Consider the following 72,089-nt stretch of genomic DNA (forward strand, 5'->3'; position numbering starts at 1 on the left):
TGCACTACTGCCCAACGTTCTGAGGACACCGTCAGCGACCCCGACACACTGCCAACACTGCCGACACTCCCACAGTGAGGACACCACCAGCACCCCCGCTCTGCCGACACTGCCAGCACCCTGCATTGAGAACACCCCTGCATTGCCGACACAGTCAGCAAACCTGCACTGAGGACACCACTGGCACCCCCGCTCTGCCGACACCGCCGGCACCCTGTATTGAGAACACCCCTGCACTGCCGACACAGCAAACCTGCACTGAGGACACCGCTGGCACCCCCGCTCTGCTGACACTGCCGGCACCTTGCATTGAGAACGCCCCTGCACTGCCGACAGAGTCAGCAAACCTGCAATGAGGACACCGATGGCAGCCCCGCTCTGCCAACACCGCCACTACCCTTCACTGAGAACACTGCCAGCACTGCCACTCCATGTACTGAGGACACCGCCAGCAACCCCCGCACTGCCGACACAGTCAGCAAACCTGTACTAAAGACACCGCTGGTACCCTCGCACTGCTGACACCACCGGTGCCTTTCACAGAGGACACTGCCAGTACCGCAGCACTGCCATTCCATGTACTGAGGACACCGTCAGCAACCCCGCTCTACCGACACTGCTGTCACAGTAAGTGCACTATTGGTATATCCAACCCACACTGTATAACACACTGTATCTGTGTTGGAAATTAGAAACTGAATTGCCACATGTTAGTGTCACCCACTGTGTCACTTAGCTTAGTCAGCCAGCTAGCTGGATGCACTCTTTTGGCCTTAACTAGATTAAGCAAATAATATTGTGAGGTGATCAAAATTGATTGGAAATTACTGGAAATAAATGTTATTGAGGTTAATTATACTGTAGGAACAAAATCAGGCCAATTTTATGTGATTTTAGCTGTTTTTATGATTTTTTAAGAAAAAATCCAGATCCAAAACCAAAACAGGAAAACAAAACATGGAGGTGAGGTTTTGGCAAAACCAATCCAGATCCAAAACCAGGGGAGATCCAGATCCAAAACCAAAACCAAAACACGGGGGTCAGAGCACACCTCTAATAATAACTAATAAAAGTCAATCTTTAATGTATTGAATTTGTGCATGTGCGCCTATCTCTAACAACCCCTAGCCTCGTTTTGTTTAATATAGTCCTCAGGATGCTACAATCGGTGCTGCACTTACTGGTGCTGCTGGTCCCATCCCCTCTGATCGATGTAACAATGTCATGCTCCCGACGTCATGACATCAGGCGCTAAGGGGGCAGGCCTCTGCATGGTGCTATTTAGCTCTATTATGACGCTGATAGCAATAGCAACTAAGTTACTGCAGCTTAGCCATTAGCAGTCTCAAATAAAGGATTTTTTCCCCATTTTCTGAATGGGGTAGGCATACTTTACTCCACAGGTTCTCAAACTCGGTCCTCAGGACCCCAAACAGTGCATGTTTTCCAGGTCTCCTCACAGAATCACAAGTGAAATAGTTAGCTCTATCTGTAGATCTTTTAAAATGTATCAGTGAGTAATGAATACACCTGGATACCTGCTAGGTCACCTGGATAATGTGACCTGTGTGGGGTCCTGAGGATCGAGTTTGAGAACCACTGCTTTACTGCAATTACTACATCTATCTCTCACAATTGTATTAATAATATTACACTAAAATAGAAATATCCTGATTCACATAACTGTGGCACATGGCAGCACAACTCCTCCTCTAAAGGTATTTGCAAAGGTATTTGATTTTCCACCCTAAAGCTCTTTCCAAAAATATCCTTTAGTCCAATCTGCAGCATTTGTAATCATTCCCCAAATGGTGTGTGTAGCGTTCTCTGACATGGACACAAAATGACTCAGGTGTGTGTACAGGAGAACACATGTCATCTTATTATTGTACAGCAAGTGTTAGAAATGCTGTAAGTGGCCAACACTACTGCATTGCAGTGTCTTACATTTCATTTTTATCAGTGCCAGGACAAGGTGCTTTGCACCTAAACCAAAGATGATTAACTGAGCTTCATAGCATTGCATCATAGCTATCTAACATATCTTGTATAACAAGCACTTTAACTGGCCAAAATAATCTGTACAAGTATAGAATATAAAAACATAAATAAATTGTATCTTCTCATTTATACAATGAGGCTATACAGTACCTTGCCTCAACTCCAATTGTTCATGTTACCTAAGTGACATACAATATCTGCTGCTGTCCCTCTAATTTCATTCACAAATGCAGTCTGCATAGAAGTCTATGCAATGTGGTCAGATTCATCAAGTTTGGCTTCCGATAGCTAACGCCATCTTTTCATGGCATTAGCCATTATAACCTATAGGCTACAATATTGTAATATGTTATCATAATATGTTATCATCCTTTGAATCCCTTCCGGTAGTGGTCGTGCATGGGCAGTAGCTTTGCCGGATCCAAAACCAGAAGTAAAGTGATCACATAAACAATCACTTTAGTCTTTAGACTTCACAAGGACTCATGTTCCTTATATATACTTATTGATACATTGCCCCGATAATTCATTTCTTATTGCTGCTATAAGAAATTATACTTATTGGGACATTTTTGAGCTGATTGATAAATAAGTCCAATTGTCTAGAGCCTCAGTTCCCAACCACGATCCTCAAGGCACACTAACAGTCCAGGTTTCAAGGATAGCCATACTTGAGCACAGGTGTCTTAATTAGTACCTCATTTATTTTAATTTAACAATCTGTGCTCAAGCACAGGAGCAGTTTTGAATTTATGTTTATAGTCTTTTTTAACCAAGGTCTTATAAGATTGCCTTGAAGACAACATTAGTCGTGTTAGTTTGGACGTGACATGCAAAAGGGCCACGTAAAGTTGTCCAAGAGAAAAACAGGTTCCACTCAGGTCAACTCCGGCCACGTTAAGTGTCTGTCTCTGTGCTTTATTTATTGTCATCCCAAAGCAGACTCTTACCAGGAACTGTACTAATTTGAAATGAAAGAATAATTTTTCACATAAATGAAATAGGAATGGTAAATAAGGAAAGTTTGTATCAGTAAACGGCTTACGTCAACTTTTTCTGGAGAAACTGGATAATATGTATCAATCTCTACATGGTATAAATAAAGTCCATCGTTGTGATATATCTTTAATGGTTTAGGCAGCGTAAGCCAAGAAACGTCCATTTTTTCCATTGACTTGCTTCACTAAAATCGTCACTGCTTGGCTCCCTTTTGTCATACACTAATGTTTCATACACCTAAACCTTCTTTGACAAATGCTGTATACAGTAGTGAATGCTGTATCGAAATCTGTCCAGTGGTTCTCAAGATTAGCCCAAATAAACAGACAGACGACTACCAGGGACGTTATTTTATACTGTGTATAGATATATATTTATATATACTACATATATTGAAAATAATCTCTATTATTTCAATATATTATTTTAATATATTTAAGTATTCATTGATTCAAATTGTGTAAGAGAGTGATATAATTCTAAATAGATTAAGTGAACTGGTGCGGATAGAATATATAAATATATAAGACTATCAGGACAACCAAACAGTATTCGAGTTATCTCCTTTTTTTTGTAAATTAATTATTTGCCTACCAATATTATGCTACACTTCTGTCTCTTCCAGATTACTTTCGTTTTCAGAAGAAAAACAAAATGAGTAATACATAATTTAATAATGCAATGGATATTATAAGAAATATGTATATTTGTTGTATGAAATGCATTACATTACATTTATTTAAATTATATTTAAACTTAAACACTTTAAACTCATTTATTCTACATTTTTTTTTTTTTTAAATATAAGTGCTCTTTTTCCTTAATTTCTTTGTAGAAAAAGGGAAGGAACTGAATAGAATAGCAAATTATGTGAAATGTAAACATAATATTATAATGTAGCATTATTTACTTTTGGATCTCTATCATACACAGCTTCCATTTTGAAGGCTCAAGAGTAAAATAAAACTGATTTGATGTATCTTAGTATTACGAACAAAGCAGTGAGCAAAATTACAATGTGACGTAAAAATGGTTTGGAAAAAGTAATGAAACAGCATGTAATGAAAATTCAGTTTAGTAAGAATAAACTAGTGCAGCAGAGCTGTAGTTTTTTTCTGTTGTTTAACAGAAAAAAGTTTGCGTTTCGACCATTTACTGTTAGTACAGTAATCATTTTCTTAATGCCAGAAAAAGTCACTTTACTTATTTATGGTAGTGCCAAACAGCAAGGACAAACACAAATCTTACTTGTTATAAGGTACTGTATGTAAGTTTGATTTGTTCTATAAGATTTGCTTTCAGTACAGTTTGCACTTTTATTAATAATATAGCATAGTTATCCATAAAAATAATGATGCATACATAGGACAGCTACACTTTTATTTTTTTCAAAAGTTAAGCTAACATTATAAGGCACAGTTTTATAAACAATGGCAGCGCTGTATATCAATCATATTGCATAATATACAAGTGATTTTAATATAATATATTAATTTAAATTATATTATTTACATATATATAATATATATGTAAATAATATATGTATAAATTATGATTTTGAATGTAATTTTTCATAATCAGGGAGTTATGAAGTCATCACATGAGTGTTTATTAGGGAAAGTGTATAGGAAAAAGAATAATACCTCCTCCCGCCGAAACAATACTTCAGCATTAATACATGTTTTCAAAAAGCAGAAAATAGGACTCTGCTAGTTTGCATGAAATACATAAAATGTGCAGGGATTGTATTGGAGCCCAACAAGGCATTCCATTTTGAAAAGTAGACAGCCTAAAGCATCAAATGAGGGCATGCCTCTGTTTATTAAAGCCAGGATGGGATAGATGTAAGGATTTGTTCTTGTATGCCTAGCCTCAATACACCATACAGCGCGAGACACTTGACGTGACTGAGCCGGTGTAAGAGGTGTAGCGTAACATCTTTATCTTTACATTTTGCTAAATATTCGTGGATGAAGCCAAACACCACTCACTAAACACCACTCACTAAACACCACTCAAAGTGAACTATAGACGCTGGGCTGTGACTTGAAGGAACCATGCAGGAATTAGTTTTAAACAAAGTTGTACAAAGAGTACAAAGAGTACAAAGAGTACAAAGTTGTACAAAGAGTACAAAGAGTACAAAGTTGCAGATGAAGTATAATGGAACTTGGCATAAGAAAAAAGGCATGCGGTCAATATCCCGACCACGAGGATTCCGGCGGTCAGAAAGCCGGTGTCGGAATCCCAAAACCTGTCAGAATCCCAGCGCCGGTATCCCAAAGGTAAGTAGTGGGGTTGTTGGGAGGGTTAGGGATAGGGGTTAGGGTTAGGCACTAGGTTGAGGGTTAGAGTTAGGCACTTAGGGGTAGTGGTAGGTTTAGGGTGCAGGGAGGTTAGGTTCAGGCACTGGGGGGAGGTTAGGTTCAGGCACTGGGGGGAGGTTAGGTTCAGGCACCGGAGAGGAAGGGTAGGGAGAGTACAGTAGATTACAGTAGTACAATACAGTACAGATTCAGTCACACACAGATGTACAAATGTCGCACATCAAATTTATCAGTGCAGTCTAGCAAAGTAATTTTGTCACTTCTAGTTGTTTTATTTGTGTGAATAAGATGCACATTTTGAGCGAAAAAAACGTCACCCAGGACCTGGCACACTGAGAGAGGCTGTTTGGCGCGATTGAAGCCACAGTAAATGAGGACACATCTGTAGGCCTTAGAAGCCCACTTTTCTGGACCTAATATCTTCTGTAGTATAGTAGGATGAACACCAGAAATAAATATAGGGCTAGGAAATAATTTGAAAAAGGAACAAATGTGGGTACCACTGAGCCAGTATGGGGGAGATTAGGTTCATTTAATTCCTTTCCTGTCCCATAGATCTACTAGTACTTTTGGAATTTAGGGGTCAATCCAATTAAATCCAAAGGGTGCAAGTTGCCGCTGCAGCGGCATTAAAATGCCAGCAACGGACCGGCACCTCCCACCCTTTGCTGCCCACTCTGAGCTCAATTTCGCTTAATTTTGCTCAGAGCCATATATATCATAATACTTATCTGTACCAGAAAGATTATTGGACGACGTGTATGGCTAATTTGATCAGGGTTATTTACAGCACAGTACAATATTTCCCCAGAATGCCCTTCAAGAAGGCACATTTTTTTGAGATGACTTTTTCTGTGGTTACATTTTCACCTTATTAGGCATTGGACTTTCTTAAACAAGATTGTTTTTTAAGGTTGAAATATTACCATGAAAATTTTCAAGGCTGCGTATTACTGAGCTGAAAATGTACATGAAATTCATATGTAACCAGCGTTATTCCAAAGTGATATTTCAGGCAGATCCACATAATTAACTTTGAAACCATTTGTTACTATGAATTCCTAGGTGGAGTTAGAGTCTGATGGTTCAAGATACAATGAAAACTTTTGGAATAATATTGGCTGCATCTGTAAGTAATGAGACTCAAGACAACTATTTCAATTTGTGATAATGTTCGCTTCATCTGTAACCGATGAGTTTATACTGAACTAAATATGCTCCTTGTGTTTTGTTTCACAGTACTACTCTGACTAAATTGAGAGACAGTGACTTATGGGCTTTCAGATTTGCTCTGCACAAATGCACATTGCGGATTGCGGATTGATACACAGGAACAGGGCTTTTGATGTAACAGTAGCTCAGATCCCATTGGAACACTTTTCTAAATCTGTGGCAAGGGCTTCAGCTGTGTGTAATAGAGTGTGGAAACAATACATGACTTTTTTTAACAGAGCTGCAGTGAGATGCCAGATTGACACTGAATAAAGCATTTTGCCTTCATGGTTCATATATGAAAATTTTAATTTTGTGGGTAAAGGGTCCTTTTACAACACTTTGAGGTTGGCCTGATTATCATCTTTTTCGATTGAGTTGAGCTAAATATGAAGTAGCACTATACAAGTTCGGGTGGGTACACATTACAAAGATGTGTTTCCTAATGCTGGGCATACACTATACAATTATCTGTCAGATATCTGTCCAATCTGGCTGGTTGGAATGAAAACCTGGTAATGCATGGGAGCAAATGACAATAGAAATTTGCTCCCAAACACTAGAAAATGGACCAGATTTTCCTTCCCACCAGACCGATTTGACAGATATCTGACAGATAATTGTATAGTGTATGCCCAGTATAAGTGATGGGGCGACTGCCAGAATGACATTGCGGTCGCCTGTACTCACTGAATAATATAGTGCACAACTGTGCAATATATTATTCAGTGGCCGCATCCAGAAGCATGGGGGTGTACATGATATTTTCTGATCTGCCGAGCAGCACAGCAGATCAAAAGTTGTCGCATATACCCGCAGGAGCTTGCAATCGGGTGTACACACTGTGTGATCCGCCAATATGTCATTCCAAGTTGCCTGGAAACAACATATCATGCCAATATCGCTGTAGCGTGTTCCCGACCTTAGATTATGGTCAGATCTCACTACACCCTGCCTCTGTCAGTGCTTTTATTTTTTCTTTGCAAGGTAAGTGCTTTTGAATATCGGACTTGGATAGGGAAAACTCACTTCTTCAGGAGATTACACTAGTGATGGTGCACTACATCATGCCTCCTAGTCAGCCCCAATGGACATAGACAAGAGCTCACAAAAACCACAAGATCTTATTCTAGGCAGACGTTGAATGTTCAATGATTCCCAGTCACTACACATACCAGCAGGCAATCTTGCCGACATGTGAAAAAAATGATAAGCCACACAAGTGAGCTCAGCATTTTTCAATAGCTGTTGCAAATATACTTGCCATGCAACTGGATGGCGAAGGCAATACCAGTACATGTATGCTAAAACTGCTAAAACTATTTTATCTACGATAACTGCCTTAATACACTTTGAAGATAAATATAAGTGTCAACTTCCACTGAATCAAACACATTCGTCAACAGATAATACATTTCCCTCTAAAGATGTTAAAGATGAGAATTGCTTCGTAGCTACAATCTGATCCTGCTTCCTTTTCTCCCTCTTTTACAGAGTGGCCAACACTGTATCTAAGCTTGACATGGATCACAAGAGAGACCAGCACTGGATCAGAGGAGCTGTAGCAAGAATGAGACATCCAGGACATCTACCTGGACCTGAAGAAGCTGATGTATGGTGACACTGCAGAAACCCAGGGCGAGACCAGCACAGAAGAGGCTCCCTACAGTAATTGTGCATTTCACAGTTATGGTGAGTTTGAGTCTGCAAAGATTCAAGCCTAGCCCATACCAAAGCAGTCATTTGAATTTGCTGCCACTGCAAGCCAATCACGACTTGCAGCTGTCCAGCCAATGAGAAGTGGCCTAAGAGGAACCAATCATGGCTCGCTGAATTATAGCTCTGCCCCTCTCTGCAGTTTGTATTACTGTAACTGCTGCAAGTGGGAGAAAGATAGTCCTCCGATGACAAGGGAGCATAGAAGAGTTCCTGAAGATCCTCCAGAAGACAAGGCAATGCAGAAGAGAGAAGACCTGGTGGGATGAAGATAAAATATGCTGGAAGAAGAACAGAAGAAAAGAGAGGCTGGAGATGTGTGGTCAAGAAAGAAGATCTCAGGATGCCTAAAACAAGGGAGAGTTTGCAGAAGAGCTGATATAGCTGATCCCTAAAGATTGTAAACTTGCGAGCAGGGCCATCATACCTATATATCTGTCTGTTATTACCCAGTTTTGTTCAATTAATGTTTACAATTGTAAAACGCAATGTAATATGCTGCGCTCTATAAGAAACTATTAATAAATAAATAAAATAAATACTGGGCCCCTTACTGTCCATCTGAATGTAAGCTGGTGGAGTCAATCCAGTTTCAATACTATTCAAGCTGATGAGGGATGCTGATCCCTGCGGGGAAGGGATGGTGCAGAGGGTACCTTTCTGTGATCGCCAAGGTCTTCAGACCAGGTAAGGCCTCTGTGGTGCACCCTTATCTTTACTATAAACTAGACCACCAGGGAAAATACACTACAATACCAGGGAATTGACCCAAGTGTAATGTTGGCATTAGGATGTGTGTAATGCTAAAGCTGAGCGCTTACAGACATTTCTATTATTATTAAAAATAATGGCTTCATACAGTAAAATATATAAGGAGATAAATGAAGAGTAACATAATCCTTAAAACAGAGAATTTGGCACCAACTTTTGCATTGACTTTTATTTTCTTATTAAGCACTATACCTATCCAAAACCAGTTGTATTACATACTCACTTCTCAGTGAGTGGATTTACAGAGGAACCGACTTTAGATTTGTCTTTGTATTCTTTAATGTACATGTACTATGTAATAAACAAATAAAAAGACAATGTAGTAACATTTCTCTCTGAAGAAAAAATAAAGCAAACTAAACAAAAATTGTACAATAAGCATTTATGACTCACAGCTACAATGTTCATAGAGTAAGTGTCAATTAGTATCAACCAAAAAATGTCAAACTACAAAAATAAAAATATTATGCCCAAATGGACAAATCGGATACTTTGTGACATGAAAGATGAAATAACAAAATACAAATGTGGCAGTGACATCAATAGCAGATAAGCTAAGAAACTCTTACTAATCCTCATGACATTTGAAACAGACTCAGAGACTATTACACTACTCTGTTTAATCCTCTACAAAATCACTCATGCATTGCTGACATATCAAAGAGCTGGGTATATATCGAGCAAGCAACAAATATGAAGACCGTAAGATAGAGATTGCTCTGATAATGCTTTAAGCAGAAGGCAGCATACAGTATGTGTGTATAATAATTTTGACATAATTTCTCACTGTAGTAGTATGTTTTCTTCTCTTCTCCAGAAGTCATTCATTCTATTAGGGGTATTCAATATGGGAGCGATAACATCGTTTTTGCGTTAATATCGCACTTTTGACGTCATTATCGCAGGTTTGACTTTTACACCGTATTCAATTTCAAAGACTTATCGCAGTTTTGAAAAGTCTTTGATAAAAAACGGGGATAACTTTTCACCATTGAATAGGTGTCGAAAAAAAGTGCAGAATTGGGGTTTAGGGGTGCAGGCTTAAAAAAAATAGCCTGCACCCCTGGGAATGACATTTAAAGAATAACTGTGTCAAAAAAAGTTTTAAAAAAAAAATAGGGACACCCCAAAAAGTTAATTTAAAAATTGGGGTGAAAAAAAAAATGGGAAAAAATTGTTTAAGAATAGGGAAATAGGTTCAGGGCTATTCTGCAAGTATGCGGCAGGTGTTTTGAAGAATAGAATTATAGCGGCAAGTGCACAAATGCAGAATTTTTAAAAACTTACTTTAGGGACATCAAAATATGCTAGTACCCATTTTCATGTACCCCAAATTTGTTGGGACCACTTAAAAAAATGAAAAAAATAACCTAAGTGCTCTTCTGTATCACTTCTTCAATGTCGGGAAAAAAACACCTGCTGCGGCTATTTAAATCCCCGACTTTCAATTAAAGGCAAAAATGGGGGTACCCATAGTGATCCCCCATGTTTTTACAACTTTAGGGGGTCTTACAATTTTTTTAAGGAAAAATTCATAACTTTATGCAAATCCAACTTCGGAGTTTCCCATTTTCTTTAATTTTATATTGAATACGGGTATAAGCGGGAGCGCGCCCGATACTTTAACGCAGGTAAAAACTCCGATATGAAACGTTAACTTCGACAGTGAAGTTAACATTTCATATTGAATACCCCTCTATGTGTCTGGAATTTTGCATCACTAGTGGTCTCCAAAATCATCTATTCCTTTTTACCATCTCTGTCTTTCTCCAATGTATCTATTTTACTGATTACAACATAAGGTACAGAGTGCAAGAGAAATTAGATTTTATTCATTGAGATTGGATGTAGGCAGCATTTCTACAGAGCATTTTATTACATTATTTTGGCAATTCTCAAAACACCGGAAAGAGGCCTTGTTGCGTGCTAATAATCTAAATTTAGGAAATGTTAAAGCACTAAATATGGCAGAAAATCAACTAACGAATTCAAGACACCAAAAGTAATAAAAGAATCAGCATTCTTTATACAAATTGTACTGGAAAATTTACCTAGTTACAATGCAACATATACTAAAAAGTTACAATTCTTCTGCAGAAGTCTACACAGACTAATCAAATTTACATATATAAAACCTCTTATTATGAATCAAATAGCTGTAATAAAGGCTACATAAAGCTGTCTAGTTGAAAGACATAAAGATCTCACTGGATTGTAATCCACAAAGATATAAATATAGATGGATAATCTTGTGTCCACAATTAACACTTGGTAGACTGAAGCCTTAATTAGGTCTCCATATAAAGGTAAGTGCTGCTGATGTAATGAAATCCAAGTCTTATACAAGCACTTAATTAGCTCCGAACAGCACGGCTAAAGTTCCCGTCTATCCAGGTAACCCACTGCGCTGATGACCTCCAGGTCTTTTAAAACTGCAGCTTCTCCACTCCGTAATTTAGATAGCAGGTGCCGTGGTGGACAGAACCCCCCAAAAAATCAGGGATGGGTGTGCAGGTGTTATATGGAGAAGGAGATATTCGGAGGCTGATATTTCAATGCCTCTCTCTCTTTACCTTCCTCCATGGCAGACCAAGTCCCGCAAATGTATGGGTAAATGAAAACCCAATTGCTCCTGATTTCCATAAGAAAAGTGCCAATGTCCAACAGTCTAAAAAACAGGCTTTGGTGATGTGTAGTATTACACTAACGCGTTTCGCTTCTATTCCATGAAGCTTTATCAAAGAGTGTAATAAAGTTGAATGGGGCATGGTTTTCCCCTTTTATATTGATCTCTCTTGATCCTGATTTGTTGCTTAATCACTTAATTAGCATTCACATGAATCCATAGAAGTATATTTGGGGTGGCTCGTTTGCAGAGAACCTAATGTTCTATGGTCGTTATATTGATGGTTTGTTTATTATTTGGGATGGGGATTCACATTCTGCACGTAAATTTGTTTCACATTTGAATAATAATAGGTTTAATTTGAAATTCATGCATTGTTTTGATCATATATTGGTTATTTTTTTGGATTTTACCATCTCCTCTGGGGGCTCAGCCCTTGTTATGGATAATTATAAATAGGAAGTGGACACAAATAATTTTTTACATTTTTCCCGTGGATATTTCAAACCTTGGGTCCAAAATGTACCCCAAAGTCAATTTAACCGTTTTCATCATAACTGTTCAAATATAGACAGTTTTCAGAGACAAGCTGACCAGTTATTGGAAGATTTTTCAGACAGGGGATATCCAAAAACTCTGTTAGAATCTGCATACAATAAAACTTTAAAAATGGATAGAGACAATTTACTAATCCCCAAATATAAGCAGGTTAGTGTCAGAGTTAACCATCAAATAAATGACAAGCTCTATTATATTTCTAAATTTAACAATCAATCTGGTGCTATTAGGAAGACCTTAGAAAACAACTTTAAAATCCTCCGACAAGATCCTATTCTTAATAAGACAGTTGATCTCGGATTAAAAGTGATATTTAAGAAAATTATAAATTTGAAGAGTATTCTTGCTCCAAGCTCTCTGAGAAGGGAGCAGTGTGTTGACATACAGTCAAAAGCAAGTTGGCTCTCTAATTTACCTAGAGGATGTTACAAATATGGAGTTACTAGGTGTCTAACATGTGGACACATCAGCAATAAAACAACTGAAATAATATCATTTACTACTAAGGAAACACGTAATATACTGGAATTTATCAATTACAACACAACCTTCTGTATTTATGTATTGTGGTGCCCTTGTGGTCTTCAATACATAGGAATGACCACCAGATCACTAAAAATGAGATTTAGAGAACATAGACTGAAAATAATCAAAAAAAATTCAGTTATCACAGTGTATCACAACACTTTACCAATTTCCACAATGGGGATCCTACAGGGTTGATTATCATGGGAGTTCAACACATCAAATGCACTAATAGGGGGGGATCATTTAAAATCCCCATGTAGTAAAGAGGCTCTTTGGATGTTCAAATTGCAAACATTATTTCCTGCAGGGTTAAATGATAATATAGATTTTGAATCATTTGCCCAAGCTTGAATATTAGTTAGTACCAGCCCGGAGAGTGAGGTCGACCAAATAGATATCTTGGATGATCATATTCCCACATTGGATATCTGATACTATAGGATACATGGTTAGCAGTGGGATAATTAGGGTTTGGATGTAATATACATCTTCATTTTGGTTAGGTAGGTCATTCATTAATTTCATACCATGAGGGTGGGGGTCTGCCAAGCTTGAATGAACATCTACGAGATCTGAATGAGAGTGGTCTAACCTTTTTATACGGGTACATGAGGAGCAGGAGATATGTCTTATAAAATATGCTTTCTCAACTATGTTTAGAGGTGAATGCTTGCATCTTAAGACCTACACTTCCTAGATTAGGAGATTTAGGTCTGATAGTTACCATGGAGTATACTGGTATATCAGATGGTTTTTGATCAGTGGTAGCATCCTATACCATGGTCGAGGATTATTAGCTATTAGAATAATCTAAATATAACAATCATATAGGTATCCTGCACAGAAGATTTAACTTAATCATACGTATAGAGATATACATGGATAGAACATTGAGACCGCTTTAGGTCTATGGCCATCATTCAGAGCCGTACGCTCTGAGCAGAGCGCACGCTCTGAATTAGGGCCGCCCTCCATAATTATGGAGCGTCCTCCTGGACGCTCGTATAGCTGTGGGTCACCACCCACAGCCTATACGAGCGTGCAGTTTGATGGCCGCGATGGTCTTGACCATCGCGACCATCGAAACTGCGAGCCGGAGCCTGCGGTTGAGGTTTTCAAACGCAAGGCCCGGAGTGATTTTGGCTCTATCAGAGCCAAAATCACTCCCACTGACATCACTAGTGATGTCAGTGGGCCGGCTTCTGACGATAGGCGTTCCCTTGGGAACGCCCCCGTCTGGGAGGCACGCCGCCGGCACACCCACCAAAGGGGGCGTGCTGTCAATCAACATCGACAGCACGCTCCCTTTGATCAGACACAACGAGCGAAGGAAAGTCCTTTGCTCGTCGCGTCTGGCGCATGCGCACGATGGAGCTCCCACCGTCGTGCGCGTGCGCAGTGCACAACATCGACCCACTTGTGAGCGGACAGCCGCTCGCGAGTGGGTCTGAATCAGGGCCTATGATTGTACCTTTTGTTAAGATTAAAAGGATAACTTATTGTGAGTGGACACTGATTTATTATAAATTTGCCATAAGCTTGTAGCGGTCACAGTGGTGTAGAGGTAGTGTCAAGGTTTAGGATGATTAAACTGGGGGATTGTAAATTCAAATCCCGTAAGAACTATATGTTTTAAAAAATATATATTATTTTTTGTTTCCTTTTCATGCATTAGTATTATATTTAATTCCATTAGTTTTGATAGCAGAGGCCTGTTCTTAATTTAATCATGTTATAACTTGAAGGTATTGCCTAAAGTTTATAAGTATTCAAGACATCAATATGACATAAGGGATAATTGTTCTTTTGTTTTAACATGTAAAAGGAGAGATAATTATGACATCTGTGGATTCATGTGAACACTAACTAAGAGATTAAGCAACAAATCAGGATTAAGAGAGATCAGTATAAAAGGGGAAAACCGTGCTCTAAGCTTGTAACGGACATAGTGGTGTACAGGTAGTGTCAAGGTTTAGGATGATTAAACTGGGGGATTGTAAATTCGAATCCCGTTAGAGCCCTATGTTTTAATAAATTTTTTTTGTTTCTTTTTTATGCATTAGTGTTGTATTTAATTCTATAAATTTTGATAGCAGAGGTCTGTTTTTTAATTTAATCATGTTATAACTTGAAGGTATTGCCTAAAGTTTAGAAGTACTCAAGACATCAATATAATATAAGGGATCATCGTTCTTTTGTTTTAATATGTGAAAGGAGAGATAATTATGACATCTTTGGATTCATGTGAACACTAAAAAAGTGATTAAGCAACAAATCAGGATCAAGAGAGATCAATATAAAAGGGGAAAACCATGCCCCATTCAACTTTATTACAGTCTTTGATAAAGCTTCAAGGAATAGAAGCGACATGTGTTAAAGGAATACTACACATCGCCAAAGCCTGTTTTTCAGACTGCCGGACATTGCCACTTTTCTTATGGGAATCAGGAGTAATTGGGGTTTCATTTACCCATACACTTGCGGGAATTGGTCTGCCATGGAGGAAGGTAAAGAGAAAGAGGCGTTCAAATATCAGCCTCCGAATATCTCCTTCTCCATATAACACCTGCACACCCATCCCTGACCTGTTTTGGGGTTCTCTCCACCACGGCACCAGCTATCTAAATTACGGAGTGGAGAAGCTGCAGTTTTAAAAGACCTGGAGGTCATAAGCACAGCGGGTTACCTGGATAGACGGGAACTTTAGCCGTGCTGTACGGAGCTAAGTAAGTTCTTGTATTAGACTTGGATTTCATTACACCAGCAGCACTTACCTTTATATGGAGACCTAATTAAGGCTTCAGTCTGCCAAGTGTTAATTGTGGACACAAGATTATTCATCTATATTTATATCTTTGTGGATTACAATCCGGTGAGATCTTTATGTCATTCAACTAGACAGCTTTATTTAGCCTTTATTACAGCTATTTATTTGTACACATCATTTGATTCATAATAAGAGTTTTTATATATTAGATTAGTCTGTGTAGACTTCTGCAGAAGAATTGTAACTTTTTAGTATATGTTGCATTGTAACTAGGTAAATTTTCCAGTACAATTTGTATAAAGAATGCTGATTCTTTTATTACTTTTGGTGTCTTGAATTAGTTTGTTGATCTTCTGCTATATTTAGTCCTTTAACATTTCCTAAATTTAGATTATTAGTGCAACACCACCTCTTTCCATTTTTGTCTGATCACCCCCTGGTGGTCTGAATTGGGTGTACACAGACCCATAGCTGTTTTTTGGTTAATTCTAATTAGCTTACCAGCACCAGTCTGATCATTTTTGTTGTTTGTGAATTCTCAAAACACTGACAATTGTAAAAATAAATTAATTGGGGCTGCTATATTAGCATGGAAGTGTATTTGGTGGATATAGGGGTATTTCTCAGGCATGTTGTTCTACATGGTGGGCAGTTGGCATTGGTTTATATATACATGGGTCTTTATGTATTCTTGGGGCCGCAATGGTTGCCATGTGGTTTTTATACTGCCGTGTAGCTATATTTGGTGGACATAGAGCTCATTGTACTAGCATGGCATTTGGATGATAATAACCAGGTCTTATATGAAGCTGACTATACCTTCATTGCTTATCTAGACAGTAGTAGTCATGGGAGGCCAGACGCCGTAATACAGTATCATGAAACAGTGGCACCGTGATGGACTTGTAGCGATACAAAAGCTGATCAAACCAGTCAAAAACCTTGGATCAGATGTGGGTAATTAAGTAGACCCTGGCACTGTCTTAATGCAGGTAGCACCCATCGGCGCTTCATACTCATTCTGTGTCACAGTCGGCACTGTGTTGACACAGAATAATCTGTGATCTGTCCACTACACCTATATTAGTAAACACTGGAAGAGATAAAGTTCGGCAATACAGCTTCATTCTAGCCTAAAAAAGCATTAGTTTGTTTTTTTAATAATAATACATACAGGCACATGAGACAAAGACTTAAATAACCTAGAATTATATTTTTTAAAAGACTAATGGATTTATAATGTCAAAGATTTCCATAATAATTACCATGACATCAGATACTCATGTGTGTTGGTCACTAACCCTCTTTGACAATTGGTGGAGATTGAAATCTTTCCCAACCATGTAATTATTCAAGTACATGTAGCTTCAGTGAACAAAATGAGTTGGAAAAAAAAGATTTGGAAAACTAGTGCTTCAACCTTTAGTGCAGCAATCATATAATGGGGTGGTCCCTTACACCTCCCAAACAACAGGACTAAAAAAAGTGTATAATTATTTGTAATAAGGATACTAAAATCTCTACAAATGTCTGTCCAATCAATATAACAAACAAACAAACAATGGATTCATTATTCACTGTTCCCAGTAGTTGAATGTTCTTTGCAAATAAAGGAAATTTAATTCTATATTTCCAAGTTGAGGAGTACTCCAAATAGGCAAAGTCACAACTAGAGTGACTATTTCCTTCTATTTCCTTTTTCACTTTCCCTCAATTTCGGATATCCTTTAACTCCCAATCACTCCATAATTGTCCAATGTATAGAGGGGAGAGGAGTTTGAAATCGTGAAATACCGTTTATTCGATACACAAAATGAAATACATAACATAAAATGCATCTATCCTTCAGAAAGACAAGGCAGCATACCAGATTTTAAGGGGTGTAAATTCCATACACCCAAGTTCACATTAGCAGCAAAGTCCAAGGACCTCCTGGGAACTGCTTACCAGACATTCAACTAACTCATTGATGTTTTTTATATTGATTGGATATAAGTGTTTTTTATATTGATTGGATAGAAATTTGTAAAGATTTTAGTATCCTAAAAGGTGCAAATAATTATGCACTTTATTTTTTATTCATAATGAGTTAGGTGTTTACCTGTAAAATTAATTGTTACATTTCTGCTATTTCAGCGGGATGGGTATGAAATACCGACAGCTCAAATCCCAACGCTGGAACCCCGCACAGTCCAGATGCCAACAGGGGTGGTAAGAATGCTATCCCTAACCCTCTCCCCCCCTTAACCCTAACCCTCCCTTAGTGGTACGTAACCCTAACCTCCCCCTATTGGCTAACCCTAACCTCCCCCTGGTGTTGCCTAACCCTAACCTTCCCTTCTTGCACCATAAACCCAAACCTCCCAGGGGGGTGCCTAACCCTAACCTCCCCCCAGTTGTGCCCTACCATAACCCCCCTCCCCGCAGCCTAACCCTAACCTGTCCAGGGGGTGCCAAACCCTAATGTCGCCCCAGGGGTGCCTAAACCTATCCATCTCCATTCCCAGGGATAGTGCACTACTTACCTCCATCTGGACATTCAGCATTCCATCATTTGGGGTGCTGGCACGAGTATTCTGATGTCATTCGGGATAGCGGCATCGGCATTTTGCCAGTGGTCGGGATTCTAGTGTCTATATATCAATGGCCGGTATCCCATCTGCCAGCATTTTAACTACATCTCATTTCAGCAATATAATGGATTATAGTACACTGCTTTCTTTTAGTTACCCTTCTTGGACAGGTTCCAAAGGTCCACCACAATGTCCACCCAGAAGCTATGGAGTACCAAGTGTCTGTGTTCATAGTCCAGAAGGAGGAACAGACTTACAGTTCCATGTCAATCTCCTGAAATCCTAGCTTGAGCCTGAAGGGGCTATATTGGTCAGTACCATAGTTGAACAGACAAAGGTGCCAATAGGGTCAACTATGTTGCTACTGCAGCCGATGAAATGTTACAATGGAACCAAGCTATGTAATCAGCCTTTCATGGGCATACTGTACGTCTGTGATAAAACACAACATCATCACCCCTCTGGGGGTAGTCATTAATGTAAACCCCTACTGTATTCCTGGAGTGAGACAGATGACAGTAAAAATGCTAGAGCTGTTGTGGTGGAAAAATCCACCATCAAATAGGAAAGCCCAATTGTATAGGTGTCCAAACCCTATGGAAGAATATACGTCTGCAATGGATTTTGTAAATTAAATCAGGTCTCCCTGTTTGATAGACATCCCATGCCTCAGGTCAATGAGTTAGTTGAGTGTCTGGTAAGCAGTTATTATTTAACCACCCTTGACTTTACAAAAAGGTTACTGGCAGAACCTACTTACTCTTCATCTATAGCCAAGACTGTCTTCTCTACCCTGGATGGACTATTTCAGTACCCACACACATACAGCACTATCTTATTTGGCACAGCATCTTACATCCACACAAAGCATAACATCAGCAGGCACCTTCCACAGAGATATATGTCAGGGAACAGCACTCTGCAGCATTGACTGACCAGTATTGAGTATAACATCAGCTATCTCCCATCACAGGCAGATGTAACAGAGCCATCAGGAATGGGAGACAGATTTCACCTGTCCAAAATACAATATGCTAACAAAACAATCACAGTTTAAGGAACAGGAATCTTACATAAAAAGAGCTCACAACTCTGACATAATGTACCTTGATGTTTCCTCTTGGGTGAGGTAGAAGAGTCAAATAATATAAGGGAAGGGGAACAATAAGATAGCTAGATGGTTGCATTTTGTTTTCAGAATACTGTCTAAGGATCACACCTGCGTAATTTGACAGTTTCAGAGGCTAAAGAGGCAGAGGGTGGATACATTTGGAGAGACACATGGTCATGAAGGCTGAGAGAATAAGAAGAAAGAATAATGCGGTGCATGAGGCTGGAGAGACACACAGGGGTATGAGGCGGGAGAGACATGGGGAAGCATGAGGCTGGAGAGACATGGGGGAGCATGAGGCTGGAGAGACACTGGGGGCATGAGGCTGGAGAGACATGGGGAAGCATGAGACTGGAGAGATACAGTGAGGCATATATGCATAAGAGTAGCTAAATTAAACAGTATACTAAGCACAATTGTGAATATACACTAAATTACATATCACTGCTGTGTTTCATATATGACATTATAGTGATATTCTAATTACATATTTTACTAAAAATGTGTAGGCCCATCTACTATACTACAGTGATCTTAGTCATTTTTTATTTCAATTACTATTCCTCCTATAAATGCATGGTAGTAGACACCAAGTATACGGAAGCAAGTGGTTGATATTGTAGCTCATGATTTCATTAACCACATACTGTAACACCCTAGCATTGTGAGGGTCATGTATAAAAATTATGGACTACACTGGTTGCCTCTAATGATGGTTAGCATTGCTGCAACAGGATAGGGTCAGATGAAACATCTTTCACTATGTTCTCAACAAATAGACAAGTGCATATTTGGTAGTAATCAAAATAATTGTTTCCAGTGGAGAAGGGTTATGTTGGTTCCTTAATGGTTTCCTGACATGTATTAAGTGTAGTCATTCCATTTAAAGGCAATAACTACTTAATCACTACTTTTCAATTAATGGTAATAACTGAACATCTGTACCAATGGTATTACAGAATATCTTAATGGTGTCTTCCATGAAGATAATACGTCATACCAGAGAACACATAAGTTTATCCAATGGATTGATGAGCATTACACTGATATTATCCATACTGTATGCCATTAATTTAACAGTCACTAAATCAAAACTCGATGAAGCACATATTGAATACTGTATGCTGTAATGTCATTTAAGACTGTTTTTTACCACCAATAGCCAGGTTTAAGTTAATTAACTTTTTGATTGTAGAATGGTGTTGTCTCTATTCTGCACAATTCCAGAAATTGGAAGGCTTAATGTCATGATTCATACCGGTCTTACTACAAAGGATTAGTACTCACACCCTTGTCTGTAAGCACCTTTGATAACATTTGATAACAGAGGCATTTTCCCCCAGGGACCAAGTGTTTGTGGTGGGTGTCATGTGGGGCACCTAGAGGGAGATGAGCCTGTGGCATAAGGCAACTGGTCTGTGTAGTCCCAGTTACACACTGCTTCTGACATTAGAGAGGCAGAACATGACCATTTACACAGACTGCACAGCCACTTTTTGTATCAGTATGATCATGTAAGAAACCCGGGAACGGGGTTGGGAATGGAGAGGGAAATGTTGTTGGGGACCTTGCCTGGGCTCTGGGTGGATGCTCTTGAAATCCATGCTGGGGGAAGCCTGTTATTACCATTGTATGATGTTCCATATGTCTAAATGACTTGTCTAAATAAGTGGTAATGGACATGAGAAGTAGATGTGGTGAGTGACGCTGAACATTTTGTTAATGTTGTACATCTAGTTGACATATACATACATTGTTAATGTAGCTGCATCTAGTTGACATAAACATACATTGTATCATTATCATTACAGTTAATATCAATACAATGTCAACACTCCACATCTGTTTGAGGAATCAATACAATTTTACGTGTACAGTATAAAGTAAGTGGAGAAGTGTCCACAAGCACTATATGGTAAACATGTGATAGCATTGAGGCAAATATAGGATGAAAGTAATAACAGTTTCAGTCTGTACTGCAATCATACAATGGAGGCAATGGACAGTCTCTGTTTCTGCTGAACATACATTGTGCAGCCAGCAGGGGCTTAATTTGATATGTGATAAAAGTATTTATCTGGTCATCTAAGATTCTGCCCAACTTAGGTGATGGGTCTGTATCCATGGCAATCTAATGGATAGTGTATTCTGCTTTTAATTATTAGATGCTTTCAATTACATTATTCATCCACAACCAAATGGATTGGATTAGTTCTCTAGTGGTGAGGCAGGCAGCAAGATCAAAGTGGCATGAGAATGTCCAAGTGGATCCGCCATGGCTATATTCCATGCAACTGCCTGTATTACCAACCAATCTCTGACAGTGAGTGAAGAGGCAATCTGCTTCTAACTCCCACAATTGTCTGTAATGGTTAGTTGACGTGCCTACTTGATGGCAGTTGCTGGTGTAAAGTTTTCAGTATGTGTGGCACTTGGCCCAGTTTCAACAATGTGCAAAACATATAGAAGCCAACACATTTCATTACTATTCTATGCGTCTTCCTCAGAGTATGCAGTGATGTTTCCTTGTCCTCATAGGGGAAAGGGTATAATTCAAATGGAAATGAGAGGATGAGTGCAGTGAATTATTCTCAATGTTTATAAGTACAACTTGAAGGGATCTACGATACTGATCTAAGAGTGTAAGCTGATATTAGATGCACACACTTAGGACTAATTGACCACACAAGTGATCAATCATCAAGCAATTTATATCAACTATCTCATATGTTGGCTGACCATCATTTTAACACTATTCATCTCAGTTATTAAGCAAAGGCCAACCTGAGATCTCATGAGCAGCAGCTAGTGCAGGATGGAATCATAGTTGCTGGGAAAATCCTGTGTTAGCGAAGCCATAAAATTACCAGTGATATAAACTGTAAATATTTTAGATCTGAAACCATATGAAACATTTAGAATAGAGCTTACTAATATGTGCGTCTTGCCCTATTGTACTTATTCTCTTATTTAGAGCTGACCAAAATTTTAATTCAAATGTGCACATTAACATATGGCCACATAATTGCAGTTAAATGTATGTATTTTAAGTTTCATGTATCTTAAACTACATGCAACATGTAATCTGGCACATAGCTATGTCCACCACAAAGATATGCCTATCATCAACATGGAAAACGAAATCATATATATGGAGTGTGTAAAGGGTATGCAGTCGGGATGCCAATGGTCTAAATGCCGACCATCGGCATCCCGATTGTCTAATCCTGGCAAGTGTCTAATGACAGGCATCGAAATCCTAATGCCTGTCAACCGGGAGCCCGATTGAAGGTAAGCCGGGTGACGGGCGCGGACAGCTACGGAGGGGGGAGGGTTGGTTATTTGCTCCCAGGGGGGACTTAGGGTTAGGCACCCCCCCAGGATGTTAAAGTTGGGTTAGGGGAAGGGGAGGTTAGGGTTAGGCACCCCCAGGGGGAAGTTAGGGTTAGGCACTACCACCCGGGAGACTTAGGGTTAGGCTGCAGGGAAGGAGGGGTTTGGTTTAGGCACTTACAGGGGGTTAGGGTTATGGGGGGAGGTTAGTAAATAGGAAATATACTTACCTGTCGGGATCTTCACCACCGGGTTTCCGCTGTCAGGATGCAGCTGGCGGTAAATTATACTGATCCCGTGTAAAGATCCACTTCCTAAAGGCAAATACTGTAGCATATCTTAAGGAAATGTGTAAGTCAATATCAGATGCATCTCTAAAGGTACCCATAGATGGTGCGATTTGTATATGATGCAATCTCATATACGATTTCCCTTGAAAACTCACAATGCATCTGCTGGAATCTCAATAGGGGAGGGCTTATCTACGGTGTATAAAAGGCAGAATCCATTTTGGATCTGGGCACACTCTGCTCTGTGACTAGTGAGGCTTGCTTTAATACCCTGCTGAACGCTGTACATTACTATTGTGCTTTGCATTGTTTCGGGCTTGCCTTTAACAAAGTGTGTTATTTACCTCCATTTTGTGGTGATGGATTCCTATCGCTATAAGCTTCTGCTATCCTATGGTTATTTGAACCTGAAAGGTGATGGAGCTAAGGAAAGGAGGATGATGTCTAGCTGGACCAAGGCGTGACTGATGAGAAGGGAGACTCACTCCTATATACCCCTATTGATGGAGATTAAGGAGAACAACCCAGATGATTACGGCAACTACTTGCATATGGACGATGCCACCTTCCAGGAGTTGCTGTGTCTGGTTACCCATATATCCAGTGGCATGAGGAGGGCCATCCTGGCTGAGGAGAGGGTCATTGCTACCCTGAGGTACCTGGCTACAGGAAGATCCATTGAAGACCTGAAGTTTGGGACCCTCATTTTCCCCCAGGCTTTGCGGTGCATCATCTTGAACACCTGCAAAGCCACTGTGAGTGTCCTGAAGTACCACTACTTTAAGGTGAATAAAAACACTACACAATTTTATTTTAGGTGAAAATTATTTTTTCACCTGAAAAAAATCAACCAACATGGCTGTAAGTATCATTAAACATATTTTTATTTAAAAGCAAAGTCAACTTGGCTGCTTTTTAATGTTTACCAAAACCAACATGGTTTTAAATGTATACAAAATTCTATATTAACAAGTTTTATCTCTCACAAAAGCCAGACAGCTGCATGGAATATGTGTCAGATGACGGATTGAATAGACCAAGAAGCACATGGCACAAGTCCAGATTGAGGCCACGGCATTCCCCAATCTGTTCTTGTGCCATGTATTTAGTGACCCTGTCCAATCCACGTCATGCACACTGTATACCATGCTGTAGCTATTGAGAGAGATAATACTTGTTGATAGATTAAATAATAATTTTAAAAAATAAAAATTGGGAAAACATCTCATCCTCCACCTGCATGGCTCTGTAAAGAACCTCTGAGGAGGATGTGGTGGGGTTGGTGGATTCAGGAGTAAGGTAAGTGGGGTGTAGGATGGGATGGGTTGGCCCCAGTTGGCCTGGTAGCTTGGTGGCATGTAGGAATGGGATGAGGATGACCCATAGCATGGCTGCACCATTGTCAGGGGCAGAGGCTCATCCATCAGCCTTGAAGTGGTGCCCAGCTGCTTCAATCACACCCAGATTACTGTCTCATAGATGATCCTCTGGACATGGATTTGTTGAGTCTTATCCATTTCCCAGAGACTACTGGCTATGTGAATGCCAAGGTGGTCGAACATGTCCAGGGGCTTTTGTAGGGCCTGCTCAACTTGTTTAAGCAGCAGATCTGGCTGTGCCTGGGTCTTGCACTGGTACATATGCCGTCTGGAAGTAAATTCGGCCTCGTTCTCACTTCTGGTGGCCATTTGCGGACTAGTGGTGAGGTCGAGGTCTGGTGTTGTAGACTATTGGAGGAGAGAGAGTAAAGAATAATGGTAATAACATGTTTTGTAATATTTTGGGGTTTTTTTTCCATGTGGGTGGAATTTCCCCAACTGTGGTGGAGCCATTGATGGCAAACATATCCACATTAATCCACCTGCCCACAGCATTCTTTTATTACAATTATAAGGTTTTTTTAGTATAGTGCTCATGGCGGTGGTGAACACCAATTACGAGTATATTTTTGTTGATGTAGGCAAAAATGGCTGTGCTTCTGCTGGAGGGTCATTTAAACAAGCCTTCTTCTATGAGAGACGTAACACCAGCCGTCTGAATTAGCCAAATACAGAGGCAACGAAGCACCACCTAAACTATGGGTATGTGGCTGATGAGGCATTTGCTCTCCATGAACACTTGCTGGAGCCATATGCGCAAAGGGCCCTGATGAAAGGAAAGTGCATCTTTAATTACCATCTATGCAGGGCTTGGAAGATAGTGGAAAACACCTTTGGCATTTTATGCAACCAATTCAGAATCTTCCATACGGCTATAAATCTACGTGTGGACAAAATTGACTCCATCATCTTGGCCTGCTGTTTCCTCAACAATTTCCTCAGAAAACTTCCACTATACAATTAAGTATATTAGACACAGCTATGCCAGATGACCCGGACCATCCACAGGAGACATTGCAAATATCCTCTGTGGCCCCATCTGAAGTTGTGGAGTCAACAGGGACTGCACGGGCTAAAGACGTCAGGGACCAATACCTGGCCTACTGTACTTTAATGGAGTGGGGGCAGTACCATGGCAGGAGGACAGTATCCGCTAGTGTGATATAGACAATTGTGGACTATTGAACTTTTAAAAAATTTGGCATGGTGTGTATGCACTTTGTCTGTAAATACCACATCCATAGAGGACGGAAGTACGGTTTCAGTAGTGTCCTCTTGCTGCCCCCCAGGGACACTCTCAACCATGAGCGCCTGGGAAGTTCGCTGCAGTTCATGCAGGAACTTGAGGAGTTCGAAGTACCACAAGTTACTGGTGTAGACCTCATCGGCCCCCGCTCCAGATGCTCGCGAAATCTCTTGTTTCTTAATATCTTTAACATACACTGGGCCTGATTCAGACCCACTCGCAAGTGGGTCAATGGTGGGGCACTGCGCACACGCGGTGTGCACACTGCGCATGCGCAAATCCCAGAGCAAATGACAAATTCACTCGCTCTGGGGCTTGCTACAAACGGGGTGACCATCGCGACCATCACCTGGCCGCTCACAAAAGCTGTGGGTGGTCACCCACAGCTATGCGAGTAGCCAGGAGGCAGTTTTTTTTTTTTAAAAAGCAGCCGCCCTGATTCAGAGCGAGCGCTTGCTTTTTGCGAGCGGCTCTGAATCAGGGCCACTGTAAAAAAAATTAGTATTTTGGTTTTAACCAACTTCGGGGAAGCCTCGTTGTGGAATAGCTTGCTAGTCGGGCCCCTTTATGCACCACAAATATTCATGGGTGCGATAGTGCTCCAGATAACCAGTGACGAACTGGCGCTCTCTTGCACTGGTCATTTCTGTGGGAAAATAGAAAAAAAATGTTTTTAAAATGTTAAAGTTTTAATGTTTTAACAGCTGAATTATTTTAGTTAGTTGATATGTTTATAATGTGTTATAAATACATTTTTAAACCTGTGTCAGTTTATTTCCATAGTACATTTTTTATTAAACAATTGGGGGATAACTTGCATTGTGCTACACTGTCATAACATTGGCTGGGGCAGTGGGTACATTGCGGGTGTGGTGGATTTTAACCATTGATGGGCAAGTACATTGGTGGCATAGGGTACATTGTGGTTAATATACATAATGGAGGTGCAGCAGTTAAAATACACATTGGGGGCAGTGGTTAAAATACACATTGGGGGGCAATGATTAAAATACACATTGGGGGCAGTGGTTAATAAGCATTGGCGGTGCAGGGATTAATACACATTGGGGGTGAAGTGGTTAAAATACACACTGGGGTGCAGTGGTTAATACATATTGGGAGTGCAGGGGTTAATACACATTGGGGGTGAAGTGGTTAAAATACACACTGGGGTGCAGTGGTTAATACATATTGGGAGTGCAGGGGTTAATACACATTGGGGTGCAGTGGTTAATATGCACTGTTGGGACAGGGGTTAATACACATTGGTGGGGCAGGAGTATATATATATATATATCTATATATATATATATATATATATATACATAGGTGGGGAAGGGGTTATTATGCATTGGGGTGCAGTGGTTATTATGCATTGGTGGTGCAGGGCATTGGAGGTGCAAATGTACATTGGTGGTTAAGGATGTACATAGTAGAATACAGGCGATTACTCTCTTTTTATTTGCAAACCTCTGCAAGAGACGATGCTTCTGCTGCTTCTTCTCACTTCTACCAACGTCTGTCACAAAATGGAGGAGGGGAATGGCCAAGGACATTGTAAATCGCACATCGCAAACCTACATCTAGCAAAATAGCATACAATGTGTGTCACATACTACACGATAGGTTGAAATCTTAGTGTAGGTTCAGTTGATCTGCGATACCGATACACGGCGCTGGGGACGTGCATCGCCATCATAATCGTACTGGAATATGCCACTTTTTACACAATTGGTCGTTACGAATGATTGAAAATGGCCAAATTGTGTAAAAAATCGCACCGTGTAGGGGCACCTTTAGAGGCGAGGTTGATTTGCACCTCTTTGCTCTTACAGTATAACTCCCTAATGACCTATGACTTATCATCAAACATGTACATAACGTAACCACATTTCCTTATAGAGTTTAAAATTCATAAAACTAAATAATAATGAATAAAGAGCCAGAGACAGTAATTGTGATAAAAAAATAGAAAAATTGATTTAACAAAATATTAAATCAAAAAGGAGGTGTGATGGGAAGTACTGTGGCAATGAATGATGTCTGATAAAAACCCAGTGATAGGACAATATAAAAACAAACCAACACATTTGCTGGTGAACCACCCTCCCTTAGACCCACTTGTAGTGGACCAACAAGGACGAGTGGTGCAGTCGAACTCACAAGTGGTCATTAGCAACCACCAAACTAAAGGAAGGCACACCCATCTAAAATATAGCAAAATAACCACCAGCAAACAAACTGCCTTAAAACAAAAAACAATAAAAAAACATACATAGCTCAGCAAGAAAAAATTAATAGAGTAATAAAGGGTGGGAAAAATTCTTCAGAACAAAGAGGCTTTCCAGGAAGCTACACATCAAATAACTGCCATGACAGCACATGTTTATTTAAAAACCTCTGTTGCCTCTCATCTTAACTGCGAATGCCTGTGGCCCACCTCTCCAGGCACAAGGGGCCAGACATATGCAACTGTATACTTGAGCCAGCATAGTCTGTATGTTCAGTACAGAAATGCACATTTTTATGTCTGCAAATAAATTTTTATCCAACTGTTCTCAGGCACCATATGTATAGTGTATGATTATGTAATGCAAGGTGAAGATTCATGTTTATAATTTTTTATCAGTTAATTTTGAATCATGATGAACAAAAACCACTGTTCTATTAAGTGAAAGCTACCTCTCAGCTGCGGCCAATACTGCATCTAATGGAATGGTAACTGGACATTCAATGCAACCTATGTTGGTGTATTGAAAATCCCAATCACAGTTCCTGTCTCCATCAACCCTCTCTTCATTCTGTTAGCATGAGAAGCTCTGCGCATAATGGCAGATTACTAACTATCACCTGTATTCACTTTTTCGCCCAAAAGCTGACTTCTGCATCTCAAAGGAACATAAAAAAGCCCCCCCCCCACAAACTCATCAAGAAGAATATGACTTTTTCATTTCCCTAGCCTGCTGTTGGAAAGTGATAACATTAATACAGGAACATAAATGGTGGCTCCATTTTACATAGTCACAGGTCAAACCTTTAATATCAGCCGTGTTAATGTATTCCTTCATTATCAGCATCCATTTAAGATAAATTGGCAATAACAGCATATTTCCCAAAATGAAAAATAGTCCTTAATCTCACAAGAAATGTCCATAACACCTGTTATGTGTTAATATGTAGGTGCCTTCTGCTTTATACATATCAATTTTGCAATGGAAATATAATACGTCAATAGTTATTGCTTAATGTGTGAAAAGACATGATGCATAAAATGTAACCTTTCCGGTATGTGCCTGTTGAGAAATCACAGACATTGTTGACAAATTTCATGCTTAGTCAAGATGAAAATATCTAATTTCATGGTTTGCCACAAATTGATAAAACACATATGAGAATAAAATGTTTTATTTCAAAACTTACCCAGTTATCAGATGTCACGCATGACCTGAAACTACCAGCTGAAAGAAACACTAGTTTAACTTCTGATTCAGCAGAGCATTTTCATGTTTCTTTCATTTTCTTGTTTCATATATACAGTTGTATGCAAAAGTTTGGCCACCCATGGTCAATTTTCCAATGTAAAGGCTTTACAAGTGAAAAAACGTTAGTAAAACCTTTACAGCATAAAAATGTAAACCTTAAGGACCTGATTCTGAGTCACGCACAAAGTACTGACATATGCAGATGTCTGTGGCTGACAGATTTACTACCTTGGTCTAATCATGTATCCATCTGTTTTTGCAAGCATCCATCCATCGTTTGGCGGATGCATACCATGCCCATTGTTTTACTGTAATCATCCATCATCATTAGTATCGGCACTTACATGCAACCGGTGCTGGGTGCAAAGATCTGTCTAAAACAGGCATCTCATCTCCATCCACTTGAATCAAAGAAGCCGAATTACACATCCGTGACATCGCACAAGATACATCTGTTTCCTGCATTCCCATCGTAACAACCCAGAAATGTCCATTTCATGGATAGAGCATCCCAGCCACACAAGTCACAAACTGTTGGCTCTCATATACTCGACAAATGTGCATCTTCATGGTGTAGCAAATCACAGACCTAAGGCCAGTAAAGGTGATTTCTGCTGGAGTAAAGTCTAGTAGAAAACTAGATCATCATCAAACTTTCTTAAAACAGCAAATTGCAGACCTGTGGCCAGTACAGATTATTCAAGCCAGCGTAACAGCCTTGTAGAAATTATATTAATTAATTGGTTAATAACAATCTTCTCCAACCAGCAAACAATCTTCTTCAACCATAAAATCACAGGCATCAGGCCAATACAGGTGAATCAAGTCAGAGCAATAGTCTAGTATAGAATATAATCAATAAATTTAAAAATAAACAAAATGGTTAATTATAAAGAAGCATAACCAGCCCTGGACCTCTGAGTCTGGACTAGCATTTGAAAATAGGGACACACAACATGCAGTCCTTCTGCCATAACAGTAGCCAGTCCCAAACTGGTCAGCTTATGGCTGGAATCTCTCAGGAAGTCAGAACTCCCAAACATTGAGTCCATAGCAACCATTCCCATGCTCTCAGCCAATCAGTTTTTACTCATTTATTTCTATGGAGTGACTGGTAGTAGTAACCTGTCACTCTGAGGGCCTGAATCAGCAAGTATTACTATTCTGCTAATAAGTACGTAACACAGTTGCTAATATCAGCGGTGATATGCAAATGATTGCATTCGCATTGTGATCGCAGCCTAACATAAGGACGCCCACTTTGCCTTACTCACATCTGTATACTTTAGCAATATAGTGAAATAATCGGTAACATCGAGTAACATCGGACCCATACACACACTTTCACAAGCCCAGACCTTACTTAGAAATTGCTAACTTCCATACACGCTTTGAGACCACAGACTGCGGATGGCATTGCAGTGGCTAATTTTTGCCACCCCTGCAATGCCATGTGAATGCACTGGCATCCTGCGTTTCCCCGACCACCCCCTGTTACCACCTACAAATGGCACTTCTTGTCGATCACTCTGTGATGGGTCTGCGTAGCCCCCATCGCATGCACAGTGTGAAACAATCGGCAGATAGCATGCATGTTGGCAGTTGCGTAGTGAATCAGGCCCTGAGACAGCTCCCTTCAAGGGTGGCTGTCTGGCATTTTTTTGTTTTCCAAAGATCCCATGAATGTCTACATGGATCAAATAGGATATGATCCCTGTGTTTTGTAAGTAATAAAGTGACGGAAGAGGGATGTGTGGGCAGAATTTTTTTAATAAATGTATACCATATTCAGTGTGTTTGTCTTTTGTTTATTTTAATATTCTTTGATAAATGTGCTTAATGTCTGGGAATGCTGACACATGTTCCACAAGTGCCATTATGCCATGCTAGGACTTGCAGGCCAATTCTAAAAAACAATATTAATTCATCTTTATTTACCATTGCTCCCTCACCCACTACCCAGGGCTGGTTGTCCCTTGGGAGGAGGGTGCCCATTTTTAGGGGGCGTCCCAACTTTCTGGGCTGACCAGTTTGTGGCTGAATAATGCTATGACAGTGGGACCCCTCCTGTGTGTCTCCCTCCTATAGTGTTATCTCCCCAGATGGTTCAGCCTGGTGGTGGCTGTTGGAAAATAGGCCACACATTTTTTACCCTATTTTCCAAAACCAGACTAGGATCAGAGGTCTGGGCTGGTTACTGATTTGATATGGGGGTCCCACGCATTTGTTATTTTAAATTAACCATTTATTCTCTTTTTACACACAGTAAAGCCTGCAGAGATCATACTGATCTGTGTAGTGCTTCCTGCCAGCCAATAAAGGTGGAGCTGCTACAGGGAGGAAAAGAAGTTAGGAACCAGAATTGGAATATGACATGGAGGGAATTATATGCATATGGATGAGTATTTACAGACTGTTCAATAATACAAGGGCTAGACTGTGATATCTGACCTATGAGTGGTCCCTATATATATATATTACTATTGCGGATATTTTTTCTTTTTTCCGGATCCAGGATTTAATCTCTGTGATTTTAAAAGGTTCCTTGTAATCACATAATGTATCATATATTGTGTGTATTGTTGTTTTTTCTGTGCATTATATATATCTGGCGCAATAACATATTTTATATGAGAATTTAGAGTACTACATATTACATAATTAACATTGTGATTTCCCATAATAGATCTCCTGTGGCTCATTTTTATTAGAGCAATTAAGGTAAATTATATTGGTGCTTGTAAACCTAACTAGTGGATTTCTGCTCACACCCTCCCGAGGTGTGAACAGAAATTTGACTAAACTAGTGTCTCGATGCTGGATTTGTGCTTAGCGCATGAGCTGACAGCATTGGGCTGGCACTTACAGTAAGTCAGAGAATGCAGCTTATCACGACTAAACACCCGACATTAGGTGCCATAATTTGCATCTCCTGTCTTAAGTTCAGGTCCAGATGGGGACAATTGAATAGCTCCGGGAACGCATTCTCAGAGCTATTCAACATCACATTTAATTGAATCTCCCCCAAATTTGCTGGGAGTAGACAAACCTAAAATTAATTTTCTGTTGGATTTCTCAGAATCTAACTGATCATCTGTAATATACTTGTTGATTTACATTCTTTAGTGACTCTGGATCAATCATTTCTAAGATTTGCTGATTTTTTTTGAAGTAATGTTTCTTTCCAACTGATCAATATTTTAAGACCAGATTTATCTCCACATATAACTCTTGGCAATATATATTTTTCTTCTAATACTACTGTGTTTTCTATCCCCAAATGTAACTTTTGTGGTTGTGGATAAAATGTATCATTTTGTTTAATCAGTTCAAAGCTCTGCTCTTTAAACTTTCTGTGTTTTCTATAATTTTTCATACTTCAGATGTTGACTTTATAGTGATGTCATGGGAATTGTTCTCTTCTGATATCTGTGTGTATATAATACTTCATGATTGTGTGTTTTATTGTTTTTTTTTCTTGTTTGTTACATCTTATGGTAGAGATTACTGTCTTATGGCTACACACAAACTTCCACAAGTTCGGGGTGAGATCGGGCCCCGAGGGGGACAAGTTGCGGGGTTGTTGGCTGCATTTCCACACCATTGCAATGGCAGCACGTCCGCCTCACGATCGATTGAATTGACCCCACAGAAAGAAAAATATATTTTCTGGTGCTCTTCAATTTGTGTAGATACTTACACTAAGATTAACCCCAAAAGAATACATGTCTATGGAGCGAGATAATGGTATATGCAGAAGAACAGATTTTTTCACTGACCAGTGGACTGGGGATCCAAGAAAAAGGGTACTGATTACTCATGCCCAGGCTTGCTGGAGGGGGCCTGGATCAGCTGCTGAGTGGGGCAAATGCCCCCTTTACAGTGCACAGTGCCACACACAGTATTTTTCATTTTATTTGGAGGGGGGATGACCATGTGTCCCCCCCAGTACCAAGGCCCTGTTCAGCTCTCAGGATTATAAATTACAGGATTATATTAATACTTTATGGAATAGCAATTTAGCAGCCTGTCCATTATTATTGCGTACCTGAAAGCAGACAGGTCTATAGAAACATTTCATTTATCCTAATGTAATTATCATACTATAAATGTAAAATAATATTCATATTGCAGGATTTTAACTAAAAGTGGTATCAGGTCAGCAAACTGAATTTGTACATTGTTTATGTCTCTACCATAACCAATATCCAGGGCAAAAAGAGGGGGGGAGGTACTAATTAACAGGGCCCGAGATTGTACAATGGACCTCTCAGAGGAACTGGCCAACTCTACAGGGGAAGAATCCGTGCGCAGAGTAGTTTTCATTCATTTTTTTCAGGGCAGGAGTGGTCACACCCCCATGATTTGACCACACCTCACTATCATCAGGGCCTGTCATTGCTTTCAGCAGCTCTGCCAATGGAGGTAGTAGAGCCGACTAAAGATTTAATTTTGCAGAGCAGGATTTTTAGTGCAAAACAAAGGCTTCCAACAATACATATCCAGAGTTCTTTGTACGCGGGACCCTGTGTCTGAATAATAACAATGCACTTATAGGAAAGATTGTGTGGATTATAGTGCTGTTTTCTATGTATCTAAATGCTTATTTTACATACTGGAATATGCATTACATTTTTGTTTTTTTTAACAAAATGATAAACGAAAACTACATTCCAAACTTTCTACACGTCATTTTTTTTTTTTTTTTAAAGTGCCTAGTACAGTGAAACACATAGAACAGAACTACATGTAACATACCTATGGTAAATCTGCATTATCTCAAAAATGAAAATATTAAATATTGGTTCATAAATTATATCTGTGATTGTACGGACTCACAAAAATAAGGACTCGATGTTGAAACTAAGAAATGTTCTATAGCTTTAAACTCAATACTTACATTAGAAAAATACAAATTGAATAGATCTTGCAGTCTGTTGTGTAATGTAGGTAATATATATGATACAATAATAATGTATTGTAATAGACTCTTGTCGTTTTTTTTCTAGATGTAAAAAACTGAAGGGTAAAATGGCTAAAATGTTCCTTGCTCCAGACATTAATTTCCTCTTTTCTTGGTATATTTCTTGGTATATGAAACTGTTTATCAGCCATCTTGTTTGTTTAGTGGAATTGAGTGTTATCTTTACTCTGTAGCAGAGTAATATCTAATAATATCTTAGATATCTAAAACATCTTGGAAGCATCCACACAATATTTCTTTAGACATAAATAAAATGTTTCCATGTTATTTGCCAAAGTGACATTTAAACAAAAGGCACTGTTATTACTTTTTCTGCTTATACTAAATATTTTCTGAAGGTCAGATGAAATTCCTTAAAGCTGGACGCATTTTTTCCCCCAGTTAATATGTGAGGGTGGTTATTGCCCAATGAACTACATTTATTTTTAATAGACATAGAGCCGTATTCAATTTGGAAGTGAAAAGTCCATGCTGGACTTTTCACCCCACATCGCTGATTTTCTGGGGATAAAGTATCGTGTGCGTGCCCACTTTATACCTGTATTCAATTTAAAAATAGCAAAAAGGGGACCCGGCGAATTTGGATTGTCGAAAAAAAATGGGAATTTTTTGGAAATATTCTAGGGACCCCCCTAAAGATGTCCAGACATGGGGGTTCAGTCTGGGTAACCCTGTTTAGCCCTGCAAAGTGTGTTCTGCAATTTTAAATAGCCGCGGCAGGTGTTTTTTCCCGACATTGCAGAAGTGATGCAGAAGAGCACTTAGCTTTTTTTTTTCGTTTTTAAAAGTGGTCCCATCAAATTTGGGGTACATGAAAATGGGTACTAGCATATTTTTAAGTACCTAAACTAATGTTTTAAAAATTCTGCAAAAATGCACCTGCCGCTACTCTGCACAATGAAGAAAACACCTGCCGAATATAAGGGAACGCCTGTGGATTTAGGGCCTGATTCAGAGCCGTTCGCTATTTGTGGTCGTTCGTTCAAAAACAAGGGGTGGCTATTCAAATGATCCGTTCGCAAATTGCAGTCTGTTCCCACCTCTAAGTCTGAACGAGCGAGCAAAACATACGCTCGTTTATTTGATAAAAACGCCCCCTGGCCGCACGCACCATACGTCATGTCCGCTATTTATTAGATTAATCAAGTACATCGTACAGCGTATGAACTGCTCGCTATTCTTGTGGTTGGTGTTTTCAACCGCTATTTTGCGAGCAGTTCTGAGTTAAAAAAAAACAAGTGACGTGGTCAATGACGCTGCTGTATTAATTATGCACTCCCTTAAAACGCCCGTTTTGACCTTTAAGCACGCCTGCGTTCGGATCTCCACTCCCCGTTTTCAAGCACCTTCCCCTGTTACCACCCACATACGCCTCATTCTGTCACTCAAAATAGCAGGCCCTCGCTTTATTGCGTACCAACGATTTTCGGCCTCACTGACTGGTTCGCGCATGCGTACTAAAAACCGTACGCATGCGCAGATGTGCGAACATCGCTCGGAGCGAGCGTACTGCCGCTAGCGAGTGGCTCTGAATGAGGGCCTTAATTTGTCTATTTTAGAAGTGGTTTTTAGTTTTGTTTTTTCACCCTCCAAAAAAAGTTATTTTTTTTGGGGTGTCCCGATTTATTTTTTCTTTACTTTTTTTTGCACATTTCGTTTTAAGGGGGCATTCCCAAAGGTGCAGGCTATTTTTTTTTTAAGCCTGCACCCCTAAACCCCCAAACTGCACTTTTTTCACCTGCTAAAAGGTAATTGAAATATTATCCTTGGTTTTTTAAAATGACTGCTCGCATCATCTACGAAAAAAAACAACAGGAATTTTCGGGAAATATGCCTGGGACCCCCCTAAAGATGTCCAGACATGGGGGATCACTATGGGTACCCGACCTGAATTAATTTAGATAGTTTGGCACATTGTTCCCTTATTTTTTTAACCCCCAAAATTAAATTTAATTTTTTTGGGGTGTCCCGATTATTTTTAAACTTTTATTGATGCAGTTTTTTTTTAAATGACACTCCCAGGGGTGCAGGCTATTTTTTTGGAAGCCTGCACCCCTAAACCCCAATTCTGTAATTTTTTTCACCAGCAAAAAGCTGGTGAAAATTAATCCCCTTTTTTTGTCATTGTAATTGAATACGGGGATAATTCAAATATGCGAAAATGACGTCAGCGGCGATAAATAATCACCGTTTCCGACATTTCGCCTCAAATTGAATATGGCCAATAGTAAATATAATCAATAATACATTCCAATATGCCTTTAGTGATAGATAAATAGCAATAAAATAGTAATCATGATGCTGTATGCCCAACAAAGATTCTCTAAATGGAGGGATGTTTTTAAGTATCATATTTCTAAGCTTTATCTACTGTACTGGCCAATTTGCCATTGTATACCATGCAAGGTTTTTACCTGCTATAGTGACATCACTGAAGTGGGTGTGTGAATATTAATCCCTCACACTCACTGTTCTGCCATACCTCTGATGGATAATGCTAGAATATTCACATAATATTAGGCAAAAGAACATGGTTATGTGTCTTTTGTGGTATTAATTAGAAAGGTGACAAGTGCCACAGGCTCATGATAATGGGTCTTTCCATTCCTTAGAAACCAGGAACAATATTCTTTAAGAACTGGATTTGAATAAATATTGGTTTTGCTTCATGCATATTGATCATGAGGGTGTGATACAAAAGATCGACAATGTAAAGATTGACAGTCAATCGGTAGGCACCAGATGGTTGACATGCAATAGGTCAACAGGGACAAAAGATTGACAGGTACAAAAGGTCGACTGACAAAAAAGGTTGACAGAGACAAAAGGTTGACCAGTTCAAATGGCTGACATGAAAATGGTCAACATATTTTTCTATAATTTAATCCGAATCCTAACCCTCCCCCTAGTGCCTAATCCTAACCTTCTCCCTGATGACTAACCCTTCCCCATGCCTAAATATAACCCTAGCCTAACACTAACCCTCCCCCTAGTGCCTAACCCCAACTGTCCCCCCCGGCAGCTTAATCCTAACTCTCCCCCAAGTGTCTAACCTTGACCGTAATCCCTAACCCTAACCTTAAAAATGTCGAAAAAACAAAAAGTGTGTGTCAGTCATTTTGTGTAAACAAGATGTGTCAAACTTTTGTCCCATTCGACCTTTTGTTAGTCAATGTTTTGGATCTGTTGACCTATTGCATGTCAACAATCTGGTGTGAACTCCCATCTGGCGTTAACCCATTGACTGTTGACATTTACATTGTCGATCTCCTATCCGGATACTGGTCATGAAATGCCTATTTAATGTCACATGTTTTAGTGAATTTGTAGACTGCAGTCTTATGAATAGTGGTTAGGATTGGAAAAAAAAAATAGTTAAGGGCACTAAACAAGGCCAAGGTTTGAAGAAAATAAGGTTGTCAAGTAGGCCACAATTCAGGAACAAAGTAGCTACAGTACTGTACCTTGCTCAGGCATGGAGAACTGAGAACAGGTACTGTACATTAAATAGAAGCACTGCAGGTATAAAAACCAATTAGGTGTGATGTCATAATTCTGTGCCAGTTACAAACATTATCAGAGTCACAGCATTATCTCATAGCAAATAGATGTAATGCAAATCCGAACATAACCCTGGAACTACAGTAGCAATAGTGGCTCAGCTGCATAAAGAGGAGGTGCAATGCCTGGACATATTGGGGATCTGAGTCAGTAAAATATCGTTATTTTTATCATCTCTCCAGAGTCAACTTGTGGGTAACATACGGCTTGATATGATTATTTTTTTTTACAAGAAACACTTAACTTTGGAGAGTGAAGATCTGAAGCATCAAAACCTGTTTACTAGGCTGTAGCAACTCTAATGGGGTTGGGTATGAAATGCCGATGGCTGAATAGCTGCTGGTTCAAATCCCAATGCCGGAAGCCCGATCAGTGAAGATGCTGACAGGGGTGGTAAATACCCTGAGCCACCCCCTCTCCTCCCCAACCCTAACCCTCCCTTGGTGGTGCATAGCCCTAACCTTCCATGGTGGTGCCTAATCCTAACCCACCCTCCCTGTAGCCTAACTCTAACCATCTCAAGGGGGTGCCTAACCCTAATCTCCCCGCAGGGGGTCCCTAACTCCCCAATCCCTGGGAAAACTATTATTTACCTGTGTCCTAGCATTTGGGATTCTGGCATTCGGGATGCCAACTCTGGTATTCTGATCTTCTTTGGGATAGCAGTGTCAGCATTTTGTCGGGTGGAGGAATTCTGGCGTCGGTATTTTGACGTCTGGCATCCCATCAGCTGGCATATAAACTACATCCCATCTAATGTGTCATATTCTTTAGTGAGTCCTCTCCATAAGACCATTGGTCTGTGAGTGTTTGGATCAAGATAACTTAACATTTCCTGCAAAAGAACAAGGTCCTTAGCTACTGGCACATAACTTGATGAGATTTAAGATACACTTACTGTATATCCTGGGTGACCTGCCAGTTTCATATTGTTATCCTACTGGAGATTTTGGAGCAAAGCCATTGGGAAACATAAACATGTTCCATTCAAAAGAGGGTGGATCTGGATGAGGTTGAGTTTCACAAATCGGATCCATAATTTCAACTGAGTTAAAGTCATAATGAGGATTAATGGAATTAGGGCTCATTTGTCAATTTAAATATCACTATAACAGAGTATTATTTTGAGAGATCGTCTAATTTAATTTTTTTTCCCTGATTGGGAAAAACTAATAAAATGAATTTGAGTTAAAGAGAGGCAATAGTAATTTTATTTTAGCTTGATGTCTCTTGGCATTCTCAGTATACAGTATTCTACATTTTTGTGATCCAAAAGGATAAAATTGGCATGTATGAAATGCCTCCACTTCTGCAGAGTCAACATTATAGCCAGGCATTTTCTGTTACTCACATGATAATAGGCATGCCCTATCCAGATGATTATCAATCTCCTGCACTACTCTGCCCGTCTGTTTCAAATGGAGAATTTGCCCTGACAGATGCAATTCAATTTAATATGTAAATTCATATCTGGTGATTTAGTATAATATAGTGTATATATTTCCAAAAATGTTATACCCACAAGTGAAATACCTAGCTGTTAAGTCACAAATGATATGCCAAATCAGAAATACAGTAATTGTATTCTAGGTTTCAGCCTATGGAGCCTTCATTGATACCCTATATGGAAGCCTGTGAAATTCTTACATGCAGACAGGTTGAGATTTAACAACTCAGAAAGCTAGTAAACAGCCTTTGTGATGTCATGCAGTTTTGACATAAAAGTCACTGCTTGGCACTGAACTGACAGTTTTTAGAGTGTGAACTGCGTCTGTTAATATCACAACTGACTGTTTACCTAAATCTTATTAGAAACAGGTAAAATGAAAAGATAGGTTAATACATTATCCCCGATTAATAGCCTTAAACAGTTCAATTAAATATGTGATGTCAACACTAGAGAATAATAATAATAATAATATAGTCGCATTCATTTTATCAAAATCCAGCCTTTAAAATAATAATAAATTTTTAAGAAATCATATACAGTATTTGTCATTGCTAAATTATTCTCAAATTGTGTGTGCTGCAACTAACTGGTCTTAGAAATTGCTGAGGAAGTATGAGAAATACCAATATTCAGTAGTGAAAAGCAGGAAGACTGAGACGTGACAGTTGACTAAGCTGAATATGTAACTAGTACATCATAAACAGCCTTTGTGATGTCACATTGTTTATGTGTATCTTGATCCTACTCATATGACTTTACACAGTCTCAAGTATGGTTAATTTAACATATACAGTATGTAACATGAAAATAATGTTGATAGTAACATTGTTATTACATTTATGATACAGTATGCATGAACATATAATTTGACATCATTCTTTATACAGACCAACTATTTAATTATTGGGCTTAAATGGTTCCATTAAATACAGTGAAGTTTTTTAATATTTTAAATAAATACACTGCAGTGACTATCCACAGTATGTGCTATGCTTTTTTTTACCAATAAGGAGGAAGGAGGGAAGCAGGCAACAGGTGTGTGGCAGATGAAGTCCAGCAGAAGCACTTACAATGGGCTATGAACTGTGATATGAGAGGTGTAGCAGCAGAAGATGTGTGGTAGAAGGGAGTGGAAATGCATGTAATGCCAAGGAGTGACTGGAAGCAGGAATCATTCTTGCAGCAGGAAGTATGAGGGTAGCAGATGGGGTGTCTGTAAGCAGGAAAGTGTAGTGTGACAGATGGGGTATATAGAAGCAGTGAAGGGTAGTGTGGTAGATGGATTTTCTAGAAGCAGAGAAGGGGAGTGTTAAAGATGTGGTATCTGCAAGAAGTGAAGGGTAGTTTGACAGATGTGGTGTCTAGAAGTAGTAAAGGGTAGTTTGGTAGTGTAGCAGATGAGTTGTCTTAAGCAGGGAAGGGTAGTGTGACAAATAGGTTATTTACAAGTAGGGAAGGGTAGTGTGAAAGATGGGGTATCTAGAAGCAGGGAAGGGTAGTTTGGTAGTGTGGCAGATGAGGTGTCTTGAAGCAGGGAAGGGTATTTTGACAAATAGGATATTTAGAAGTAGGGAAGGGTAGTGTGGCAGATGGGGTATCTAAAATCAATGAAGGGTAGTGTGGTAGATGGATTTTCTAGAAGCAGGGGAGGTAACTGTTGCAGATGTACTGTTTGGAAGCAGTGAAGGGTAGTTTGGCAGATTGTGTATCTAGAAGCAGGGAAGGGTAGCATGACAGATGGTTTGTCTGGAAACAGAGAAATGTAGTTTGACAGATGGGATATCTACATGCATGGAAGGGTAGTTTGACAGATGGGTTACCCAGAAGTAGGGAATGGTAGTGTGGTAGATGGGGCACCTAGAAGAAGGGAAGGGGAGTGTTGCAGATGTGGTGTCTGAAAGCAGTGAATGGTAGTTTGGCAGATTGTGTAACTAGAAGCAGGGAAGGTTAGCATGACAAATGGGGTGTCTGGAAGCAGGAAAGGATACAGTAGTTTGACAGATGTGTTACCTAGAAGTAGGGAATGGTAGTGTGGCAAATGGGGCACCTAAAAGAAGGGAAGGGGTGTGTTGCAGATGTGGTGTCTGGAAGAAGTTAAAGGTAGTTTGGTAGATTGGGTTTCAGATCAAGGCCCAAAATCAATTAGACACGATAATTTCTCCTCCATCGGCGAAATGTACTTTTCGCCTACATCACGTGTTTTTGGCAAATTCACTTTTCATTGCGCGCACCCCCCTTTCACCCAATCAGTTCCAAAGGACACGTAAACGGGACCCGGCAAAATGCAAACAGGCGAAAAGTGCTGTCAGATTTGGGGAAATCAGCCTGACACCCCCCAAAAGATGCACTAACATTGGGGATCAATGTAGTTGCCCAAGAATAGCCCTACTGAAGCTATTTGGGTTACTTAAATGTGCTCAATAGCTGCTAATAAAAATCTTTGCACAAGTGGTGAAGAATAGCATTTAGCTTTTTTTGTTGTTGAAAATAAGCAGTCCCAGCAGATTTGAGGTACATGAAAATGGGTGCAAGCTGGATTAAAATTAGCAAAAGTGAAGTTTAAAAAACTGTGAAAAATGCACCTTCAGCATGCACCTGCAATCCAAAAAACACCTCCCCCATACTTGCAGACCCCCAAAAGCTTATTTCACTAGTTTTTAAGTTTCTACCCCAACTTTGTTTTTTTTCATCCCCTTTTTCAATGGCAATTTTTGGGGTGTTCCTAATTTTTTTTTTATGCAGTTAACCTTTGGGGATCTGTCCGAAGGGTGCATGGTGGTTTCCCCACCTTTGCTCTCCAAAACCGCAAACCTGCACTTTTTTCCGCCTGGAATTCATTGGTGAAACTTGTCCGCCTATTACATCGCAATGACTTTCCGCTCACGCGAAAAGTCTTTGCAATTGAATAGGGTGAAAAGTTTTTGTCTGGTGAAATGACATCACCCGCGATATTTTTAAGCGGATTCGGACTTATCGCGGCTAATTGAATATGGCCCTAAAGGTGGAAGGTACTACTGACACTGCAGTTTTCAGTGGTTTGGCCGGAGGTATGACTGCATTTCCATATGTATCAAGCTCCGGAAAGTTTTGTACCCAATAGACCGTGCCATCTTTAGATGGCGTTGCCTAATAGAAGCCAAATGCATGGGCTTCTTTTCTCATAATTCCCAGAGAGAGATCCAATAGGAGAAGGTCATAAACCCAGAAGTCCCAAGACCGCAAAGGATAGCTTTTATTGGAAGAGCTGTCTTTTGCGGTGTTATTTAAAAGTGTAAATGGATACAGTGTTAATAATTGCTGCCATGCAAGCTGTAAGTGGTGGTACATATCCCATTCTGTCCTGTGAATTTGGGAAGTGTGGCAGTTTGGGTATGTAGAAGCTTTAGGATGTATGGGGTATTTAGAACAGAAAAGGTTAATATGGCGGATGAGGTAGCTAGAAGCATTAAAGGGTAAAATAGCAGATGGGGTGTATGGAAGCATGGAAGGGAAGTGTGGTAATTGGATATCTAGAAGCAGGAGAAGGTAGTATGACAGAAGGGGTGTCAAAGCAGACAAGGAAAGTGACAGATGAAGTGTCTGGATGCAGGTTAGGTTAGTTTGGCAGATGGTATATTTAGAAATGGGTAAACGTAATGTGGCAGCTTGGGTGTCAGGAAACAGAGAAGGGTAGTGTGACAGATGGGATATCTAGAAGTAGGGAATGGTACTGTAGTGTGGATGATGGGGTGTCTGGAAACAGGAAAGGACAGTGTGGAAGAAGGAATGTTTGGGAGCATGCAGGGTAGTTTGGCAGATGGGATATCTAGAAGTAGGAAAGGGTAATGTGGCAGGTGGGGTGTATGGAAGAAAGAGAAGTGTGGCAGATGTGGTGTATGAAAGCAGGAAAGATTAGTATGGAAGATAGGGTATCTATAAAAATGTAAGGGTAGTTTGGCAACTTAAGTACTATTATTATTATTATTATTATTATTATTATTATTGTCAGGGACCCGTACCCAGTATCCCTGACGTGGGGGGGTACACCTCTTCTATAGACAGAGCGCTGTAATACAAATACCTTACTTATGAAACTGCCACCACCGATGCAACAATTTAAAGAGGCCACCGGTCCTCTATTATCCCAATAATTGCACAGATTCAGCAACAAGATTCCCACACAGTTAATCTGTTGCTTAACCTCTCCACAATTGCGCGGACTCGGCGTCCCAGACAACCACACAGTTTGCTGAGACCAACCCTCAGCTTCCCGTACTTAACAATATGTGTAGCGTCACTAATAATCTCTTCAAAGACTAGGTTTCGGAGCATATATGGAATAAAGTAATAAAGAATACTTTATTTACAGAAATGGTAGTACAATGCTTAAATAAGAATGTTACAGAGAAAAGAATGGTTACAAAGGTACATACAGCAATATAAAATACAAATGGTAGAGGTAGACTTATGGAAAACACGCCGCATTAGAAAACACATAGCGTCCCGCCCAGGAGGAATGGTAAGCAATGCAGAGACTGCAAGTTAAACTTCAATGCGACAAATTGATCCCCCAGTTTGAACACAGAACTCAGGGCTTCAATCCCTATTATCAGAAGAGCATCACACCTCAGGTGATGTCATCAGTCCGCTCCGATTGGTGGATTAGATAATTGGAGGGCAGGAACCTCCCAGCTAAATTTAAATTCCTTTAAACGTATAACAGAATAAACCTAATAACTTCCCCTGTGGATGGACTACCTACAATATGGGGTGTTCATCATACTGGTCCGTATTTTATCTGTTATACAAGTGTAAATATGATGTGGTTGTCATAGTGCATTCCTGAGATATCTCATATCTTCAAAACTGTAAGTCTCAGTGATCTGGGAATCGAATACAACCTGGAAATCGAGTCCAGTTATATGTATATAGTTTCCCAAGCTTCCAGCTATCACTGATACATCAATTTTATCACACAAACCATCCAAATATGACTGTTTGATCTGCTATATATCTCATCACACCTGCATGTCAGCCTGTTACTCTTTTGTTGTACACCCCCTATGGTGCTTGCTTCCTATAGCCACAAACACAAAGGGATGAGCAATCCACATATCCTGATGACAACGTTATCATAATTGAAAGGAAACAGAGACAGGCTCTAAGCTAGACAAATCTGTTTATCTCCTTACTTCATTAACAGGCTAGTGGAAACAGGGCCACCCCTGTTAATTTCATTACCTGGGCAATACTTTAACCAAAGGGCTTCCTGCCTTGTACACTTCCAAGAATAATTATCATGGGACAGTCATATGTTACATTTAACAATTCTTAAAATTGAGCTGTGGCTCCGAAATGTGAGAATAGGCCCTTTCAGGAACATACAGAGCTAGGTTCCATTTGCATGTCAAAGGGTTAGCTTCCTATCTTTCCTGCCTTTCATTAACCTTGTAACAGGATTCACAGGATACATGACCTAATAAGGAGAGTCAGCTCTCCTGCCCCCACATTTAGAAAACCAGTGATTCTATGGCTTTTAATTACCAATCTGTATTGATGTGAAAACTATAATTCGCACTTGCAGGGGTATTCAATATGGGTGCGATAAGTCAGTTTTTGCGTTAATATCGGAGGTATGACGTCATTATCGCAGGTTTGACTTTTACACTGTATTCAATATCAAAGACTTATCGCATTTTTGAAAAGTCGTAGTTAAAAAACGGGGATAAGTTTTCACCATTGAATAGTTGTCGAAAAAAAGTGCAGAATTGGGGTTTAGGGGTGCAGGCTTAAAAAAATTAGCCTGCACCCTTCAGAATGACCCCTTGAAACGATCTGTGTCCAAAAAAAAAAATCGGGACACCCCAAAAAAAGCACTTTGAATTTGGGGGCCAAAAAAAATGTTGGGGAACAAAGTTAAAAAAATAGCGAACTTGACTCTGGGGGGGTCCCCAAGTATGCCCCAGGTGTTTTTTTCATTGCAGCTCCTTGCGCAAGTGGGTTTTTCATGATTTTTTCAAGTCTTTAGCAACTTTAAAATATGCTGACCCCCATTTTCAAGTACCCCAAATTTGCTGGGCATAGTTATTTTTCAGAAAAAAAATTCTAAATGCTCTTCTGCACCACTTTCTTCAAAGTTGCATTTATGCACTTGCCGCGGCTATTAGAAAGCCCGACTTCCTTCAGGAGTTAAAAATGGGGGTACCCACAGTGATCCCCCATGTCTAGACATCATTAGGGGGGTCCCTAGAATATTTCCCGAAAATTCCCGTTTTTGTTAACCTGTTAAAAAAATGTGTAAAAATGTAGAAAAAAAATTATATAAGGTCCCCCCCCAAAAGCTAAACCAGCCCCACGCTTGCCAGCCAGTGGCGGTTTCTAAAAATATGGGGAACAAAATGTGTAGGGTTCCACCGTATTTTAGAAACCAACACCAGGCTGCAGGGACTAGTGCTGGTTTTAAATATAGGGGGCAAAAACAACGTGGGGTATCCCCTATATTTAAGACCAGCACCAGACCCAACCGACCGGGGTGCAATGCCACAGCCCGGAGACCCAATCACCGGGGCTCCAGGTCCAAAGCATTACACCCCAAGTCGGTCAGCGCAAGCCGGTGATCTCGGGGGAGTTGGGGACCCCCCAAAAAGGGTCCCCCTTCTCCCGAGCACCACAGGCTTACGCTGAAGCCTGGGGCTCTTCCCCATACCCCTTGCTTGGTGGGTATGGGGGTAATAGGGGGCCAAATAATGTAACACTATTGTACTTTACAGTGGAACTACAAGTGCCAGCATGCCTGCTATTTTGCACTTGTGGAACTACAGGTGCCAGCAGACATGCGGCTCCTGTAATTTCACTGTAAAATAAATAGTTAAAAAAAACACAAAACACACACACCGTGCCCAGTATAAGTTTATTACATACACCTACCCATTCACACATACTTACCTATACCATAAGTTTCTGTCCCCTTGTCCAGTAGAGATCCATGGTAGCTGGCTCTGCAAGAAAGATTTCATACTCACCTACATCCAGCGCTGGTCTCCGCAGTAATCCATGGGTGTTTTAAAACAAAAAAACGTGTTACCCGATCCACGCTACAAGCTATGTGTATGTGTGTTTTCACACATACACATAGCTCCTGAATGGCCGCTGCCGGGACTTCACGGGGCATTGCAGTCCCATCAGCCAATCAGCGGCAGCGCCCACGTGGGAACTGTCAGTTGCCGGAGCCAATCAGCGGGCGCTTTACAGGTGCACCAAGATGGCTGTTGTTTGTGGGCGTTAGTGGCGCTGGAACCCAGCAATGGCAGCGGGTGGTAGCAGTGGTGGGGACCTGGTGGTGGTGTGGCCATCAGCACAGACGCTGAAGCCCTGGCAGGTTGATGCCCACCAGGTGAAGATGACGAATACCTGAAGTGGTGGGGGCCATGCAAAAGAGCTTAAAGGCCACTGTCCCCCAGATGGAGATGCTGAAACTCTGGTGGGTGGTGAAGATGCCAAAGCCCTAGTGGGTTGGCACCTGCCAGGTGAAGATGCTGAAGCCCTGGCAGGTTGGCAGCCGCCAGGCAAGATGCCAAAGCCCTGGGGTGGCAGCGGCCATGTAAAAAAGCTTAAAAGCCGCCCCCCAGGTGAAGACGTAGTAAAATAAAATATTACAATTTTAAAGTGTATTGTGCTTATTTTATTAATTTTTTTATAGGTGGACTACAGGTGCAAGTGGGCATACTGATACTTGTGGTTCTCCACGTACCAGCATGTAGGGGAGGCTTGCTGGGATCTGTGGTTCACCTGCAAAGGAAAATATTTTTTAAACTTTACACTACATAATCAACCTGGAACCCACTGCCCAGGGGTGCTGGGGATAGCCCTTGGCTATCAGCCTAGGCCTGGGGTGCCCTGTAGAGGGGAACCCATTTATTTGGGGGGGTCCCCACCTCCCCAGGGATCCCCGACCTGGGCTAACTAGCTGTAAGGGGTAATGCTTTGGCTAAGGGACCTGGTGAAAGGGCTTCTTTGGCTGTGGCATTACCACCTCCGCTAGAAAGGGTCCAGTGCTGGTATTGGTAAATACAGGGGAACCCTACTAAATGTATTCCCCTGTATTTCCAAAATCAGGATCAGCTTAGTGCTGGTTGTGCTAAATTCAGTGGACCCCTAATTCTTTTGTCCCCTGTATTTTGACAATCAGGACTGGCTATGAAAAGCCCAGTGCTGGTTGTGCTAAATAAAGGGAACCCCTATGCTTTTTGTCCCCTGTATTTTCACAACCAGGCCCAGCAGTGAAAAGTTCAGGGCTGGTTGTGCTTTGGGAGGGAACACAACTTTTTTTTATTTTACACATTCAATTTTTAACATAGATGCATGGATGAGTCCATGCATCTGTGACTTATTGATTTTATTTTCTCAGGTGCATGCCCAGTACTGGTGAGCCCTCTGTTGCCAGCTGATGCCCCTGTGCACTGCCCTGCTGTTGCCACTGCTCCACACTTCCACTGCTGCCACTATCCCCCATGCCTACAGCCTGCTCCTGCAGCCATATTTCACTCTGCACCTTCCAAACCACCTCCTGTGTGCTGGTCCCTCTTCCACCTGTGCTAGTGTACAATTTTGTTGCCCTTCTTTCCCTGCATTTGCCACAGTTTGCTCCTCCAAACCCTGTTAATAAATGTATAAAAAGCAATGAAATTCCATAGACAAAAAACTTTACTGTTTCACATGTCCCATGAAGATTTCTTAGACATGATCTGAAATTTCACAAAACTTACTGAATTTCTGCCACTCAAACTTAAAAAAGCAATGAAATTCCGATCATTAAGGCTAACATCTTAATGGACGTTTTCCTTGCGCAATACAGATATTGTATGCCATCACACCCTGTGGTTAACTGCAGATTCAGCACTCTCACATGGTGAGATTGCTGTCACTTACAAAATGGTGGAGCTGCTAATTCACAGAATTGTGTGCTCATTGGAATACACACATGCAGCCTATGCAACTGATTTCTGCGCAGTTATGTGGCACACACATCCCACTCAGTGCCCACAATCTTCCCATTCATTCACCACAACAACCCCACTGTGTTCCAACATCCTTCTCACTCCATACATCCATCTAATTCAGAATACAGATTCAGCTCCCTAATTTTTAAACCTATCATACTCTGTCTATGCATGTACACTATATGTGCCTCCATTTTGCTCTATCTTCCCCAATCCCTACAGCTTTGTGGTCTCCTAACTGTGGTAGTTATTTATTCCCTCATTTGCACCAATACGTCTTTCCCCATCTGCACCATCCTGTCATCCTGCATCTGTGCCACTATGTTTTCTTCTATCTGCACCACTACCTTCCCCCCCAGCCATGTCACTCCGTCTTCCCCTTATCCGTGCCAGTCTTTCTTCCTCCATCTGCACCACTCTGCTCCCCCAACCATGGCACTGTCTTCCCCCCACCTGCACCCTTCTATATTCTCCTATTTGCACCAATCTGTCTTCCCCAATCCCTACTGATGTGTGTTCTCCTATTGTGCTAGTCTGTATTCCCTCATCCATACTAATCTGTCTTAACCAATCTGCACTGCTCTGCATTCCCGTATCCATTCCACTCTGTACCCCCCATCAAGGTCGCTCTGTTCTCCCAAACTGTGCCATTCTGTCTCCCCTGCATCCCTACAACTGTTTTCCACCCATCAGCATCACTTTGTCCCCCCATTTGCGCCACAGTTTTCCACCCATCTGCATCACTTTGGCTCCCCCATCTGTACTGCTTTATCCCCCCTCGCAACACCTTTCTGTCTCCCCCATCCACACCACTCTGTCTCTTCCCCCATTCACCCCACTCTTATCCCATCTGCGCAGCTCTATCTTCTGCTCAGACCTCAGTTGCATAGACTGTATGTGTGTATTCCAATAAGCACACAATTCAGTGAATTAGCAGCACCGCCATTTTGTGAGTGACAGCAATCTCACTCTGTGAGAGTGCTGAATCTGCAGTTAACCACAGGGTGTGATGACATACCATATCTGTAATGTGCAAGGAACACATCCATTAAGGCGTCAGCCTTAATGACCGGAATTTCATTGCTTTTTTTGAGTTTGAATGGCAGAAATTCAGTAGGTTTTTTTAAATTTCATATCATGTCTAAGAAGTCTTCATGGGACATGTGAAACAGTAAAGTTTTTTTTCTATGGAATTTCATTGCTTTTTATACATTTATTAACTCTTTTTTATAATTTATTAACCATGAGGGATTGGAACAGCAAACTGGGCCACCTGCAGGAGAGAGGGACAACAAAATGGTACACTAGCGCTGGTGGTGGAGGGGACAGCATAAAGTAGGTGTTTCAGGGGTGCAGAGGTAGAGATGCCTGAGTGGGCAGGCTGCAGGCATGTAAGGCAGTGGCTGCAGTTGGGCAGTGCACAGGGGCAGCAGTGGGGGTGCGGAGCAGTGGCAGCACCAGGGATGTGCACAGGTTCAACAGCCGGGTACAGAAAGGCTCACTGGACCTGATGGTCCCAGCCTTGAACTGCTTCTTAAGGCCCCTACACATGGAACAATATGCTTACTATGCGATATCGTGAACGATTTCCCTTCAACACTCCCCAGCACTCCAGGACATGATATGGTACTTAAACAGCACATTTTGACCTAAGTATAGTGCAAGATCTAAAGATAGCTGACTATATTGCACAAGGAACACGTCCATTAAGGTGTTAGCCTTAATGATCTGAATTTCATCACTTTTTTTAAGTTTGAGTGGCACAAATTCAGTAGGTTTTATGAAATTTCAGATCATGTCTAAGAAGCCTTAATGGTTCACGTGAAACCGTAAGGTTTATTTGTCTATGGAATATATAAATATATATATACATACATATATATATATATATATATATATAAATTTCTACGCTGTATATATGTATATATATATATATATAGAGTCAGGAGCATAAATATTGGGACATTGGCCCTCATTCAGACCCACTCGCGAGCGGCTGTCTGCTCACAAGTGGGTCGATGGTCTGCACTGCGCATGCGCACGACAGAGGAAAGTCCTTCGCTCGGAGTGTCTCATCAAAGGGGGCATGCTGTCGATGTTGACTGACAGCGCGCCCCCTTTGGTGGGCGTGCCGGGAGCGTGCCTGCCAGACGGAGGCGTTCCCAAGGGAACGCCTACCATCTGAAGCCGGCCCCACTGACATCACTAGTGATGTCAGTGGGAGTGATTTTGGCTCTGATAGAGCCAAAATCACTCCTGGCCTTGCGGTTGAAAAACTCAACCGCAGGCTTTTGCTCACAGTTTCGATGGTCGCGATGGTCAAGACCATCGCAACCATCATCCTGCACGCTCGTATATGCTGTGGGTGGTGACCCACAGCTATACGAGTGTCCAGGAGGACGCTCCATATTAATGGAGGTGGGCCCTGATTCAGAGCGAGCGCTTTGGTCAGAGCGTCTGGCTCTGAATCAGGGCCATTGACAGAATTTTTATAATTTGGCCTCTATTCACCACCACAATGGCTTTGAAATGAAACAAACAAGATATGCTTTAACTGCAGACTTTCAGATTTAATTTGAGGGTAATTACATCCAAATCAGGTGAACGGTGTAGGAATTACAACGGTTTCTATATGTGCCTCCCACTTTTTAAGGGGCCAAAAGTAATGGGACTATCAACTCAAAAGCTATTTCATGGACAGGTGTGGGCTATTCCCTCATTATTTCATTATCAATTAAGCAGGTAAAAGGTCTGGAGTTGATTCTAGGTGTGACATTTGCATTTGGAATCAGTTGCTGTCGACTCTCAATATGAGATTCAAAGAGCTGTCACTATCAGTGAAGCAAGCCATCATTAGGCTAAAAAATCAAAACAAACCCATCAGAGAGATAGCAAAAACATTAGGTGTGGCCAAATCAACTGTTTGGAACATTCTTAAAAAGAAAGAATGCACCGAAGAGCTCAGCAACACCAAAAGACCCGGAAGACCACGGAAAACAACTGTGGTGGATGACAGAAGAATTATTTCCCTGCTGAAGAAAAACCCCTTCACAACAGTTGGCCAAATCAAGAACACTCTCCAGGATGTAGGTGTATATGTGTCAAAGTCAACAATCAAGGGAAGACTTCACAAGAGTGAATATAGAGGGTTCACCACAAGATGTAAACCATTGGTGAGCCTCAAAAACAGGAAGACCAGATTAGAGTCTGCCAAACAACATCTAAAAAAGCCATAACAGTTCTGGAACAACATCCTATGGACAGATGAGACAAAGATCAACTTGTACCAGAGTGATGGGAAGAGAAGAGTATGGAGAAGGAAAGGAACTGCTCATGATCCAAAACATACCACCTCATCAGTGAAGCATGGTCCTGGTAGTGTCATGGCGTGGGCATGTATGGCTGCCAATGGAACTGGTTCCCTTGTATTTATTGATGATGTGACTGCTGACAAAAGCAGCAGAATGAATTCTGAAGTGTTTCGGGCAATATTATATGCTCATATTCAGTCAAATGCTTCAGAACTCATTGGACAGCGCTTCACAGTGCAGATGGACAATGACCCAAAGCATACTGCAAAAGCAACCAAAGAGTTTTTTAAGGCTAAAAAGTGGAATGTTATGCAATGGCCAAGTCAATCCCCTGACCTGAATCCGAATGAGCATGCATTTCACTTGATGAAGACAAAACTGAAGGGAAAATGCCCCAAGAACAAGCAGGAACTGAAGACATTTGCAGTAGAGTGCTGGCAGAGCATCACCAGGGACGAAACCCAGCATCTGGTGATGTCTATGCGTTCCAGACTTCAGGCTGTAATTGCCTGCAAACGATTTGCAACAAAATATTAAAAAGTGAAAGTTAGATTTAGGATTGTTTAGTTTGTCCCATTACTTTTGGCCCCTTAAAGAGTGGGAGGCACATATAGAAACCGTTGTAATTCCTACACCGTTCACCTGATTTGGATGTAATTACCCTCAAATTAAATCTGAAAGTCTGCAGTTAAAGCACATCTTGTTTGTTTCATTTCAAAGCAATTGTGGTCGTGAATAGAGGCCAAAATATGAAAATTTTGTCAACGTCCCAATATTTATGCACCTGACTGTATATATAGCAAACAGTGAAGAGGAAAAGGCAGCACTCAAAGGACTCAAAATAACTGCACGAAGACTGCCTGGTTACTCCAACATTTCAATCTCCTTTATTGGAGATTTTCCTCAAGGATAAAATATATACAAGACAAATACACATTTATATAAATACCTCGTTCACCCAGGTGATTGCACATCCGATGCAGCCGTCGGAGGAAGTGGACGTCATCAACACATGCTCCTATAGAGGACGCGTGTTTTCAATGCAGTGTAGTGGTAACCATAGAAACCACCAAATCGTCTGCAGAGATGACATCATCAAAGAGCGGGCCTCTCTGGCACACACTCCCTTCCCGAACGGCTTCCTGGTTACCATATTGACATCAACCAGCACCAAAACAATAGACAACTAAACAAATAAAGAAATACAAAACTGCTCATGTATAAATGCTGTCACCTATTATCCAATAATGGTTCCTCTCATAGAGTAAAAACCAGATACTATATATAGTCAAAATAATATGCACCAAAACATGCACACATCCTGACCATAATGGTTTATAAATAATCTAATCAAAATGACTTTAGCTATAGTATAATAAAATCCAAAAGAAAGGGCTGTGTATATATTGCATACTGCAGTACAGAGTATGTACATATGGAGCTATACAAGCGACCACATGTACCCCATGCATTGAAAGTGCCCATCCAAGCTACGCGTTTGGCCCCCATGCGACGTTGGGGCCAAAACCAGAGGAAGGAGGTCCTACAGAAGGAGAATCTAGTGATTAACCTTTCATCACATACTTTATCAACAGCAGAAATAGAGTTGTTAAACCATGGTTTATCTTTTGTCCCCACCAATACATTTAATACCTTTGATTGGAAAGTGGACTCATGGAAGTTCAATAGGAACCTAAAGCTTAAAGAACTGTATGGTGTGACCACTGATGATTCTGCTTTTGATGAGAGAGGTCCAGTAAAAAACAAATCCTTATTCGAACCACAGTCTGCAAATTCCTCCATTCGTTGCTTTTCTAGAATGGTGGATCATGAGGTAATGTCCACTATAGAATCAAGAGAAACTGTGACATCAAACTTGTCAAAAAGCCAATATTTGGCAATAAAATCTCTTAGCAATGACAAAAACATTGTCATTCGTCCCGCAGACAAGGGCGGGGCGATTGTCTTACAAGATACTTCGGCATATTGCTCAGAGATATATAAACAACTTGGCGGCATACAGATATATGAACAGTTACCTCAAGATCCTACTCCGTTATACAAAAACGAGTTAGATGATGTTTTGAGAGCAGCAGTAAATGATGGCTATATTACTGAGAAAACGTTAAAAGCACTAACACAGGATTTTCCTAAAGTTCCTCTACTTTACACGCTCCCCAAGGTGCATAAAAATCTTGCCTCCCCCCTGGGTAGACCTATAATTTCAGCTTGTGACTCATTATTCAATCCAATATCGAAATATCTAGATTACTATCTACAGCCACTTATACAGATGGAAGATACATTTTTGAAGGATTCTACCTCTTTTATTCTCATGCTCCAACAGTTGCAACACCTACCGCCCTCTTTATTGTTATGTACCATTGATGTGGCTAATTTATATACAAGCATTCCACACCATGAGGGTTTGTCCACCATGATGGAATATTTATTTGCAAATGAACACTACACAGGACCCAACATTCAATTTTTTTGCAATCTCTTGAGCTTAACTTTGAGATGGAATTATTTTTACTTTGATGGTAAATTTTATTTACAGTTACAGGGATGCAGCATGGGTTCTAATGTATCTCCCTCTTTGGCAAATATTTTTATGTTTAAATTAGACAAATTAATATTTTTGGAGAATCCAGAGTTTTTGTACCAAATTTTTCGTACGTTACATCGACGATATTTTTGTTATCTGGACAGGGACTGTTGAAGAATTCAATAAGGCAATGGAATCTTTTAATAAACAACATGAAACAATCAAGTTCACGTTTGAATGTAATTCTAGCAAGATACAATTCCTAGATGTTGAAATTAGCTGGAATGGTGAGGCACTGGAAACAACCATATATACCAAACAGACTGACAAAAACACATTGTTGCATGCAACTAGTCACCATCCAGTTGCTCTAAAGAAAGGACTTCCTTTCTCTCAGTTTAAGAGAGTATGTCATATAGTTAGCAACGATGTGGAAGCTGACAGACAAATGGGTGTAATGCTCAACAAATTCCATCAGAGAGGGTATCTATTAAGAGATCTACAAAAGGCCAAGAATAAAGCTATGGCTATTTCCAGAGAAGATTCTCTATGATCCTCTCGAAAGTCAGAGGGTGCCAAACAAAGGAATATGATCTTTGTCAATACTTTTTCTACAGCAAGTCAAAAAATCAACTGGGCAATTAAAAAATATTGGCCACTTATTACCTCCAATCCAAATCTACAATGTTTAAAAAAACGAGAGTCATGCAAGGCTATCGTAGAGGTGCCAATTTGAAGGACCTATTGATAAAGAATGACATTACCGGTTATTCAGTCGCCAGTCCAATCTGGAAACTTTTTGACCAAAAAACCTGGTTGTTACCGGTGTCTTGGATGCACGACATGTCGATACATGGAAAGCGGTGGTTACATTACCCATCCATACTCTTTTCGAAAAATTGCCATTAAGTATATTCTGGGCTGTACAAGCACAATTGTGATCTATGCCATTAGGTGCCCTTGTGGGCTGATGTACATTGGCAAAACCATCTGCCAATTTCGTGAGAGAATGGCGCAGCACCGTTCATCTATTAGAATGGCTTTAAATGGAACAGAATCAGACCAGCCAGTAGCTCGCCATTTTAGTGAAAAAAAGCATTCATTGGCAACATTGTGCTATAAAGTTGTGGATCATGTACCACCGTCTGCAAGAGGAGGAGATAGGGAGAAGGCTCTCTTACAATTAGAGGCCAGGTGGATTCATCAAATGAATTGTATAGCCCCTTTTGGCCTCAATGAGAACTTGTCTCTTTCCTGTTTCTTATAATTATATGCATTTAGTTCTACATTTCATTGTATATATTTCTGGTGTGAATATTGCTGTAAGAATTATTTTGAACATAGGCTTGGTGTGCATTGCCTGTAGCTTGGATGGGCACTTTCAATGCATATGGTACATGTGGTCGCTTGTATAGCTCCATATGTACATACCCTGTACGGCAGTATGCAATACACAGCCATTTCTTTTGGATTTTATTATACTATAGCTAAAGTCATTTTGATTAGATTATTTATAAACCATTATGGTCAGGATGTGTGCATGTTTTGGTGCATATTATTTTGACTATATATAGTATCTGGTTCTTACTCTATGAGAGGAACCATTATTGGATAATAGGTGACAGCATTTATACATGAGCAGTTTTGTATTTGTTTATTTGTTTAGTCGTTCATTGTTTTGGTGCTGGTTGATGTCACTATGGTAACCAGGAAGCCGTTCGGGAAGGGCGCGTGTGCCAGAGAGGCCCGCTCTTTGATGATGTCATCTCTGCAGACGATTTGGCGGTTTCTATGGTTACCACTACACTGCATTTAAAACACGTGTCCTATATATGAGCGTGTGTTGATGACGTCCACTTCCTCCGACTGCTGCATCGGATGTGCAATCACCTGGGTGAACGAGGTATTTATATAAATGTGTATTTGTCTTGTATATGTTTTATCTCTGAGGAAAATCTCCAATAAAGGAGACTGAAACGTTGGAGTAACCAGGCAGTCTTCGTGCAGTTATTTTGAGTCCTTTGAGTGCTGCCTTTTCCTTTTCACTGTTTGATATATCGGGGAGTCGACAGGCACCCGGGGAGGGCACCAAGGCAAGTTACCATTTTTTTTGGATATACAAGTGAGTGCCGGCCTATGGAGGTATATATATATATATATATATATATATATATACACACAGAGGGGAACGGCAGGCACTCAGCAGGACCAAATAACTGAACAATAATAGAGCCACACAGACCTGGTGTATAGGTCAACGTTTCAGCAGTCAAGCTGCTTTTATCAAGACAAGATCTTGATAAAAGCAGCTTGACTGCTGAAACGTTGACCTATACACCGGCTCTGTGTGGCTCTATTATTGTTCAGTTATTTGGTCCTGCTGAGTGCCTGCCGTTCCCCTCTGTGTGTATTACCCCTTTGGCTGTGCACCCAGGCAAGCTGCATTATCTACATTGCTGAGTGCCGGACTACAATCAGAGATATATATATATATATATATACACACACACATATACAATTTGGAGACCCGATATGATCTTTGCCCATGGCCCTATTCTGTCTAAAATTAGCCCCTTTTTTCTGTGGTCTTGTTGAAAACAGTGCATTGAAGTATGTCTATCTTCTTACAATGTACAAATCTTTGTATATTATCTTTGGAAGTGTCCTTCAGTGAAGCAATGACTTTTGATGTTGTTAGAAATGTCATTTCATTTCACTCCTTACAATGCAAGAATATATGAAATATAGGGCCGTCCCTAATTGATTTTTCTTCTTTTACAAGTTGTTTTCTGACACTTTATTAGAGAAAACATTGACATTTGTCATGTTTCCAGTAGCCAATGCTTGTTGCTTTAATAGGTGAACATATTAAATGCTGCTTCTCCTGTGTAAAAGAGGCATATATTGCCAAGCAGAAGAAGAGGTCAGCATGATGTTAAATTTGCTGCTGAACAGAGGATCAGAGTGTAAATGAATTCTTGAAAGCCAGGAAATAGGAATGTGCAAGTGTAAATAATCTATTAATTATTGACAGATAGGGAACTGAAAGTCCTCACTTAGAAATGACAACTTTTTTGCTATTGGTCAGCCACTATTGTATCTTTCTTTAACTCTTTATTTCCATGCACAGATCATAATTTGCAAGTACCTGTAATTAAGTTGTGACTGTTTACAGTAGAAAACATTACATTCTTTTAAGGTTCAACTATGTTAAAAAGATGCTAATAATACTAACAATACTAACAATTTAGAGCATATTGACTGGATGTGATTTCAGGGTAAGAAATTGTACCTATGCACATCGTACTTGCACATGAATCGGATGGTGGAATCTCAAATAGCAGTTCAAAATAAATCACTCAAATAATCACTGTTCTTGATTCCATATAGTGAGTAGCAGTGAAAATATAAATATTGGCATAGATCATGGTGGCAGCTACAGTAAATCTTTCCATTCTAATACTGTATGTCTACAGGAAATACACTAACCCATAGTTCATTTAAACTTTAAGTGCACAACCCCAGTAAAAGCTATTTAATCAATAGCTCTTTGTCTTTGATATCACAAATCTGTTCATCAATCTGCTTTGTTTCATGGTCCTGATTTTCTCTTCTAATTAAATTGGTAAGAAACAATGTCATCAAGTTATGGATTTTGTAAAAATAACATAAAAACTGTAAGGAAATATAAAAGTTAAACAATTGCGATCCACACACAGTCGGGCAGCTGAAGACTGACAGTGATCTTCACCAATCATGTAGAACTAAGAAAAAGAAATAGCCCCAAGCGCTCCAAACAATGGGATATATATAAAAATGTAGTCAATACCAATAATTCTCAATCCATAAACATAATTGTCAATATGTCCAAAGTTACTTCTGTATCCAAAAATCTGTGTTTTTCCTGTGAAAATCTGGTTATTCCAATTCTTCTAGTGGCTATTCTCCCCATAGGCTCTCCTTCTGCACACATAAATCTCTCAGCATGTATATATGAAAAGCAAAAGAAGGGTTGCCACCATAGCGTAAAACCACTCACATTTATTGAAGAAAGATGCAAATAAAAAAATGGCTGCGTACCATTTAAAACCTTTTCAGAAAGGTACAGTTTTCAACATATAGGGGAATTAGTGCTCCCCCTACAGAGCAATACCTCTTCCAATATAGGTCACGTTCAGGCAGCAGTCATCATACACCAATACCAATGCATTTCAATCCATCACATGGGTCTTTATCAAGGTGTATGGTGCAGAATAACCAGATATTATATAGTGTCTCCTTGGTACCACCTCCTAACTGTAAGTGGGCTTACTACACAGGTTTCTAACATCCACAAGGATTATTACAATGATCCCAATGTACTGAGTTCATCACAAGTTAACTTACTGTACTGTGTCAGGCACATCAGTCAGTCGATTACCAGCTGTGGTGTACTTCCTCGTGGTATGTTCCACTCTGTGGAATACATCACGTGACTTCCGGTCCTACTGGAAGCACCGTCTCTTCGCGATGCATTCCACCTGTCTGGAACACATCATGTGATCTCCATGTATGATCTCCATATATTGTTAAAAGGTAATCCGACAGAACGTATTGAAAAAAGTTTTGTCAAATTTGTCTCAAAAATGATGAAAATGGTATCCTTACAAAACAGGAGAAAGAATATCTCATTACAGTTCAATCAGCACTTCCAGTCATATATATACTACCAAAAATACATAAGGATCAAATTAACCCTCCAGGTAGACCCATAATCACTGGAACAGACTCTATCATATTTAATTTAGCATATTATATAGATGTTCACTTACAACCTGAAGTCATTAAAACTAAATCCTATATCAAGGACACTATAGACACTATTAGGATTTTGAATGGATTATCTATACCTGATCAGTGGTTTTTAGTTACAGCGGACGTCACTGCCCTATATACCATCATAGACCACAAATTAGGTATTAACATGGTGGAATATGCTCTTAGAAAGAATATTGAAACCATAGATGAAGAAAAAATTGGTTTCATTAAAGAATCTATACTGACGAATAATTATTTTTGGTTCAATGGGCAATATTACATCCAGAAGAAAGGCACCACTATGGGAAGTCGTGTCACACCGGCATACGCAAATGTATTTATGGCCTGATGGGAGCATCTAGTGATATGGAACAACAACCCATTTCAGGAGAAATAACAGTTTAGGTGCATACACACACAACGATGTAAGTAATGAACGATTTTAGTTGAATGATTTTCGTTCAGTTTTACCCTTGAAAAAGTGAATGAAAATTGTTTTACAAAGTAAAACAACAGCACCTAACACTTGGTTGCTTATGTCATGCTGATTGTGTTATGCAGCTATGGCTATAAACCATGTCCTTGTCCTGCATTGTATTGAACGGCTAATAACTGTTTTTCTTGTGTGCTCTTTTATGTACTGTGTAAGGCGCTGCAGAACTTTTGTGGTGCCATATAGATAAAGGATAATAATAATAATAGTTGGTTTTACTTTACATAATAAATGTTTTTCTGTGTGTTGAAGGAAAAATGTTGCAACTTCTATTGAAAATCGTTCAGTTGGCCAGTCTGACCGAACTACAAACTACAAACTACAATCAACAAACGTGAACGCGCATGAACGATAATTGTTCATTGTTTATTGTTTTACACTGAACGATTTTTTGAACGACTGAATGATAACAATGTCGTTATAGTTAAATCCTTCAAAAAATAGTTGTGTGTGTACACACCTTAAGGATCAGATTTATAGATGATGTATCTTTATATGGAATGGGGAGGAGGATAATCTTAAGAGTTTTTGTAATAGTTTTAACAATAACGATTTTAATATTAGTTTGACTTTTAATACCAATCAGATATAAGTAAATTTTTTAGATCTGGTTATTTCAACAACTGAAAATGGCATTGCTACTAAAAATTATAGTAAGCCCACTGACAGTAACTCATATGTGAGTATGAAAAGCCATCACCACCTTAGATGGCTTACCAATATTCCAAGGGGCCAGATCCATAGAATAAGAAGGAACTGTACATAGGTGAATACATTCAATGAACAAGCGGAAGGCCTACGTAAGAAATGTCTACAAAAAGGTTATGACGGAACTAATATAGAGAATGCTATTGAAAAAATGAGAGTAATTACACAGAAAGATTTGTTGCAGTATAGAACAACGGATCAAACCAATAAAAAACCTAAAGTCCCATTCATTACTACATATAATATTCAATATAGAGCCATTGAAGGTATTATTACGATGAACTGGTTCCTCTTACAGCAGGATCCTATTCTCAAGGAAATCATACCGAGAAAAACCCTATTCACACAAAGGAGGGCTCCAAATATTAATAATAATAAATTAGTGAAGAGTGCTGCACCCTAAAAAAGAACGGGTAGAATTAAGACAAATGGTTTTCATAGGTGTGGATCGTGCCTGATATGCACAACACACACAAAACAAATCTCAAAATAGAAACCTTTGAATCTAACTCTAATAAAAAAACATTTAAAATACAGGAATTTATGACATGTAATAGCGTCAATTGCATTTATATTATTCAGTGTACCTGTGGATTACAAAACATAGGTAAAACATCTAGGGAGTTGAAAGAAAAATGGGCTGAGCACTTATGCAATATTAGGAGAGGGGTTATGAATCATGCCCTTTCCAAACATTTTCAAGAAAAACATCAAAATTCTGTAAAAGATATCAAATACATTATGGGAATAAAGAAAATAGAAGGTAATTGGCGCACTAAGGGCACTGAGACCTTTCAGGCCAAAGCCAAAATGAAACTAATATATGTGGTTAAAACATTAGAACCATACGGCTTAAACGCAGATTTTGAATTAAAATGGTTTTATGAGCCTTTTTAGATTGATATTATCTCTAACTACCTCCGCACATTAGTATTATTAATAATAATTTTAACTATCTCTGTACATAATTTATAAGATGTTATTTATTGCAAGATGCCGCCCTAATATAATATACCTCTTTTTATGTATTTTTAAGTATGCAATATGTACCTTTTAAAATGGAAGTTAGAACAGTGGACCGCCTGTGTGTCATGCCACACAACACACTCACACATATTGGATTAACATCCAGCACTCTGGACCTCTGCTCAGAACTTACATCGTATAACTGGGGAATCAGAGGAAGCGTCTCCAGTGAGTATTTCCCATACATGGAGATCACGTGATGTGTTCCAGGCAGGTGGAACGCATCGCGATGAGACGGGGCTTCGAGTAGGACCGGAAGTCACGTGAACACACCACGAGGAGGTACACCACAGCCGGTAATCAACTGATGGATTTCCTGACACAGTACAGTAAGTTAACTCTTGATGAACTCAGTACATGGGGATCATTGTAATAATCCTTATGGGTATTAGAAACATGTGTAGTAAGCCCGCCTACAGTTAGGAGGTGGTACCAAGGGGACACTATATAATATCTGGTTATTCTATCTGCACCATACACCTTTATATAGACCCAGGGGTTGAAACGCATTGGTACTGCTGTACGGCAACTGCTGTCTGAACGTGACCTATATTGGGAGAGGTATTGCTCTATAGGGGGGGCACTAATTCTCGTATATGTTGAAAACTGTAAGTTTCTGAAAAGGTTTTAAATGGTACGCAGCCATTTTCTTATTTGCATCTTTCTTTAATAAATGTGAGTGGTTTTACGTTATGGTGGCAACCCTGCTTTTGTTTTTCATATATACATGCTGAGAGATTTATGTGTGCAGAAGGAGAGCCTATGGGGAGAATAGCCACTAGTAGAATTGGAATAACCAGATTTTCACAGGAAAAACACAGATTTTTGGATACAGAAGTAACTTTGGAAATATTGACAATTATGTTTATGGATTGAGAATTATTGGTATCGACTACATTTTTATATATATATGATTGTTTGGTGCACTTGTGGCTATTTCTTTCTTTTTCCTATTACAAAAAAAACTATTTCAAACTGCTTAAAGCTACAATTATCAGGTGATAATGCAGAGCCATCACATTTGGAGGCATCACAGGTAGGGCTCCAAAACAAATTTAGCTGTCACAAAAGTCCTATTTTTGTAGTAAGTTAGGAATGTGATCAAGTGGAGAGATGGGACCTCACCATTCCTGGTCTGTGACCATGGGAATTTACTGACTCAGTTAGAGATACAATTGTTATGAAAAGGTTTTCTGAAATTAATGTCTGTCAATTTGTAAATCACTTCCTGTTCTATCAACAACTCTGAAACGTTTTCACTAATATCTGCAGTATGTTGAAGTGAAAAGTGGAAGATACCATGGAATGAATTTAATTAGTGGCATTTTTTGTAAGCCAACACTCTGCACGTTAGTGCTAGTGATTGCCAAAAATAAATCATTTTACTCATTTGGAAATTGTCAGCAAGTAGTCTGTCAAAACCATGTTTTGCTTTTAATATCATTGTCGTTTTAAATTTCAGGCTTAAATACACCAAGATGGTAAATTTACTAAGAATCGAGTTTAACCGAGTTTGTTTTTTTTTCAACTTGATTTTGCATCGCCGAAACTTGGGTGATTTGATGTTTCTGAAACTCACAAATTTTCTAATAAGTGAGTTTAGCTGTGACCAAGTTGGCCGATGGTGAAGCAGAATGAGATATCTCTCCCGAGTAGCCAGTTTAGATAGAGATAACTAATCTGAGATTGCAGTGTTTTCTCTCTGCCAAACTCTCTCAAACAAGCAGCCTGCACATATCACTGAGATATGTGAAGGCTGCTTGTGTGTTGCACCTATAAAAAAAGGTTAATATAAAAAAACTAAAATAAGGTTAATATAAAAAAAAAAAGTTACCTTAAGTCTCCCCCAAAAAAGCATAACCAGCCCCGAACTGCCCAGCCAGTCCTGGTTCCTAAAAAGGAGTAAAAAACAATTAGAGTTTCCCCATATTTTAGGAACCAGCACTGGGCTGCTGAGCCTGTCCTGGTTTTAAAAATAGTGGGGTGGGAATTGCATAGGAGTCCCCCTATTTTTAAAACCAGCAGTGGACTCAAATCCATCTGGGGTGTAATGCTACAGCAAGAGTACCCTATCACCGGGCCTCCTCGTCCAAAGCATTATTACTCCAACATGGTGTCTGTTGACACATTGTACCATGTGAACATTGTGGTGTTGACATTATGAATTTAGACATGGTAACTGTTGACAATGTCACTAGATACCCTTTGGTGACAACAACAAAAAAGGAAAGTTTTCAGACTAGACAAAACTGACCAAGGTTTTATTATTCAGAAAGATATTGGAAATACTAGTACTATGTGATATTTTTCTTGAGCATGAGAACAATTTGATACACCAAAATAATGATGTCTCTTAGAGACATCTCAACTACTGAATGAATTAGGCAAAGTACAGATGTGTCCAACTACATCTTTGCTGAATGCGCTACAAATGTTCTCACTCTTCTCACCATGAGATTACCCGCAGCAGCATATGCTACGGTGTGCTATGGAGCGCACTGTGATCGCACCATGCGATTTGCTGTGCATGCAGCAATGATGTAGCTTGACACAAATGTATATATTTTTATAACTTATCCAACAAAATTTTATTGTTATTGTTTATTTTTTTCAAACACATAACATTAATATCAATTTTAAAGTCGATCAACAAAATATTGGTCCAAGATGAGAGAACCATCGCAACATCATGGATTTACATTTCCCCATTGGCTATTCTTCTACAGCTGCTGGGTACACACTGGGGGAGCCGAGGGCTGCTTAATTTAAAACTCCCCAGCAGCTGCTACTCTCTAATGTCGCCAGGTGGGGGATCCTGCCGTGATACCCGATCAGCAGTGATCGGCTTCATGGCAGACACAGTGGGAGGGTTCAGGGATGTAAAAGTGTTGAGAGGTCCTTTTGTGAATGGTGGCTGCTGGAAGATAATCTTCTGGCAGCCGCCCAGTGGGTGTTTCTGACTGATCACATTGTTTGAGACCATGTCAAGGAATGCACAGCCTGGCATGAACACAAATGATGTGACCACGCCAGGCAAGTGGTTAAGAAAATATGGCTGGTATTGGAATAGATAACTTTATTTAGTATCAAATATTGAAAGAACAGAAATTTTTATGAGAACTTCTGGAAAGGTGTTTAGGTATTATGCTGTGTTTTGATCCAAGAAATCTAGTTTTTCGAGGAAGCATCTTCAAACTACTGTAGGACACCCAAATTACTGATTTTATTGGGACATATTGACCTCCTGGCAAAATATTTTTTTAACAAAGTGAGAAAAATTAAAAAGTTACCCACTACCTGTCAAGTAGAACCAAATATGATTTTTTTTTGTCTATTGCGGCAGCAAAGTATTTCCCAAGACTCCTTCATGTGTTATGCTACCCCTGGTATTTTAAAGACTGAACAGAACTTAATGATTTTAAGATATCTTTGAAATAATAAAGATGAAAATGGGATACTTCGATGTTCATAAGGAGATATACTGTATATTGTTCTCATGGGCAGCCCAGGTCATGGCTATTAGGAGAATTATTGGTATTAGCTCAGATTTCTTTTTACCAGGGTCCAGGAAGCATTTAGCTGTTTCACTGAGTTCCAGCAATGCAACAGTTCAGTCTGCATTTGTGCTTTGTTAATAGTATAATTTATTACATGACATCTAACTGGTACAGATTTTTTTCTATAATAAACCATCTTCTTAGTTTAACAAGGGTTACCAACGTTGTCTATAGTGCAATATGGTATAATAAACTTCATAGCTGTCAATTAAGAGGAGATAAATATTTTCCTGTTCTGATTTGGCACACATACTGTCATGGAACACACCAAAAGAAAGACAATCATCTTTTTCAATTGAAGTTTCATAATTTCACCTCAATTGCTTATTTTTTTTAAATGTATTGCTACAGCATGTATAATCAGTGACAAAGTTCCATATATGCAGTATTGTATGACAAAGGTACATTGTTCAACAATAATATAAGATTAATTTGTCACATAATTATATTTTAAATTCTATAGAGATCTGTCTCTAAATGAACTGATTTGGTGTACTAGCGAAATCCTTGAAAACATCATGAACTATTGTGAAATCCTTTCAAGTTTAGAATAATCAGCAGAAACATTTTGTAAGCCTTGAATTACAAAAGACACTTATACAGCTCCTTCAAATTTATAATTTATCCCTTTTAGTAAAAAAAGGGGAAAAAAAAACCAAAGAAAAAATGGAAGTGGAACTATAATAAATAAAAGTCTGGCACTCTGGTAGTTGAAAGCAAAGTGCCTTGGTGCACATTATTCAGAGATAGCAATAAGTATGAAGGGAAAAAAAAGACATTAAAAAAATGGGTGAAATATTGACATCTATTTATCAATGTTGCAGATCCATACTAGGTCCTTCATCAAGGTAGAGAACAGAAGATAAGTAAAAGCCTGCCATATTTATTTATTACCAGTTATTTATATAATGCACACATATTCTGCAGCATGTTACAGAGATCATTTGTCCATTCACATCAGTCCATGCTCCAGTGGAGCTTACAAGCTATATTCCCTACCACATGCTTAATTTTGTTGGAAGCCAATTAACCTTCCAGTATATTTTTGTAGTGTGGGAGGAAAACGGAGCACCTGGTAGAAACCCACACAAGCACAGAGAGAATATACAAACTCCACACAGTTAGGGTCATAGTGGGATCGAACTACCTGTCAGGCAGTAATGCTAACCATTACACCATCTGTGCTGCCCATATACACCCAAAGGGGAAAAAAACCACTGTAAAGAAGTGCTGGGTAGAAACCTGGAATGTGATGTTGCTATAGCAACTGGTCAGGTCACAGCAATATGGCCGGAAACACTATGTTGTGAACCAAAATAAACTTTATTGCAATAAGAACAAAACATATATCTAGTGCAGGTGTGTGGGTAATCAGAATGGATGCAGAGTGCAAAGTTATACTTACTGGGCAATACTAAGTGAATTAAATTACGAGGACAACATAAATTAAATGATTATAATGGCTGACAACACAGAGAGTAATAAATATGGCAACACTAGTGTCTATGAGCACTGCTATTATAGCGCAGTCAAGGATATCACATAAGGTCATCTAATTTAATACACTGAAGGGATACTTATAAAGGATGATGATGATGATGATGATGATGAAAAGATTAAATAATTAAAATGAGACAATCTAACACAAAACAATGTACATAAATAAGAAAGTCATTTATAAAAATTCTTAGAGTGAAATATATGTGTCACAAATATTGTCATAAATTTCCAAAAAATACCTGGATAGTAAGCCAAAAATAAGGGTGTTATACCAATATACTAGGCCGAGGTTAAAGCAGGGGTTCCCAACCACGGTCCTCAAGGCACACAACAGTCCAGGTTTTAAGGATAGCCATACTTGAGCACAGGCAACTTAATTAGTACCTCAGTTATTTTGATTAAACCATATGTGCTTTAGCATGGATATCACTAAAACCAGGACTGTTAGTGTGCCTTGAGGACCGAGGTTGGGAATCACTGGGTTAAAGCAATGACACCACTAAATAATGGTAGTTAGAGCATAATTAAACTCAAACAATGGGGCAAATGCAAGGGAAAATTAGGCACAAGAGACAGATGAACAGACAAACAAACATAAAGCAGTTCACCTACCATAACAGTAAGGACAAAAAGGGGGATATACAGTACTCTATTATTAAACAGGTTAATCATAGTATATAACCTGTAAAGTAAATATTGTTAGTGTTACGTTATAAGACAGCACATATCTAAAGTATAAAATAGGCTACTGTAGGTGTGCATAAAATTATGTAAAAATAGAGATGGAGACTTTTTCGTATGTAGCATAATGTACACAAAGCGGTAGGAGCATAGGATACGTTTAAAAGATACAATAATGATAAATGTCTGATAGTAAAAAGAAAGAAAGGATCTTACATGTACAGTAAGATCTCTTTTAGACCACAAAGGGGATACAGTGTCATGGGTGTGTATACATTTTGTTTTGCCTCTATTGCCTCCATGGTGACATGGTGCAGGGTGGGTAATTGGTGTACAAACTTTAAAAAATTAGCTGCGACAGGTTGTTAGATTTTCCTGCAGTGGATGTAGTGAGGGCTGCCCTGGGGACAGATCTGTATAGGGTCATCCATACATGTTATATGATAAGCATCATAAAAATACATTTAAAAATAAATATTTGATTTGATCACAAAGGTTTACATTTATTAAGGGATTAATGTCTTGTTGCTCTTTTTTAATTAACATTATTTAACTTTTTTTAATTATATAATTTTTAGGTGCATTTGCAGTAAGCTAAAAACTGCAAGAACTGTCTACAATTCTACTTGTGTCAGAATGAGATATGAGTGGGTCCGGTTCTCCGAGAACCAGACCCACCCAAACATTGCAATTCCGAGTTGGATCCGAGTCCTGATCGGGTATTCCCGCCTAACTCGGAATCCAAAACGAGGCAAAACGTCATCGTCCTGCTGTCGGATTCTCACGGGTTTTGGATTCTATAAACGTCCCGGTGATTGGCGCCATTTTCACTCCGGTTGTGGAGAGTGTACAGAACAGATGTGCTCTGTGCTGCTCTGTTTTTCAAGGGTGCAGTGTTGTCTGGCTGGGACTGCAGTACATAAAGTGGAGGGTGCTGCTGTGTCGCTGTTGTTCTGTCAATAAAGGGACTCTGTTCTCTGTTGTTCAAAGGTGCAGTGTTGTAGTTTAAGGGTGCAGTGTTGTCAGGCTGGGGCTGCAGTACATAAAGTGGGGGGTGCTGCTGTGTCGCTGTTGTCCTGTCAATCAATGGGCTCTGTTCTTCTCTGTTGTTCAAAGGTGCAGTGTTGTAGTTTAAGGGTGCAGTGTTGTCAGGCTGGGGCTGCAGTACATAAAGTGGGGGGTGCTGCTGTGTCACTGTTGTTCTGTCAATCAAGGGGCTCTGTTCTTCTCTGTTGTTCAAAGGTGCAGTGTTGTAGATTAAGGGTGCAGTGTTGTCGGGCTGGGGCTGCAGTACATAAAGTGGGGGGTGCTGCTGTGTCGCTGTTGTCCTGTCAATCAAGGGGCTAGGGCTGCAGTTCATAAAGGGATGCTGTGTCATCTAGGGGTACTCTGTCAATCCAGGGGTGCTCTTCCTTAGTGTAAAAAAAATGAAAGTTAAAATTAAAAATTATGATTTAACAAAAAATAAACAAAAGATAATTTTTTTCCTTTTTTTGTGTGTGCTAGCTACGCTATTATTGTTCAGTGACACTGTTGGCCAAACCACAGTTTATTATTCACGTACTTGTGACTCTGCAGGTGGTCTGTCCACACTCCGCATGGGTGCATTGTTGTCTATAAAGGGTTGCTGTGTTGTTCCTCAAGGGGCTCCTGCCTCATCCAGAGGTACTTTTCTCTAGTGTAAAGAAAATTATTGTTTGGTGTCATTGCCGGCCAGACCACAGTTTGTCTTCCACGTATCTGTGACTCTGCAGGTGGTCCGTCCACACTCCTGAGGGGTGCTTTGTGTTATTCTTAATAAAAAATATTGTGTCACTGTAAGTAGTAGCGCAGTGTTTTACTCATAAAAAATCTTGTGACACTGTAAGTGGTAGCACAGTATATTATTCTTACTCATATAAATATTGTGACACTGTAGGTCATTGATACCGTAGTGTAATATTTAAAAGTGTTACAAATTGACAAGTGTGCTGTACCCCACTTCATTTGTGTTTGTTGATATGGAGAACGATCTGTTGAGAGGAGAGCAGGAACCACATCCTAGTGCTGGAGCTGCTGCCAGTGCCACCAGTCATGACGATACTAATCCATCTACATCATCTAGTAAAGCTGATGCCCAAGGGCATACAAGGCTTAAGTCAGGGCATCTAAAATCAAAGAACCAATCGTTTACAGTGGTAAAGAAAAAAACATCAAAAGGAAAGGTAGTTGCAGAAATAAACAATTGGCAAAATGTCTTTCACCACACAAAGTGGCAAGGAAAGGCTTAGGCCTTGGCCTTTCTTTATGACTGGTGGTTCTGCATCTTATAATGATGTAAGCCCTTCTCCCTGTAGACATTTCAAAAAAATGAAAATCGTAAAGGCACAGGAACCAACTGTGCACTCACAAATGTCACAAATCCCTGAGGAGAGCCTAAGTGTGTCAGCGGGTATCAAGTGTGAGCCTGACATTTCTAAAACTGTACTCAAAGAGGAGCCTCCCTCCACCACTTGTGCATCCCCTGCAAATGTGGGGATGAGCAGCACAAGTCAACATGCTGGCATAGAAATTGAGGATGCTTCTATTTGTGAAGCTGATGCTAATAAGGATGTTGATGATGAGGATGCTGATGATGAGGATGTTGTTAAGGAGGATGATGTTTGTGTAAATCAGGCCCCAGTGGAAACAGTTGTTGCCAATGATCAGGAAAATCCCATTATCATGCCTGGGCATAAAACACAAAATGTGTGGAATCATTTTTACCCAAATCCAGACAACACGTGTCACGCCATCTGTACCCATTGTTATGCCAGTGTAAGTAAAGGTAGGGACTCTAACCATCTAGGAACCTTCACCCTGTTACATCATCTACAGCACATCCCTCAAAAGTGCTTGCAAAATTCAGAAACTTTGGCTAAAGGTAACAACAAGCAGTCCAGCATCAGCCAGCTCCATTCTTTCTGCTAGATCCAATCACCTGGCATTTTCACCACCAACACGATCATCAACAATATCCTCAATAATGATTGGAAGTAGTCCTGCATCCAATTTGATAAGGCTAACTCAGTCCTCCCATATCCTGGATTCTTTAGAAGAATCCTTGAGCACTATGCCTGCTGCTGCTACTGGGAGTGTATCTTCATCCCAGAAGGGGACCAGGAAGACTACTTGTAGAAGATCTAAAAATGTATTGACTTTTAAACAATCCTTTGCAAGAGGGAGCAAGTGTGACAGCAGTCACCAGGTACATAACGGATCAGTGACGCCATAATATCTATGCTGGTATTAGATGTGCCTCCGATATCCACCAGTGGGTTTTAGACAGAAAATTGAGATCCTCTGTCCCCGCTACCAAATCCCATCTAGGTTCCACTTCACTAGAAAAACAATTTCCAGCCTGTACAGGGATGTTAAAAAAAATGTATGTCCTCCAAATGCCATTGTACCCACTGCCCACTTAACCACAGATATGTGGAAAAGTGGAACAGGACAAATGCAAGATTACATGTTTGTAACAGCCCACTGGGTAGTTGTATTTTCTTCAGCAGCACCAAAAGCAGCAGCAGCATCTAAGAAAAAGCAGCTTATTCAGAGGCAGGCTACTCTGTGTATAACTGGTTTCACTAAGAGGCATACTGCTGACAACCTTTTAGAAAAACTCAGGGAAGTCATTGCAAAATGACTTACCCCACTTTGACTCTCCTCGGATTTGTGATTTCTGATGCCACCAATATTGTGAGAGCATTACAACTAGGTGAGTTCCAACACATCCCATGTTTTGCTCACACTATTAGCTTGGTGGTGCAAAATTTAAAAAATAAATAACAGGGCCATACAGGAAATGCTCTACATGGCCCGCACAATTTCTGGGCATTTTCGCCATTCAGCAAGAGCATGTAGAAGATTGCAGCACCTGCAAGAAGTGTTGAATTTGCCCTGTCACCAGCTGAAGCAAGAGGTAGTTACGAGGTGGAACTCCAACCTTTATATGCTTGAGCGGATATAGGAACTGCAAAAAGTCACTTAAAGCTAAACAACAAAGTATGACATAGGAAGAGGAGGGGGATGGTACCTTACTCAAGCTCAGTGGAAAATACTTTCCATGTTGTGCAGAGTGCTGAAACCCTTCAAAGTAGTCACCTGTGAAGTGAGTTCAGACACTGCCAGCTTGAGTCAGGAAATTACCCTCATTAGACTGTTGGAAAAGCAGCTTGAGAACCTTAAGGAGGAGCTGAAACTAAGCAATTCTGCTAAGTATGTCAGACTTTTAGATCAAGTCCTTTATTTGCTTTGCCAGGATCCAAGGGTTGTCAGGATCTTCCAATCAGAGCAATACATTTTGTTGACCGTGCTCGATCCTAGGTTTAAGTCATACGTTGTGTCTTTCTTCCCAATGGACACAGATCTGACGAGAAACAAAAATCTGTTGGTAAGCAAATTGTCAGCTCAAGCGGCAAGTGAAGCAGCGATGGCTCTGCCTTCAGTTTCTCCAGCAAGTGCGGCTGCCAGGAAAAAACTAAACTTTCCCCAAAAAAACCCACTGGGGATGCAGATGAGCCAACACAACCAAGTTTTGACTTCTGGTAGGGTTTAAAAGAATTGCTTACAATTAATTAGACCTCTACTGTGACTCCATCTGATCACCATTCAAAGAATGGTTGAGGACTATTTTAATTATAGCATCCAAATAGGCATGTCAGACAGACTGTTTCACTACTGCCAGAAGAAAAGGCAATTTGGAGGCCCTTGCACAAACTGGCTTTGCTTTACTTGAGCTGCTCACCCTACAGTGTGTACACAGTGTGTAAAGAGTTTTATGCACAGCTGGGAACCTTGTCAGCGATCGGCATAGGAGGCTACTACCTCAAAATGTTGAAAAGATGATGTTTTTCAAAATTAACTTTAAATTTCACGAGGAAGACCTTTACTGCCAATTACATCCAAAACTTACAGAGGCACCTGAGGCTGTAATGGTGGATTCCAACGGGGACACATTAATATTGTGTGAAGATGCTGTACACACTGATGAGGGTGAGGAATCGGATGATGATGGCGACAACATCTTGCCTCTGTAAAGCCAGTTTGTGCACAGAGAGATCATTGCCAGCAATGTCACCTGCCCATTGGTAGCTAGTTTTCTCGGGGTCCAAACAAACCAATCACTTCAGCCACAATTGGCAGTCTCTGTTGCTAAAGTGATTGGTTTATTAAACTGTGCATGTCCTATATAGAACATAAGGGTGGGTGGAAGGGCAAAAGGACACTTCCGTCTTGCAACATTTTTCTTTGCATTATGCACTGTTTGGGGCATTACTGCATGACATTTTTTAATTTTATAGCCACTGCAGTGTTGTAAAAGTTTAATAGATGTCCTACTATATATTTTTTTTAACTGTCGTGCTTTTGTGCCACTGCTCTGATGTTTACTTCTTTTTTTATAGTTTCATACTGTATTTATTTAAACTAAAATCACAAATAGGTACACTTGTAAAATACTCTTATGCCATTTTTCAACTTTGATTTGTAGGTAGGCTTGGTTTTCCTTGATTATAACAGCCATGTTTGGTCTGATGCAACTCAAACAACAAATGGAA

Source organism: Taudactylus pleione, unplaced genomic scaffold, assembly GCF_031769625.1.
Source record: "Taudactylus pleione unplaced genomic scaffold, aTauple2 ptg000228l, whole genome shotgun sequence".
Lineage (NCBI taxonomy): Eukaryota > Metazoa > Chordata > Amphibia > Anura > Myobatrachidae > Taudactylus > Taudactylus pleione.